General features: G+C 52.3%; 2 protein-coding genes across 3 annotated transcripts in view; one reads left to right on the top strand and one right to left on the bottom strand.

The window, feature by feature from the left end:
- Positions 1–19,599: 19,599 nt before the first annotated feature.
- Positions 19,600–47,728, top strand: GDNF (glial cell derived neurotrophic factor). Of its 2 annotated transcripts, none has more exons than XM_084882163.1 (3): positions 19,600–20,249; positions 24,582–24,677; positions 44,697–47,728. In XM_084882163.1, exons 2-3 carry the CDS (start codon positions 24,605–24,607, stop codon positions 45,182–45,184), a joined length of 561 nt encoding a protein of 186 aa, XP_084738289.1. In that variant the 5' UTR covers positions 19,600–20,249; positions 24,582–24,604; the 3' UTR covers positions 45,185–47,728. The 2 variants fall into 2 exon arrangements, with proteins under 2 accessions (XP_084738289.1, XP_084738288.1); XM_084882162.1 differs by having other exon boundaries at positions 24,582–24,752.
- A 20,295-nt stretch (positions 47,729–68,023) lies between these two features.
- WDR70 (WD repeat domain 70) overlaps positions 68,024–70,793 on the bottom strand; it is a 157,977-nt gene continuing 155,207 nt past the window's right edge. The window contains exon 18 of the mRNA XM_084880581.1: positions 68,024–68,202. Within this exon, the coding sequence (XP_084736707.1) occupies positions 68,115–68,202 (88 nt within the window). The 3' untranslated portion in view covers positions 68,024–68,114. The remainder of the gene's footprint in view (positions 68,203–70,793) is intronic.

Here is a 70,793-nt window from a genome sequence, read left to right as displayed (position 1 = left end):
AATTCTTTGTGGCATCACTCCTCCTGAGACTCCTCAAGGATATGTACTGTGATTTAAAAAAAAAAAAAAAAGTCTGAAATGACAAGAGAGAACTTCTTCAGGTGCATGTTAAGGGTGGTTCATGGAGAGCAGTTGGTAAAGGCCTACTGTCTGCTGAAGGTGCCTTCTAAACACCATGTGTGTAGAATGGCCCAGGCCTGGGGAGTGATTTTGCCCCTCAGGGTACACCTGGCAATGTCTGGAGACATTTTTGTCACACTTAGGTGAGGAGGGATTAGGATGTGATCTTGGCATCGAGTGGGTAGAAGCTGGGGATGGTACTAGACATCCTTCAATGCACAGGACAGCCACTGTCAACGAAGACTTATCAGGCCTCAAGTGCCCATAGTGCCAAGGTTGGGAACCCCTAGTCCCCAGAATCAGTGGTGTGGTGCAGCCAGCTTCCACCAGCCCTTAAAGTCCAGTTCCCCATTCACAACGTGCTTTGGTGGCTTGAAATTAGCCACTGTGGGAGTATTTTCACCAGACAGCACTCCCTACAGATGAAGGTAATATTATTTTTGAGAGCAAGACGTTAAACATTTACCAACACACCACTACTCAGAACCCATACCTGAAAAAAACTGATTCAAAACTCAAAAGTGCTTCATCAAGAGGCTGAGCTAGAGATGACTGTACACATGGGCAAGGAGTCCAACCTCATAGCATCGCCATGACAACAGTGACTAAGAGGAAAAGAATATGTAGTACAAGGGGCCCTGTGGGCAGATGTTTGAAGACGCTCCTGCCTTATTATCCTGTTTGCTTACTCCTATATACCCCACTTTCTTCCAAAGAGTATTTGCAGGGACAATTTAAGAAACAAGCAACGGGCTTGTTTATTAAACTCCTCCGAAGAAAAGCATGATATAATAATAAATTCAATACATTTAATTTTGAAAATTAATCATACAAAACTAAAAATCAACACACAACAGGTGCAAGGCCTGAGGAGTACGTTAGTCAGTCCTTCTGCACCTGGCATGGCCAACGGTCAGATGCATTTCCTGGTGGGAATGAAGTCAGCAAAGCTGGACAGCCCCCCCACCCCCACCCCTGCTCCCCCACAAGGAACCGCAGGGCCAGCTCTCGCCTTCCAGGGCTCTGCACAGACCATGGATGCCCTACAGAAGCTGCAGCCACATTGCAGGGAAACCCGTGCCCCAGGTTCCCTAACGCTGTCTTGATATTTGCGTCTGGTTGCTATGACAAAGTGTGGTGTTGAAATTTTTCCGGAAGCAAATAGGAAATAGTTGTGGGGGGAGGTTCAAGACCCTACGCACATTTAGGTTTGGTTATAAACACTCTTAGCAAAATAAAGCATTGACTCATTAATACCAAAACAAACCCAAAAAATATTTTTTTAATCCCCATTCAAACACTCTTGGTTTGTTCCAGAAGTGACCAGCAAGAAAGCTATTTGTTCTTGTGGACAAGGTCACCAGTGAAGCGAATGAACAGGGTGGAGTACTGAGCAGCGGGGTACTGGTCGCCTTGTGCCAACACACCCTCTGCCTTTGGCGTGTCTGATTGCTGGAGCTAGAAGTGCTAACCGCCCCCAGCAGAGGTTTTTTACTTGCTAGAGCTGCTGGTTCTGTCCAGCCTCACTGGAGAGCGAACCAGGGACGTGGCCATTGAAACTCTGGCTCCCGGGGTCTGGAAAATCTTACCAGGGCACGCAGGCCTGTGACACATCTCAGGCCAGATGTGCTGGGGTGTCTCTTTGTTTTTGTCTATCTTCCCCTGAGGCCCTATATCTGAATATCCGTTCTTGAGTCTCCACCTTCCATCTAAGTCCCAATTAATCCCTCAGTTCACATCCCCCGTCTTGTCTTCTAGGGTGGACGTGAATCAGCTGCCACCTTTACGGAGTGACTTGAAGAGAGAGACAGCCCACTCCACGGTCGGTGGGCTGGCCAGTGTGAGTGCCTGTCCACAGCATGGAAGGTTGTTGTCTAACACAAAAGCTCCGTGGAGCTGCATCGGAGAGGTAGCCTGTGGATCCTTCAAATGACCATCTGGCTCCAAGCCATTTCCCCCATCCTCTCCCCCGATGCTCTCTCACAAACACCTCCCCTCCCGGCAGACTCGACCTCACTATCTCTTGCGTCACCATAAATACTCAGAAACCATGATAAAGGCACATTACTACACACAGCCGTTTTCATCTCTGAGAATTCCACTCAAAGGAGAACAGATTTGCTTAGAGAAAATGGTTAGGAAAGCCACTTGGGGAGGAGAAGCAACAACTCAAGGGCTGTTCAAACAGCAAGCAGTGGTCACTGAACCACTATTCATAAAATAAGGAAAGAAGGGGAGGGGTGGGAGATTGGAAAAGGGGGTCTGAGGACAAATATGTGATACCTTAATCAATAAAGAAATTTTAAAAAAATAAATAATAAATAATAAAAATAAGGTAAGGAAAGGAGGAAAAAGCAATAGGCAGCAGGAGGTGGGGCCTGTGGGGAGGAGACTAAACCTGTAACAACCATAAAAGGAACTGCTTATCTAGTGCGTCCCTCTACTAGGCACTGTTCCAATCTCTTTACATATGCCAGCTCATTTATTTCTTACAACAACCCTATGAAGCAGTTAGTTATAGGTATCCCCGTTTCAAGAGGAAACAAAGGCCCAGGATGGTTCAGTAGCTTGTTCAAGGTCACTTGGCCAGTGAAGGGCAGAGCTTGTGAGCAACAGGCTGGCTCTGGAATCTGTGCCTCAAACCACTCTCCTCGTGACCTCAGTGGGGAAGCCTCTGGGCACAGCTGAGGAGGACAGCAAAGCAGAGGCCACAAGGGTTTCACCAACCATAAGAAGGTGTCCGTGTAAGACACCCCATTAGTTCACGTGCTGCTACAGACGTGCTGCTAATTGTACGTATGCTGTGACACACCATTCCTGTAAGCCAGATTCTGGTTCAGAGGGAGCAGATATCCTTGGGGCAGGGAACACAAAACACAGTGTCCAGAGGATGTGTCATGGATTTGTGCACCTGAAATCTGTCTGATTTTGTTAACCAGTGTCATCCCAATAAAATCAATAAACATTGGGATGAACAATGGAAAGATATGTACACATATAATACCTTAATAAAAAAATTAAAAATAAAATAAAAATTGGGGTGGAAACACAAAAATAGATAGCAAATATTCAAATGAAAAGTGTGCATCTCAGAAATGATGAAATGCAGTATTGAAAAGGGACTGTGAACCTGTCTGCAGTGGAGGGTACAGGGAACACTTCTTCATCTCCCCTGGGAAACCTGCAGTGAAGTCTGCATTTCTCACTAATGATCTGTGGGTACAGGGTCTTGGGGAGAGTAGAAGGGGGGGGAATTATAGAAGTGCCATTTGTGTGGGGGGAGGGGGGTGTGGGGGTGTGTGCGCACTCGTGCAGGCCTGGGTAAACAGACACAAGGAAAATGCAGCTTCCTTATTTTTTATAATCGACCTAATCTTTCTATGTAGAGACGGAAAATCAAATGCCATCCAGTCCAATCACTTAACCTTCCCCTGATATTTCCACCTTACCGTCTTCCTCGCTCACGTTCCCGTTCCTCTCCAACATGGCCCGGGGAAGAGTCCGCTTGGCCTGGCGCTGGCCCGGAAGGTGCAGGGGGCGGGGGCCCCGGATGCACAGGATTCCCATGTGCAGGTCCGTGTGCAGCCCCCAGGTCCCGGGTCCACCCCGAAGGCCTCAGTGCTGGACCCGCGGCTGAGCACGGTCCGCCATGAGCTCTCTGGGCATGGCTACGCCCTGCTGTCCGAGCTCCAGTTGGCCCTCCCATTTGGCCCTCCCAGGAGCCACAGACCCTGAGGTCTGGCTGTTTCCCACTTGATCTCTGTCCTGGGCAGTCCCTGCGGTGGCGGCAATGGATGGTAAGTTCATCAGCCGGGTCTGCTCACGGCACCCTGGCTCAATGAGCCTGGCTGTGACCGCAGAGCCCTCCCCGTCAGTGTCCTGCCAGCCACCGCACCGCAGTCGGGATTTTAAGCACACCTGCAGGCACTTACCTGCGCCCAGAAGACCATAATCACCTGCAGAGAATCACAGGTGATTACGGTAGCATGCGTTCCAGCAAATACAGGCACACTCGTTTTGTTGCACTTTATATTATTGTGCCTCAGAGATGTTGTATGTTCTGTAAATTGAAGGCAAGACCCTCCAGCAGCAAAAAGGTTATGACTCGCTCCATTGTGGTGATCTGGGACTGAACTGCAACCTGTCCAGGATGTGCCTGTGGTAAGCCTCCATCTCCCACTGGCATGAGTGTGTGCTATTCGGGTCAGACCACATGTGTCAAACACAAGGCCCGCGGGCCAAATCCAGCCCGCCAGGCCTTGCCATGTGGCCCACACCGCGCTGTCATCACTGCACTCCGCTGTCAGTTTATGACATTGTCAGTTTATGACTGTTCAGTAAACCATTCGGCCCGCGATTTAGGCTGGATTTTAGATTTTGGCCCCTTCTCTGATTGAGTTCGACACCCCTAGGTCAGACCATCTCTCCGACTCCCCCAGGACGATCCGGCCCAGGGAGGCAAGCATTGTGTCTGCGCGTGTCTCAGGAGTTTGTCCAACACTTTGGTTATCGTGGCTGGAGAAGCAAAGAGGGGGCGGAGCTGAAATCTCACCCGCGTAGAGCAGTCTGGGATGAGTCCAGGATGCTCTCCAGACCGAGCCTGGGGAGTACATTTTCCTCTGTGGACTGAGCTGCTGAGCGTGGAGGAGTGTGCCCAGGCCTCCGCCACCAGCATGGTCCCGACCGATCCAGGGCCTTCCCCGGGTCGTGTCTCTCAAGAGCTGGCCACAGCCTCAGTGTGCACGCCCCCAAATCCAAAAGCTGGCACAGGGTGGCGAATCATCCACCCACTCTTTCTCCATGTGCAAGGCTGGATGTCACACGTGTGTGTGTGTGCACCGCCCCTCCCGAGTGGGACTGCAGGGAAGGCAGAGGTGGGACAGGCGGCCTGGGCTGGAGGTCCACACTCCCCGAGCCACAACCTTCCTGCATGGCCCCCCAGGAGGCCCCAGATACATAACTCAAACCTGCCTTCGAGGCAGGAGAGTGAAATACATTTTATTTAACAGTTTAACAGCATGATTTATACCTTTTAAATATTTAGGCATGGCATATGAGCCTCCCTTTATACACTTGCCAGAGCCCCGCAAAATCAGGGGACAGCCTGGGGAAGGGAAAGTGGTTTTTAAGGCGAGGATAGGGGCACTCTGGGACCAGAAAGAATCAACTTGTTCCTTTGCTGTGTGGTGCTTAAATCAGCATCTGGTGCATGTAAGTGCTGGGATATTTTTTGAGGGAGGGAACAGGGAAGGGAGGAAGGGAGGGAGGGAGGGAGGAAAGGAGGGAATGGAGAATAGAGAAAGGGAAGGGTCAGTGTTAAACCTTCTGTACCTTCAAGAGCCTGTGATATGGAGTCTAAAGGCCAATCAAATCCTGTCTCTGCCATCCCTCACCTGTGTCCTTGGGCAAGTTATTCAACACCTCGAACCCTCAGTTTCATCACCTGGAAAAAGGGAAGTCCATGGCTATCACACAATGATATAAAAATAAGTAATAGTCCTAGCTGGTTTTGCTCACTGGAGAGAGCATTGGCCTGTGAGCTGAAAGGTCCTCGGTTCGATTCTGGTCAAGGGCACATGCCCAGACTGCTGGCTCAGTCCCCAGTAGGGGACATGCAGGAGGCAGCCAATCAATGATTCTCTCATCATTGATGTTTCTCTTTCTCTCTCTCTCCCTTCCCCTCTGAAATCAATAAAAATATTTTTTTAAAATAAAATAATAACTGCTTTCATTATTCTCATAGTCATCAGCGTTTTCATTAAATACAGTACCCCTCACTCCCATTTAGCTGATGTCATGTTCTGAGGGCCAATTTGTTCCAAACAATCTCAGGAAGGCTGGTGTGCCCAATGCAGAGAGAGAAACACTTCATGGTCTCCATCCCAGTCCCATTGACATCTCCAATGTCCCCCTAACCACCCTGGCAGGTGCGGCTGGCGCCCCACCCACACCCCTGGGCATCAGTACCCTACAGCCTGGCCTCCAGCATCTCTTTGCATAAGGGCATCCTCAGTCCTCCAGAGAACTCTGTCCCTTAACTGGCAGGGCAGAAGTGCCGGAGAATTCATGCCCAGGAAGCAGCCTGCAGCCAGCAGCAGGGGGAGTGAGTCTGACTACCCAGTGCTCTTGCTCTTAGGACAAGAGAACTTCCAGGAGCACATTCTACACTGAGTCCCAGCAGGGTCGCCTCCCAGCTGCCCTCAGGGGTGAATCGCTGGATGGCGACCCCTTTGGCCGCACACAGGTCTGCAGGGGTGTGGCCACGCCAGTCACTGTGGCCTGCTCCTCCTCATTGCTCGGTGTCCATGCCTTGCTGTTGATAAATATTTCAGAAACCACCCTTCATATTTAACCAGTACATTGCTCCCACAAGTGCTCTGGAAAAACACCAATATTCTATAAAACTAGATCCAACGGCAATGTCACCTAGTAAACTAATAAGTATTATATTATAATGAAAATGCTGATGACCATGAGAATAATGAAAGCAGTTATTACTTATTTTATATTATTTTAAAATATTTTATTGATTTCAGAGGGGAAGGGAGAGAGAGAGAAAGAGGAAAGCTCCTTGAGGACAAGCATTTTGTCTCCCTCCTTCTTCCTGCAATGTGTGGCATTAAAATTCAGTAGTGCAGTGGAGAAGAATAGACAATAGGAGGTCATTCAATGCCTCCACCACATCCAGAAACCAGCAAACACCATGGGTTGCTTTGTTTTTGTTGGACAATTTCTCATGTTGGAGGGAGGGGCCATGACACCACACAAATAGGGTATCGAATAGGGTATCTGCCCTCCTGTGCTGATGTACTTGGCAGTGACCTCAGGGTCTGACAAGCATGTCGTTCACGTTTTATTTATTTTCTCATACTCCTTTGGATGGCGGGACGTTCTGAAACTATAGCAAATACACCAACATCCCAATAGGAATATAACGTAACCAAAAATGGTGACCCGGATCTAGAGGGGGTGAGAGCCAGCCCAAACAAAGGCTGAGCGGGGCAGCTGTTTGCAGTTGGGGCCAATTAGCACTCTAGAATCACAGCGTTCGGGGAGCCTCTTTGAAGTGCGTTCTCCGTGACCGTGTTCTTGGAAAGGGGTTTCCTGACCGGAAGCAGTCCTAATCTACGGCTGAACAACCCACTTCCTATGTTGACTTGTGTCCCACGGAGTTAATGCGCAGTGTTAATTCGCTTCCCCAGGTAGGTGTGCGAAGACTTCAAGCACGTCATGGAGCGTCTTTGCCTGAAAGCACAGGTGCAAAGCCGGAGGAGGGGAGCAGGGCGAGGCTGCGGGCCCTGATTTGCATCCTGTTGAGCTGCCATCTCTGCGGGAAAGGTAAACGGTAAAACCATGTCTGTGTTTAGGACGCAGGTGGGAGCACTGGCCACACCAGGGACTGTGGAAGATGGTGCGGCCACTATGCAAAGCTGGCCCCTTTCCATGTAAGTCTACTCCTAGGTATCTATAAAGAAAGGCATTTGCCTCGGAAAGGACTTGCATAAGAATGTGCATTACAGTTTTCCTGACTCTGGGGTAACGGAAGGCCCACGACCTGCTTTCTCACGGCAGCATCCAGGAGCACACGAGAACAGAGGACACGTCCCTGCCTCTTGAGGTCCCACCCAGAGCTGACACGCATCACGTCTGTCCCCTCCCTGTTGGCCCAAGACACGTGACAAAGTGTTCACTGAGCATTTACCACAGACCTGACTTGTCTCATGCATTTTCACCTTCACAGTAATGCAGGGAGGGGGTTACAATTACCACCCCCTTTTGTAGGTGAGGACACGGAGACTTAGGGAGGTCCCACCATTTTTACAAGTTCACAAGGCAAGTAAGTAGCCAGGATTTCAGTGCCAACGCCAAAGGCCCTTGCACTGAGCGGAGTGAGAAGATCCCGGACCAGCTGTGCCCGTCACTTGGCCATTGCAAAGCCCATGGAGTCCGCTGGGCCATAGCCTTTTAAGTTGCTTGAAAAAGTCACTTAATCCATCTGACTTTCAACCTCTCCTCATGTGAAATGAGAATTACATTGGATCTCTAAACCCGTTCCAGGTATAAATGTAATGCCGAGATTGTGTGAGCTCAGCGGAACGTTCACCGTTAACCTGACAGCAGCCGTGAGTGGAAATCTGCTGATCACCAACAGCGAGCCCGGCTCAGCGCGGCAGCCACCGCCTCGGAGGTGGCAGAGACGGCACAGTCTCTTCTGCAGAATAGTCACCACTTCAATTCCCACTTTTTTAACGTTGAATTTTGCTTTCTGGTTGATCCTAAAAGCACTTAAAAAAAAAAAAAAGTAATTCGTTCTAAAATTAGATAAATTCCCCTGTTAATGCAGGCTCTTGCTTCAATTTTTAACTGCAGATTGCAGTTCCCATGGAAGCGGTGCGCGGCTGCTGGCACACCGTCTCATCCTCTCGCTCTGCCTTCTCCCCGGGAAGGAGCGAGGTGGGGACCAGGGAGCTGATGCTGGTGTGCAGCCAGGCAAGCCCCATTTCAGGAGGACCAGGAGGGAGGGCACGTCCATTATTACCGAACCCTTCTAATGTTCCCTGAGGGCTTTTACAAGCATGCACTTCCCTCGTCTCCTCAAGGGGACGTGTAGACTTCGAAAGCAGAGGCTCTCTCTACTTGTTTGCAACTCTGTGGTCACTTGGTCTTGTAAAACAGGATGGATGGATGGATGGATGGATGGATGGATGGCAGACAGCTGAATGCACACACTGTACTGTTAGAAATGCTCTTTTCCACGTCGACCTGCGGACTCAAGGGTCCCAGGTTCGATTCCAGTCAAGGGCATGTACCTTAGTTGCAGGCACATCCCCAGTAGGAGGTGTGAAGGAAGCAGCTGATCCATGTTTCTCTCTCATCGACGTTTCTAACTCTCTCTCCCTTTCTCTTCCTCTCTGTAAAAAATCAATAAAATATACTGTTTTAAACAGAAATGCTCTTTCCATTCCACTCTGCCTTTCACCCGTTTTGGTTCTCAGGTCAAGCACTGCTTCCTCCAGGAAGCTGTCCCTGATCCCCAGCACGGTCAGGTTCCTTCATTTCCTTTCACTGGGCAGCTTGCCTTTCTTCAGTGCTCTAATCTGTGTGTAATTATGCATCAGTATAACCACATAGATGCTTATATTGCTCTCCTCTTTGTAGGCTGTGAACTCCATGAGAGCAAAAACCAGGTGTGAGCTTTGAAAAAAAAAAAAAAAGACTAAACAAATAAATTAATGGATAAGTGAATGTACAAACAGCCGGCTGTGAGCTTAGAACTTGGTTATAAAGACACTGGAGACCTGGGGCATAACATTCGTGCACTGGGGAGAGGGTTCCCTCAGCCTGGCCTGCACCCTCCCGCAGTCCAGGATCCCTTGGGGGATGTCCAACTGCCAGCTTAGGCCCGCTCCCTATAAAGGTACCTCCAGGACTGGGTTTTACAATAAAGAGATTCCTCAGGAAAACGACTGTGGAGCATGTTATCATAATACATTATAATAGGAGGGGATTAAACTGTTTCTCTCTAGCATGTCCCAGAAGCCCTAGGGAGGTGACCTTCAGGTTCCTCCCCATTTTTGCTTCCTTCTCAGGTCAGTGCAGGTGAGTATGGGAATTCTGTCTGAACTCATAGCCAGACCCTGCCCACTCACTACAATGGCCACACAACGTATAGTGGAGAAGAAGAATGTGGCAGGCACCATTCATTGCCAGCAGGACCCTGACTGTCCAGGCAGCACTGTACCACTTCCAGAAGTTGAGTCATGCTTGGTCTACAAGCAAAGGTCCTCTTGCCCTTTGCCAGTGGTGGGGCCGGGGTGGACCAGTGAAGCAGTTCTGATCAGTGAGAGGTGAAGGGAAGACTGCTGGAGCGGGTTAGGAGAGACATGAGGGGGGGAGGGGCTGGGAAAAGGCCCCTGTTCTCTCTCTTCCCACATTCCTTCCTTGGGACACTGTCGTGTGAGAATGTGAAGTTATGGCCCCATTGCACATTGGCCTTGAATGAGATCATGGAGCCACTGACCCAATCTTGGGACCTTATACATCCAGGTAAGTGAACAATAAATGTCGTTGTGAGTTTAAGCCAATGTTAACCCAGTTCTACGCCTCCTTCAATTAAACACATTTTTCATATAAATCACATCATCAGTATTTTACTTGAGTAAAGCATTTCACTCTTCAAAATACTTTTCTATCCGTTACTTCATTTAATCCTGCCAAAGGTCCTGGGAAGACATGGTGCAATGATTATTATCCCTTATTTTATAAACATAGAAACTGAGACTTAAGAAGAATGAGTCTTGTATTTTTTAAAAAGAACCAGGACCAAAACTGATTCAAGATTCATTGTCAAAAGTGGCAAATTATTGGTCCATGAGCCAAATATACATCTGGCAAACTGAGAAATTTAATTTTTTTCATTTTCAAATGGCTGGATGAAAATTGAAAGGACAATAATGGCATTTGAATGCCAATGTCCCTAAGCAAAGTTTTTTTGGAACCAAGCCATGTGTATTCATTTACATATTGTCTACAATCGCTGAGCCAGGTGGTTGTGATGGACTGTGTGACCCACAAACCCTAAAATATGTACTAGCTGGCCGTTCCCCGAAAAAAGACCCTGACCCCTGTGTTATCCCTATCAGGGACACTCAAGGAAACCATTGGTGCAGTCAAAACCAGGCAGAGTGATTAGACACCATATTTCACGCCCTCGCAGAGTGATCCGAGGTGGGGTTTGCTGTCATTTTTTTCAGCATCTGGATTGAGCCTCCTGACAACTTCATAAGCCCCAGACTGCCCAGCGAGGCACAGGGCAGCACTCTGACAAGCTGCTAATTAACCCGCCTGGCTTACAGTCTCCCTCAGTAAACACCAAGGCACATCTGTTGGGAGCCACGTTTTGATAAAACAGTCCCTCAGTCATAAAGAAAAAGCTGACATCCCAGGCCCGCCATGCCGCCCGAGTGTCTCATCTCCAAGCGTGGCCATCCCATGCGTGGGAAGGAATCGTGCGAAATCTGGTGCAAAGCGGGCAGAAGGCGAGATGCTGGGCAACCACATCATGCAAACCGAGACTCTGCGAGCCAGGAAGCGCAGCTGTGAGACAAACAAACGCGCCGCTGTCCGATCTCGCGTCTTCTTGTTTTGATCTGTGTAACACCGCACTGTTTAGTGAACGATATGTTTCGCTGGGTGAGAAATTATACGGACGCACATTTAAAACAGTACTTAGTACATACTTTGCTGAACCTGAAATGCCACGAATCGTGAGGAAGAATACTTTTAAACCATTTAATTATTAAAATGGATTTTTTTGAAAAGCATGCATGCATCTTTAACACAAACGCTAGGCCTCCTCAATGTACTAAAATTCATCTGAAAATGTATTTTTTCCTCATTGTTGTGGCTTTGGTTTAAACCACTACGTAGAAATATGCCTTCGAAGACACAATGCCAGCTTTACTGCAGCCAACACGGTAATGCCAACACGGTTTTGCCCGTTGACAAATCTTTGCGCTGCTCTAAAGCAGAAACCGCATGCCGGTTTGTAAAGATCCCTTTAAGAGTTTTACATTAAAATTATGCTCACCTTGCTGTCATCACATAGGGGCATGCGTTCTCCGAGATGACAGGTTCTTTTGGGGGCTTCTGAACTGCGGGCTCCCTGGCACCAGGAACCCAGTGTTTTGAGGTTATCTGCTCCCTCTGCTGCCCTCTGGTCTCGTGGTAATTACCGGCTCCCGGAGCCGGGCTGACATCCCGTGTTAGAAGTAAACATAAACAGCTGCGTTGATTCCAGCAGGAGCAGACCTAGCACAGGCTGAGGGAAAATTCCTGAATCAGAAAGAAACGAACTCCGGGGTTGGGGGGAGAATTAGGGGGACAACTCACCCAACATTCTAGCAAAGAACCTAAGGGCTACATGCAAGAGAGCCAGCCTCTTGGATACAAAAGAAAATGGGCTGTAAAATGTGCAGATTTTTAAAAATATGATGGCTGGAAATGCTCTTTCTTTCCTAGCCAAAACTTTATTTTAAGGACCACACATTCTCTGGAAGGGCTGGTAGGAATGTACTAGTTGTGTAACCAGGGAAGTGGGTGGCTTGAAGATAGCATGAGAGAAAAGGGATCGCCGAACACTGCCAATACCTTTGCATCTTTTGAAACACATGCATGTTTAATCTAGTCATTACGTTGTCCAGATTACATGTTACACACCAATTACGTGCTGTTGAACAGACCAAAGTTGCTAAAAAGCACACAATGCAAGTTACGGCTTCTAATGAAATTCTGCACTTTCCCTCACTTAACAAATACCATCTATGAACTAGAAGCTAAAGATGCAAAGATAAAAGAAGTGGCACCTGCCCTTGCAGAGCATTTGGGCTGCACACAATGGGCATAGAGTACAGTAGGAACAGAGGAGGGGTGCCCAGGGAACACTGGAACACACAGCCCCAAATGATGGTCACAGCCTCCTGGCTGTCACCTGGAGACACCCCTTGTTCCCAGGATGTTGTGCTTGTTCAACCTTGAGAGTTCCTCTTTTAGAATCCGTTTACAAGCTGTGTCAGTTACCTACTGCCAGAACTGTGCTGCATAACACAAAGTCCCAGCAGCACATGAGACGTATACACTGCTCATCTCTCGGCAGGAGGTGGGGGGGGGGGGGGGGTGCAACTCTGCTGGTCATCCCAGGCTCACCTGCATGTCTGAAGTGATGGTGGGGGTGGTCGGCTGGCTCTCTGCTGATTGAGGCTGGCCTTGGCTGTGACCAATGGAGCACTCCTCTGCACCATGTGTCTCTCATCCTTGGTCAGGCTAGCCCAAGTGTATCCTCATCATAATGGCAGAAGTTTCAGAGAGAAAATGGAAAAACATTAGCCTCCTGGGTCACAGGTACAAAAGCAGCACAGCCTCACAGCCACTGCCTCCCACTGGCCGAGACAAGTCTCGGAGCCTGTTCATATTAGAGGCAAATGTTCACCATTTTAGCAATGGACACCATCTTTTTAGTAAGAGGACATGCAAAGCCACATGCCAAGAGCATGGATGCAGAGAAGGGGTAAGAACTGAGCCCATCATTGCAATTTACCATACCCAAAGGGTAGTCTCTCAATGACCTTCCCTTGGTTTTTACCCACTTCTTTCACTAGATTTATTTCAGACTAGAGACCGATGCACGAAGATTCATGAAGAATAGGTCTTCCTTCCCCTTGGCTGCCAGCACCACCTTCACTTCTGCCAGACCGCCTTCCACACCTTGCCATGTTGCATCAATTTGCATATTCCCTCCTTATTGGCTGTGGGCACCGCATCTTTGTCATGGAGTTATGGTCAATTTGCATATTCCATCTTTACTAAATAGGATCCTTTGGTCTTTGCTAAATTTAAGCCCATCCAGACAACTGCCAGCTTGAATATAGGGATGCTATCTCATGCCTTTCTGACCCTTGACAATGGCCAACACAGGACCTTATGAAGGGAGATGCCACATGATATCCATTGAATGAATGAATGAACAAGTCCAGTCACGCATCACAAGAGTGTTTGGAGCAATAGCTGCATATTAGGGCATTCAGATAGTCTCCTCAGGCCACCACTTGGATACCTTTGAATATGTATGTGCTCCTGTGTTTGTTTATAAAAAAATAAAACTGATCCATGATATTAAGTTACATTCCTACTGACCAACCTTGCAAAGCAGACACTTTATTACACTTACCTTACTTTTAGCTTTTGTGGCGTTTTTTGTTTTTTTTTGCTAAGATTTCTAATACGTACTTCCCAATCTTTTACCCATTCATTCCCAAATGGTGAAGTCATCCTACAGGTATGTTCCTCCCTGACCCCACATTGGGTATGTTGTGAACTGATTTCCCATTGGCAAGCGGATGGCTGTGCAAAGGGCAACCACGACCCACCTGACTGAACTATTCTGGGAAAATGTACATGAAGGATTCCCTGAGGAATGGCCTGCAAATGCGCCCTTTGTGATCTTAATTCCTCACATTTCTAGAGCTGACTTTCTCTCAAAGAGCTCCGAGCGCTCCACATATGGTCAGCCAGGTCCTGCCCGCGTGTAAATTACGCCCCAGGAGTAAGTGAATTGCTTGGAGGAAGGCATTAACTCTTTCAGGTCACGGGGTCCCACTTAAAGCACTGCAGGAGGCCAGCAATTTAACAAATAGGACCCCGGTGGCCGGGAAGTATACGTGCAATATAAATGAGTCCCAGGGAGTAATTTATGAACTCAGAAAACCTGGTTTATTATCTCATCTATTCACACGGTGTCCCAGCGTGAGAGAGAAAAAGCAAGAAGGGGAAAGTAAGTGAGGCTGGGGATGCTAGAAATTTCCCAAGCTCCCATGGCTTGTCAAGGCCAGAGCACTAAATAGTTTTGTGGGTTTTTTCCTCCTTAAAAAGCCACAGATTGGCTTTTAGACAGCCAATAGACAGGATGTCATCACAAAGGCACAAGGATATGATGAGAGATGGAGAGAGAGAGAGAAAGAGAGAGAGACTCCAGTTGCCTGATCATGGACATGACAACCTCCTAATTAGTGGATCAGGAGTTAGGGCCTCCGTTTCCTCTCTGGTAGAATGAGGAGACTGGACTAGAAGCCTCGGGAATCTTCCAGGTCTGGGATGTCATAATTCTAGAGCTGGTACATCTCCTGTAAGCTGCAACTCTCACCCAGCTAGAACCAGCACACCATAGCCAAGTCCTGCCTACCTTTGTATGGGCCACGAGCTAAGAATGGTTTTCACATTTTTTAATGTTGGGAGGGAGAAGAACAGTATTTCATGACAGGTGAACATTAAAAAAAACTAAAATTCCGTGTCCATAAATAGAGTTTTCTGGGAACACAGCGCATCCAAGGATATATCTATCTGTGGCTGCTTTTGCAATGCAAGGGTAGAGCTCAGTGGTTATGAAAGAGACTTTCTGGCTGGGAAAGCCAAGAGCAAGTCCTGTTTGTGCAGAAAACGCTTGCCCTTCGCAGAAAGCTTGCCGACCCCAGATCTCAGCCTCTAAAACATCTGCATAGCAACAGTCAGGTGTTGCTTCCGCCTTACTGGGTTCAAGTTTTCTTTCTGGGGGAAAAAGGAGGGGGGTCTCATAAAGTTATGTCGAAAGCCAAACATAAATGAATGGATAATTAGACAATCTGATCCTCATGAAAGAAACTACTGGAAATCCCTGATAAACCTACCATGTCAACATCAGAATCGATTTCTCACGAGAAAACAATTCAGTCCAAAAACTATGTCTCTTACTGCCAGTTTGCAAAGGGGCCCTTGCGGTCCACCACCAACCACCCCCCTCTCTCCCTCTTCCTTGGAGTGCTCTGAGGACGGCGCATTTGTCTTTCCTCGGTAATAGCATGACTGGTGAAAATGACTGCTAAAGAGCGAGCGAGTGAGCATGAAACAAATCCCTGCCCAATAAAGTGGTGACTTTGAAAAGGAAATTGCCCTGCCCAAGTGATGGATTCCGTTTCAGCCGCCATGACCCAGGTTATGAGGGAGTCCAGGGACCCGGGTCCTGGCCCTTATTGGCAAAGCAGCTGCAAAGCCCCACTGGGAGGCTGAGGGGCTCTGTGAATGGCACAGGCTGACCCTCAGCCCCACCGCCCTGCAGGCTGCAGCACTCCGCGTGGAGTCCCCAGGGACACTTTCCACCTGGCCTGGAACGCCCCACGTGACCTCCCCCTCTGCTTACCTACCAAGCAAGGCCTCATTCGCGTTCCAAAGACAGAAATAGGTACTTAAGGCGCCTAGCCCAGTGGTCGGCAAACTCATGAGTCCACAGAGCCAAATATCAACAGTACAATGATGAAAATTTCCTTGGAGAGCCAAATTTTTTAAACTTAAACTTCTTCTAACACCACTTCTTCAAAATAGACTCGCCCAGGCCGTGGTATTTTGTGGAAGAGCCACACTCAAGGGGCCAAAGAGCCGCATGTGGCTCGCGAGCCACAGTTTGCCCACCACTGTCCTAGCCCATTCCTGTATTATTTTTCTCATGTTATGCTTGTGTTTTCTCTTCTTCCCCGGCACCCAAAGATCCTCAAGCACAGAGAGCACCCATCCCTTAGACACCCTTCCGTTGGAGACCCACCACCAATTCCAGGGAAGACGAAGATAATGGGAAATGAGTGACATTTTGACCCTTTTCCTGAAGGAGGAGATGAAATGCTGGAACGAGGCTAGCTTCTCTCTGTCCGGTGCTCAGGCAGCGTTTCCAGAGGAAGGGCTGAGGTCCGTTATCACAGGACCATCCACCTGCTCAGAACAGAAGTGCTGCTGCAGGCTGCTCTCTCTGGACTTCCCAGAGCGACACTTTCAAACCCAACATACTTTGTTTCCCCAGGAAAAGAGGAGGCAGGACTACAGCGGCCCCAACTTTCAGCTTTGAGATTGTGATCCGGCCGTGCCCTGTCCCCACGACACCCAATACTTCCTTCCGGCATCACTTCGTAGGGACTCGCTGTTCATTGTCTGTGCAGGCGGGTCTGAGCAGATGCTTGTCGATGTCCATGACAGTCATTTCAATGCCGGGCTCTGTGGGCGGAGGGCTTGAACAGCATTTCAGGTCTTCTCCCCTTTGCTGCAGCCACCGGGATGTTGTAAAAATGCAAGTAAGTGTTCTCTCAGAACTAGCAGTGTTTGCTTTATCTCTAAATTAGCATTTCCATTTTTCTTTTCTATTGCTGTTTCAAGATTATTAGTAGTATTTCTAAAGGAATTTACTATGTTGGTACAGCCAGCCCTAGAACCTACCAAAACAAGTGCATTTTTTTAGTTTTGCTCTGAAAAAGAATCATGAAGTGGTCATGATCACTGAAAGAAACCAAGTTACTTGCCACCTCAACTCTGTGGTTACACAGAACAACCTGGGGGACATTTCAACGTTTTGAAAACACCAACCCCTGGACTCCACCGTCCAAGAGATTCACATGTAGTCACCGAGGCTCAGGGCTGAGACGGGGGTATATTTTGTCCCCTCCCCAGGGTTTTGCTGACCATATGGAGATTTGCCCTGAGCAGCTCGAACAGACCTCTATTAGGGTATTTCTCATTTCATCCTACGCTCACATGTGTAGGTGGCTTTCTCTTTTTACAGGCAGCCAGTTCAGGGAGAGCCGGGAGCTGAATCTCAGTCAGCTGTGAGTCTTGTAAGAGACAGAAGTTTGTCAAACCCCAAGTGCCTGCCATGGGGGCACAGATCCTGTGGAAGGAAGACATGGAGGAGCCCTAGGCAGTGTCTTAGGCAAAGATGGCCCAGTTCTGTACCCCGTGGCCGGACAACGGACACCTGGGCGATTAGAGAGCCCTGACCAGGTCTACAGGGTGTCCCATGACCCTCAGGAGGCCTAACACAAAAGCTCAGTCTAACTCTAGCACCTGGTTAGTGCCCAGCAGGGCCCATTAGATCCGTCCACTGCAGGCGTTTAAATGTGAGATCAACAGAGAGCTGAGCAGTTGGTAGCAGGAGCAGAAGCCAAGAGTCGCCCGGAGAAAAACAGCAAGAGAGAGAGAGGAGCTGGCTAAGCCCGTGAGGAGGGATCGGAGGCAGGTGCCTGCTGCTTAGGGGCAGCGAGATAACCCAGGCACAGCTCTGTATCCTGAATGACCTTCCAGTTCCTGAACTTCAATCCAGTGTTCGTGCGGCCTGGCCGGGTGGCCTGTCCGGAAGGCTTTTCGGAGGCACGTGGCCGAGTGGTGGAGATTCCGGTCAGCCCTGCTTCCACAGCAAACTCCCGTGACTTGGGGTAAACTCGGGGCTCTCTGTTCTTCGCAGCCCCAAACAGCACAACCCGCAGGGGCCAGCGCTTTGCCTGGCACGGAATCAGCGCCAAATCACTGCAGGTGTCTGGGTGGCATGACCATCCCCAGTGAAAACCTTTCTGAAAACGAAAGCATTCCCAGCTAGAACACTCACGCATGTGGCCTACGCATTCCAGAAACCGTGCTAAACCAGGATAAATGGGTTAAGCTTATTCCACCCTCCCATTTCCAAATCCATCCACACTCCTGCCATGAGTGTACCACAGGACACGGCGCCTTCCGAGGAGCCGCGGTGAGCATTCTCCTGTCAGCCAGTGCGTGTGGATGAGTCGGCTTCCGTTCCCCTGAAGCTGCAAACCACAGGAACGACAGCAAGAACCGTCTCCCTCCCACACCAGCTTCCCTGACAAACCTCCAGAGTGGCTGGTCTTTGACTTTCACGTGGAATAATATGTGATCTCCACACACACACACACACACACACACACACATATTTCCTCTGGCCTATTGTCTGTATCAGCGACTTAAGGATCACATACTCCCCAACAACCGGATGAGTCATCAAAGCAGAGGTCCCTGGATGTAAACTGAGCCTGTTTACGCTTTCCCTGGCTCCAGCTAATAACACCAACGAGGTCCCTCTGAACCCAGGCCCGGTGGCTTCCGGAGAGCGGGATTCTGCTCAGCAGACATACCTGGTGTGGCGCCTTGTTCTAAAGGTGGAGTTCCCTTCCTGCCCTGTGCGAATGAAGCCCCTTTGAAGCCCGTTGCAGGGTGCGAGGACTTACCCTCCTCAGCGCCTCTACAGAAGAAGGCTCCTGCTGCTACTGGTGGCAATTAACCCACAAAAGGCATGTCTAGAGGGTCTCCTGGAGATTGGGGACCGGAGCTGTGTCCCCCAAACGGAAGCTCAGTCTCCATGGGACACCTTAGGGGTCCCAGCTACATTTTTTTTTTTTAAATCTGGATGAGAGCAAGTTTAGCTCACCCTCCCTGCCCTGTTCCCCATCCAGGGATCTTGCGCCTCTGGAGTGGGGATTTTGAATGTCTGTGCCCACCCCGCGCCTGGCATTGGGTTCCCACAGCATGAAATGGAGCCTGGGACGGAGGAGCCGGCCAGCCTCAGAAGCCTCCTTCCTCGCCTGCCATGTAATACATGATATGCAAAGCCTCTGACTTCAGCCAGCAGATATTTGGAGGCCGTGCTGGCCCCGTATGGGACTCAACTCATGTGTGTTTGGGTCGGAAAGCGAATCAGAGGAGCCGCGGGAGGGCACGTCACGGAGTGCGCGCCCTATAAATGCACCCCGGCTCTCCGCGTCCCCCGGCAAACCCTGGGCTCCCTCCCCGGCGGCTCCACACCTCTCCTCCGCCCGCAGCTTCTTCTGCCCGCAGAGCAGCCCGAGGGCTGGATCCCGAGGAGGAAGGACAGCCTTGGACAGGCCACGGGCCACAGGCCACAGGCCACCGGCGGGAGCACCGCTCCGCTAGCCCCCCGCCCGGCCGCGCGCCCTCCCTCCGCGCGCGGGACGCAGCCGGGGCGCACGCCGCAGCCGAGTTCGGATCGCCCCCTCCGGCGGGACTGCGCCGCGCCCCGCACACCCCTCCGGATCGGCCCAGGAGGAGGAGGAGAAGGAGGAGGAGGAGGAAGCCCGGCGGCGTCTCCAGGCGCTGAGCGCTCGCCCTGCACCCCGGGAGGGGCGCCTCGCATCGCCCACTCGCACCCGGAGCCCCGCCGCGGGAGCTCGGGCGCCTCCTGGCTGCTGCTCTCCGTTCACCTCTTCCACCGCCGCCTCCCGCCCTCCCCTCCAGCGGCCCCGCGCTCCCCGCCCCCGCCCGGCCCCCCGGGCCCCGGGCCGGGCTCCCCAGGACCAGCCCGCGCCCCGGGCGCCCTCATGTCTTCAAGAGGCGCCCTGCGCTGGCTGACGTGGTGCCTCGATCGGATCTCCAGGCCAGACCTCCGCTGCGGGGGCCGCCCCCGCCCGGCCCGGCCCGTGCACCCCGGCGCCGCGCCCCGGGAGGGCGCCGAGCGCGGCCACCACCGCTGAGCCCCGGCCGTGCCGCCCCCGACCCCAGGCTCGGACCTCGGCCTCCGGGGGCGCGGGGGCCGGCGGGCGAGCTGTCGGCATCCTTCGCCCTCCTGGCGGCGGCGGCGGCAGCAGGAGCCTCAGCCGCCGCCCCCCGCGCGGCCCCGGGACCGGGAACCCGTCGCGCCCCCGACCCGTGGGGCGGAGCTCCGCGCTCCTGCCCGCGGCCCGGATGGGGGCACTGGCTGGGACTTGGGGCTCCTGGAGTTAATGTCCCGCCGGGGGTCTGCGGAGACCGGAGCCGAGGTGAGTGGAGGCGCGGGCCCGGGCTGGAGGGGGCGGGCGGTGCCTGGGATCGCCGGCGGGCACGGCGGGCGCGGGCGCCGGAGGCGGGAGGGAGGGCGCGCGGCTGGAGCCGGGGCAGCGGCGGGATCGGGCAGGGGAGAGACTAGAGGGAACCAGGGCGACCAGGAGGGAGAGAAGTTGGACGCGGGAGAGGCCGGCTTTGCGGAGGGGCAAGTTGCCCTCCCACGTGAGCGGAGATGTGGTGCCCGTGCACCCCGGAATGTTCGAGGGGGCAGTTTTCCTCCCGGCTCGGCGGGGCGCTCTGCTGTCCAGCGCGCGGCTGGGGGTCATCTCCGGACCCACTGCGATGGGAGAGAGTCCCCCGGGGACGGGCGTCTGGGAGGGAAACTTCCTGGTGACCTGGCCCCGTCCGCTCCGAGGGCCCCCGCCAAGGCGCTGGGGACCTAACGTAAGAGCGTTCCTCTCCTCCGGGCGCGGCGGGCTTACAGTCCTCGCCCTTTTCCCTTTTCGGAATCCGGTGGCCTGAACGATGCCAAAGCCTGCAACCCCAACTACCCGTCCCGTCCAGGTTAGGAGAGGGCCTCCCTGGCCAGGTCAGGACGCGGGCCTCCACCTCCAACACACATTGGGACCTCCCCAAGGCCTCATTTTAATGTCCTCTTTCCTCCTGTGCCCTGTGCCACTTCCCCATACCACCCCCACGCCCTCCACCACCACCACCACCGCCACCACCGCCACCGCCTCCACCACCACCACCACCACCACCACCGCCACCGCCACCGCCTCCACCGCCACCACCGCCACCACCACCACCCCCACCACCACCGCCACCGCCTCCACCGCCACCGCTGCCACCACTTCCACCCCCTCCACCCCCTCTACCACTGCCACCAGCACCTCCACCACCACCCCCTCCACCACCTCCACCACCTCCACCACCCCCTCCACCACCACCGCCACCGCCACCACCACGGCCACCACCAACCCCCTCCACCATCACCATCACCCCCTCCACCACCTCCACCACCACCGCCACCACCTTGCCTCCCCTGGGGCAGCTTTCCTCGCGGTTTGGTTTCCAGCCCCAACCGGTGAACACGGGCCCTCCTCACGGCAGGGAAGGTACTTTGGCTGGGCCACCCCACCATCCACCCCACCCCACCCGCCTTCGGCGCCCCCCGGTTTGGGAAACCGGCCCGCAGAGCGGCGCCCCGGGGGGAGGGCTGCCCTCCCCGAGCTCCGCTCATTGGCCGGGCGCGTCTCCGGCCTCTGCCCCGGGGTGTCCGCGCCCGGCTCCTCGGGTTTGAATCTGCGCTCCCAGTGCCCCGGGGAGGGATACCGCTTCCAGACCCCGCACCGAGCTCCTCCCCAAAGCCTTCGCTCTGGAGGGGAGGGAGGGACAGAGTCGCCTTTTCAACAAGTGCTGGGTGTCCGGGAGGCCCGCAGCGTCCTCGCCCCCCACTCTCGCAAGGGGTTCAGGTGACCCCGAACCTGAAAGCCAGCCTTTTAGCAGAAACACCCCTCTCCAGGCTGTCTCTGGAAAGCGCCCCTCATGCTTTCCCTCCCCCGGTCTGGGGTCCCAGCGCGGGGAGAGTGAGACCCCCGGCCTGGGGGGGGGGGGGGGGAGCACAGGGAGGTAAAGCGGTCCATTCCAGCATCTTCGGTCCTTACCCCAAAGGCAAACCCCGCGCCACCCCCTCTTCTCTCCCTGAGATCTGGGTCCTGAAGGCAGAGCCCACAGGGGCCTCCCGCCTGCCGGACGCAGGAAAGCGCGAGGCTCTGGCGGCGGAGCTGTCACCCCGACGCCGGGAAGGGGGGGGGGGGGGGATTCTCACTGTAGATTTCGGGGGAAACCAGTCCCGGTGCGGCGAACAGAGAAACCCGAGGGAGAGAGGATGGAGAGGCGGGGGCCCGGAGAGCGGGGGTGCTGGCGAGGACACTCAAGTTCCGGGGAGTCGCATGAATCTGGGGGCGGGTGGGAGGGGAGCGCTGGTTCACAGGCCGGTGTCCTATGAAAGCGCCAGGGCGGCCTCCCCTCCCGCGGGCCGCGGCGGCGTCTGGCGCCCCCTGGCGCCGGGAACTCAGCGGCGCCCGGGCGAGCGGCTGCCTCTGCGGCCCCGCAGCTCCGGGCGGGAAGGAAGGACCACCCGGGCCCTGCGGGGAGCGGCCTGCGGGGCACAAGGAGGGGTGCGGAGGCACCGGCGGGCCGGCTCGGGAGGAGCTTGGGGCGCGCGTGGCGGCTGGTTCAGCAGGAGGAAAGGGCGCAGGGAAGGGCGGCAGGAAGGCGTCGGGCAGATGTGCTTTGAGAAAGCGATCCGGACCTGCAGGGACGGCGCGGGCGGGCGGGGCGGGGGCCCAAGGGCGCAAAGAAGGCCTCCCTGGAGGCCGCTGCGGGGGCCCAGGCCCCAGACCCCCTCCCCCTCCGGGAGCTGGAGAGCCGGCCCCGCGGCGCTCCGAGGGGGTCCGCCCTCCCAGGCCGCTGGCGGGACCGCTCTTTGGGGGCCCCGCTCCGCACTGGCCGCGGGCGGAGTCCCCTCCCGGCGCCTCTCTGCCGGCCTCGCCAGGCTTCTCACTGGGAGCTCCACATCCCGTGTAAAAAGCGCTCCGTCGGCCGAGCCGGGGACAGGGAGAGCCCCTGTTCCTGCGGAAGAGACTCTGGTGCCTCTTTGGCTTCCGATGGCGCGTTAGCCCCGCGCCTGCCCGCTTCTCGGGGCCGCCGGCCACCTGGCACGCACCGGGGAGCTGGTCCCGGGGAGGGGGCCGAACGCCTGGCGCCCCCGGTCCCCGCGCCCCCAGGCCCCGCGCCCCCGGGCCCCGCGCCCCCGGGCCCCGCGCCCCCAGTCCTGGCGCCCGGCCTGGGTCGGGGCCGCGGGCCCGCGCGCCTCGCCTTCTCCCCGGCTCCGGGGCTGCAGGTGGTTCGAGTCCCCAGTCCCCACCGCCCCCGGAGCCCACAGCTGCGTGGCGACCAGCCGCCGCCCTGGAGGGGACTGCACCGTCCCCGCGGCGGGCGGGGGCTGCCGGGTTAGGCGCTGCCGGGCGGCCGCAGGGACCCCCGTCGGGAGCGCTGGGCGGCGGAGGAGGCGGGATCCCGGGAACTCGGGGAGGACAGGCTCGCAGGGCCTGGCACCACCTGGACACCGCCTTGCTCTCCCCGTGGGAGAATCTCGGGGGTTTCCTAGAACCCGTTTTATCTGGAGGAGAGGGGATAATCGACTTGAGAATTCCCATAGGAACTGGAACGCTGGCGTTGGGGAGGTTCTGGGTGACACGCACCCGGGGTGCCGGCGTCCCTCCCCACCTCCTGACTGGGTGGAGTTTGGCCCCCAGTTGACCAAGCCTTTTCCTGGCCCGTCCGGCGTGGCGTGGCCCTCCTCTCTGGGGCGGCGGGCCCTCCTCTCTGGGGGGTGAGGGCCGTGAAGCCTAAAGGAGTCCCCCACTCATGGCGGCCTAGGCCTTCCGAGGCCGGTGCACCCCCCCCCCCCCCCGCCACCACCTGTCCTCCCCCCACACACATACACACACAGGCCAGGACTCGGGTACATGGTCCAGGAGTGACATGATGGGGCACCGGGAGACTCATGCCCCCCTCTTTCCCCCTCCCCCCCACGCTGCGGCCCGGGGCGCGCTCGCTCCGTGCGCCTGGGGCTCTTGCACACGTCGGTGAACGCGCATACCTTCCAGAGGGGGAACGAGCATTTACACCGAGTGGACGCCTCGGGGAGTTATGTAACTTAATACCGATAATCCCACCTCGGCCCACCGCCTCCCGGTCCCTGCTGACTCCCGGTTCCCACCGCCAAACAGGTGGGCTGGGGTGGGGGCGGCCCATGGGGTCCGCTCGGCTGGGCTCAGGATCCGGACCTGGGGTGCAGGGGCGCCGGCTTTTGTGCCAAAATACAGGATCTGGGCACTTGTTTGGGCCGAGAGCCGGTCTCCCCAGGCTGTCTGGAGAGGTCTCTGGCTGGGGCGGCGCACAACGCAGTGTAGGGGCTTCCTGGTCGCCCCCAGAGAATGGGGGGGGGGGCGCGACAGAAATAGGGACTGGCCGGGAGTCCTGGCGTCCTCGAGGTACCCCGGAGTCGTCGTTTGGGGACCGGTAGGGGCGGCCCTGGTCAATAAGACCCGGGGACAGGGTACCCGAAGAGAGAGGCGGTTACATGTGGGACCCGAGAGAGGGTCGCTGGGGTCGCACCTGGACGGGGAGCGAGGAGGAGGGGCCCAGGGCGCCGGGGGGCTGGGGGGAGCGGGCCTCGGAGGGAGGGGCCGCTGTGGGGGGCTGGGGCTGCCTGCCCAGGGCCCTGGCTAACCCGCTCTCGGTTCTCCCGCGGGCAGGTGCCGCCGGCCGGGACTGCAGGATGAAGCTATGGGATGTGGTGGCTGTCTGCCTGGCGCTGCTGCACACCGCGTCCGCCCTCCCGCTGCCCGCCGGTAAGAGGCCTCCCGAGGCGCCCGCCGAAGACCGCTCCCCCGGCCGCCGCGCGCCCTTCGCGCTGAGCAGTGACTGTAAGAACCGTTCCCTCCCCGCGGGGGCCCAGGCGGACCCCCCAGTACCCCCCTCCCCACCGCCCGCACACATCCGACCGGCCAGCCCAGCGCAGGCGCCTCAGGCCGCTGCCCAAGGCCAGCCTAGGCTGTGGGGGACACGGCCGGCCGGTTTGCCCAGGACAGGGGGTGTCACGTGGTAGGCTGTGCGTTTGGCTTTCAGATGGACAGACATCTAGACCACGGCCACCAGCCACAGAACACACAGTCCTCTCCTCTCCGTGTCTCTCTCTCTCTCTCTCTCTCTCTCTCTCTCTCTCTCTCTCTCTCCCTCTCTCTCTCTCCCTCTCTCTCTCTCCCTCCCCCCCCCCTCTCTCTCTCTCTCTCTCTCACACACACACACACACACACACACACACACACACGTACATTTTGTTTTGTTTGTCCTCTCTTCCAAACCGTTTGCCTGAAAGCAATTGCATCTCCCTCCTAAACCGTCCTTGCCAGGGGAGAGGCTGGGGTTTCACTAGCCAAACCCGCATCAGAGGAAGCCCGGGAGGGACAGGATTGCCGGAGCAAGAGCTGGGCAGTGTCAGGTCTGCTGGGACAAGGGCCTGCACTAGAAACACAGGGTAACCGGCCGGCCAGAACTGGGGGCGCGCTGCCGTCCACCCCACACATGGCAATGTTCACTCCTAAGACGAGAAGCCAGGTTAGAAGACCCATCTGGGATGGCCTCTCCCGGGTGTTTTAGCGGGCTCTTCCTCAGGCGTCAGCTGTGGTTCCTTCACCCTCCGCTCTTCAGAAGCCTGTCTGCTGCCCGAAGCCAGGCATGCTGCATTACAGGTTAGAGGTCATGAGGGGGGAGGGAGGATGTAGGTAAGGAAGGCATAACATTTGATACAATCCCCAAAGAAAGCAATAGTGAGCTGAGACCGATTTGGCTCAATGGATAGAGCGTCGGCTTGGGGACTGAAGGGTCCCGGGTTCGATTCCGGTCAAGGGCATGTACCTTGGTTGCCGGCGTATCCCCAGTAGGGGGTGTGCAAGAGGCAGCTGATCAATGACTCTCTCTCATCGATGTTTCTAGCTCTCTATCTCTCTCCCTTCTTCTCTGTACAAAATCAACAAAATATATTTAAAAAAAAAAGAAAAAGAAAGAAAGAAAAGAAAAAGAAAAGAAAGAAAGAAAGCAATAGTGAGCTCTAGCCAGGAAGTCACCCTGGCTACTCCCCCTCCCGTGATTCCCACCTCCCCCTCCCCCTCTCCCCCTCCCCCCACCTCCCACCCCCCGCCCAGCTAGTTTGCACTTGAAATATTCTGTGGTCACAGGCATAGCACAAGTGGCCCCACAAGTCAGCTGTGTGGCAAGTGTCCCCCAAACCCTGCAGCCTTGGGCTGAGAACAGCCTGGGAAATGGGGTGCCTTTATTATATGCTTCTTGACAACAATAAAAGCATCTTCTGCCGGCTGTCCCCCCAAAAGTTCCTTTTTCAAGGCAAAGGAGGACTTCAAGAGTGACTTAGGTGAGAAAGAGGACATGCTGGACTCCTTGGAATTAACATATCTGCTCTCAGAGTTTCCATCACTCGGTTGTACGGTAGAAACCTATCCTTAAAGGCTGTGGTCTCCGTCTGCGTCTCTGTGAATGATTCTGCAACACGACCTTGCATGTAAAATGCCCCTCAGGACCAGTGTCTCTCAGCGCCGTGTGAGTGACCTGAGTGACGTGGCTTTTCATCCATTCGTGTAGCTTAGGCCGGAGGCCCCGAGACCCCGTGGCAGACGATCGGTCTCTCACCAGGCCGTGCCGGAGGGGACAGTGGCTGCCAGGGGATGCAGCCCCTTGGCTCCTGGAGCCCTCAGTAGCAAACCAGTGTCCCGCCCACCTGGCCTCAGTCAGCGCTGGCGCCTGGTTCTGGCTCTGCTTCCCACGGACTCTGTGACTTTGTACCCGTCATTTACTTCCTTGGGAACTCAATAAACCATTTAAAACTGTACAGGAAAGGAAGGACTTTCTTCTCCCAAATGCCAGTGGCTGCGAGTCTTGCAGGGTGGCCCTCAGACCCCGGCCCTGTCCTTTGGGGAAAGTCTCCTAAGAGAGCCCTGCTCACTGGAATCACCGGGGGAGCGTGGATTGTTGACACTGGGCCTCACCTGAGAGGTTCGGACTTAATGGGTCTGGGTGTGGCCTGGGCACCTGGAGGTTTGGTCTTCCCGGGTGAGTCTGATGTGCAGTCAGGGTTAGAATCACTATGACCTGCTAAGAGCCTACGGAAATCTGCCTCCAAGGTACCACCAATCACACAGCAAGGTAGCATTGTCCCTGCTGACCGGGGAGGAGGGGAAGCCTGTTAGGGGCGGGCGAGATTCCTTCCCCTTTCCAAAACGGATGTTGAGTCGCAGTGGACAGGATTCTGACTCCTCCACTTACATCCGAACCAGCAGAGCCCACCCAGGGCTGCTGTCTCTGTGGGAAGACCCCGCAGATCTTAGAGGAAAGTTGCAGAGAAACGGGGCCGCCTCCTAAGCCAGACGGACTTCTCTCCAGGTATGTCCAATCCGGTAGCAAGCTGTCAGCACAGGGAAAGCGGGATCCTGACAGTGTGCAGGCTCTGAGCACTCCACCATGTCAGCGCGGCCCTGTCCCGGCGCTGACATTTATATCCTGCACTGTACACCGGGCCGCTGGGTAAGGCTTGTGCAGAAAAACATTAAGTCACTTGTTCCATTTGAAACTATAAGGTGCCATAAATCCTGGCCGCTCTTCCTCTCGCACGCGGTAACTTAGTGGTGGCTCTTTGACGCCGCCCCAGACATTCTGTGATGCTCAGAAGGGACTGGGCTGTGCCCCGTCCATGTACTCGCCCTGGCGTTGCCTGTGTCCTGTGGTCCCAGTGTCCGTGAAGCGGTCGGGATTCTGTTCCGAGGATGAACTGCCCAAGGAGAAGTGGTCAGTGGCTCCCTTGCTTCCCTAGAGGTTGGCTACAAAGCAAATGGGCTGTGGCCGCCCCCTATAGCAACTTCCAGCGTGTGGAAACCCACAGACTTGTGATTTTCCTTGTGGGGCATCCAAGACTCCTCTTCCCTTTGGCTCCCTTTGTTCTTTCATGTTGCTTTGTGCCAGTCTCTTCTCCAAAGGGCATTAAGGCAGGCATGAGGAAGGTGGAACTCACAGGGCATCCCACTTTAGAGTCACAAGGAAACCCACAAGGCAGGCTGCCCAGGAGTCCCAGGGTGGCAGGAGGCAGGTCCGCCGAAGCTGGGGCCAGAGTTTCCCCAAACCACAGAGAGCATTTGGTTTGCTATTTGGGGGGAACCCTTTATGTGAGAGGAAGGACGTCAACTGTGGACTAAAACCATCTTGCACAGTTTGTGTGAATGCATTAGTTCCTCACAGTCTCATACCGGGTCTTGGCTGTGGGCGACAGCTCGCTCTAACGGTGTTCCACAGAAAAGGCACCCAGTGCGTGTGGTGTTAAGAAGCTGTGATCTACTAGCATGATTCACTTAAGAGTTCATGTGTGGCTGTCTGTGCCAGGCACTGTCCTCGGTGCTAGGGAACCCTTGGTACACATAGAAGACAGGGCCCCTGCCCTCTTGGAACATACTGTCCAGTGTGTAGGGGTGCGGTACCATTTGGTAGCTATATGAAGCGATAGATGGGTGGTGTATTTATGTAAACTAAGAGTAAATGGGAAAACCCTGGACTGGTAACGTGGGCTTTGTTTGTGGGACTGGAAGCGGCTAGAGGAAACGTGGAGGTTGTTAGGCTGTAATTACAGGTCACCCACAGCTTGTTGTAATATAACGGGATTATGTTCCTCCTGTTAGTGGCATGTCACAAAATTGCCTATTGGTCGGCAAACTCATTAGCCAACAGAGCCAAATATCAACAGTACAATGATTGAAATTTTTTTTGAGAGCCACATTTTTTAAACTTAAACTTCTTCTAATGCCACTTCTTCAAAATAGACTCGCCCAGGCGGTGGTATTTTGTGGAAGAGCCACACTCAGGGGGCCAAAGAGCCGCATGTGGCTTGCGAGCCCCAGTTTGCCGACCACTGGCCTATAGGAGCAATCTTCTAAATGAAGCTAGCAAGTAAGCCACGATATAACTGAAATACAATTCACAGTATTACTGGGCTAGAGTCTCTTCCTGGGCTGCAGGAGGTCCATCCTCTGTAGGAGGGCAGAGAGCAAGAAACTGGGGCATTTCAAGAGCAAGAGCTCCAGTCCACCCATTCCGTTCAGACTATGGTTTGGATCCCAGCTGTTACTTCACATCTCTTAAACCTCCACTTCCTCATTGGTAAAATAGGGGCAACGTTAAGCCTGCCTCATGGGTGGCTGTAGGGTTAAATGGGATAATGCTTCGGAAAGCCCCAAATATGAGAATTGTGGTTGCTGTTTGTCACCCTGCTGTTTCCAATGGCCCATGGCCCTGCACCCAAAGAGCGCCTTTTCTCCCACCGCCTCGGCCAAGACGCCACTCTCACGGCGGAATTTCAAGCAGCGCAGCAGGACTCGGAGAGTGAAAGCATTGCAGGCCTGGGGGGAAGGCTATTTTGGGCCCCACCGTCATGGGGTCCATCAGCACGCACGGAGGCAGGTCAGCCTTGCCTGGGAGTCTGCCCCTGGGTCAGCTCCCCCTGGCGCTTCCCAGGTTCCCCTTCCCCCATCTTCTAAGCTCACATGGTTCCTGTGGAATTTCCCCCATCAGATCCTCATAGTGATGACGGGGAGACCCTCTTCCCTATGGAGAGAAAGGAGCCAGGGCCAGCTAAGAGCTTTCTATGGGAGCCGTCATGGGGCTGTGAGTTGGAGGCCACCTGTATTGAGAGACTGTGTTTCTGTCCTGAGTGATCCCAGCTGGATATTTAATTTGTTTCCTAAACTCAGCAAAAAACTTTAGTGAATTTCAGTAAACGTTCAGCCTTTGGTTATCCAGCTAAGGACACTTCTGGTGCAACCAGCTGGTTAAATGGTAAGCTTTCCAATGGAATGTGATGGGAAATAGAATAAATAGAGCTATTGCTTCGTATAGCTCTGGGAACTATAGGAATGAGCCATACTGTAATCAAGTGACTCTCTGAGCTACAAAGGGGCTCCTGGGATCAAGAAATTGCACATCAGAAGGAGAAAAAAAATTTAAATAAATACAGGGGCTGGGGGAAGAAATTGCATGTCAGACTTTTAGGAGTCACTGATCCTTACTTGAGATCTGAGTCCACCATCTCGCTCTGGCCTCAGGCTCCAGACCTATTTCAAACTGTGGCTGTTTAGAGAAGTCTATTTCAGGCTTCATTTGAATTGGCCCATCTTAGGACCTTCGGCTGATCCAACAGCCAAAGAATTCTGCTCAAAAGATTCTACTTTTGCCTATAGGAAAACAAAAGCTGTCCGGCGTGTTCCCCTTCCCACATCCCTTTCACTTTTGTTTACCCAGTGCCAGCCTTTACTCAGCTAAAACACGTGCTCTTTAATTAATCACTGGAGCTCCATCGAGAAGCAAGTATTAAGTAACTTTTGCGCCAGGCCCTATGTGGCATCTAAAGGCAAAACTGTGAACTTAAATAGCTTATGATCTGGTTGTAAACTATGGATGGGCAGATGGTGGGTGGGCGGGTGGGTGGGAAGGCGGTTGTCAGCCTGACAGATACCTTTGTCTGCCAGAGGTTTACGTTAGCTGCGGTCACGGTAAGAATTCCCAGCAATGAGGTCACTGGAGATCACAGCAGGAAAGGATCGGGAGAGGGGGAGGATCTGAGCTGGTACTTGAAAGACGGGCATTAGGAAGGGGAGGAAGAAGGAAAAGAGCACATTCCAGACCAAGGAGAAGCGGGGGCAAATGTGTGGCCGCCATATGGGGAGAGGGGAGGTGGTGGACACAGGAAGAGGCCAGACCCGCCGCCAAGTGCTGGGAACAGGTGGCGGGAAGTGGTGTGAAATCTAGGACAGCTCCGTAGGTGACAGCCAGATTAGGAGATGCTGTGAAACCCAGGAAAAGAGGGTGCTTGCTCTGTTCTCTGATGGCCGTGGGCGCCCCTGAAGCTCCTGGCACAGGCAGGTGGCCGAGAGTGGGATCTGGTTTAAGGTGACCAGACGTCTCGCTTTTGGCGGGACAGTCCTGATTCTTAACAATTTGTCCCGTGTCCCACGGTGTTTTAAAAAAAAGTCCCGATTTTTGGACAAATTGTTTAAAAGCGGGACGTCTGGTCACCTTAATCTGGCTGCAACGCCATCTAGCCCTGTGGAGGTCACACAGGTGGCCAGCTGCTCACCAGTGGGGTGTAAGGCACAGGTGCCGTTTCACTTTGAGATAGGGTGCCTTGTGTTTCAGAAGCTTCTGGGTATAAGCTGTCTCCACCTATCAATCCTCAAGTAAGGGACTAGTACCTCTTAGTGGCCCACATGCTAACCCTGCTTTTAACAAATAGCTTTATGTCCTGTCCTAAAATCGAGGGTGCTTGCCGAAACCGGCCTGGCTCAATGGATAGAGCGTCGGCTTGGGGACTGAAGGGTCCCGAGTTCGATTCTGGTCAAGGGCATGTACCTTGGTTGCGGGCATATCCCCAGTAGGGGGTGTGCAAGAGGCAGCTGATCGATGACTCTCTCTCATCGATGTTTCTAACTCTCTATCTCTCTCCCTTCCTCTCTGTACAAAATCAATAAAATATATTTTAGAAAAAAATTGAGGGTGCTTGAGCCCCTGCAGACGAGAGGAGATATTAGTATCCTCATGATGCAGATGAAGAAATGAGACCTAGAGAGTTGTTCAGGGTCACAAATTCAGGAATGGTGAGTCCAGAATTCAGCCCCCCAACTTCTAGCACCAAAGCCGGTAATTTGGTCCCCACATAGACTGTGCTCCCACATCAGAAGACTAAGGTAACACAAACACCGGTTTGTTAAAATTACATCCACTGCCCTGCCGGTGTGGCTCAGTTGTTTGAGCATCGGCCCACATACCAAGAGGTTGTGGGTTCAGTTCTCGGTCAGGACACATGTCTGAGTTTCAGACTCGATTTCATTTCTATCTCTTTCTCCCTCTCCCTCTTCTCTCCCTAAAATCAATAAAAACATAATTAAAAACAAAAACAAAAAAACTCTGCCCTTAAAAAAAATAATACATTGACCAACACGGAAGCACAGATTCCCAAGAAAATCAAGCAAGCAAGCCAATAAATCTCCTGTAGGCCCTTTCCGTGATTCTGTTTGGGCTGCAGTGGGGCCTGGGCTCATTAACTAGAGGCCAGAAGCATGAAATTCGTGCAAGAGAGGGCTTCCTTCCCCCAGCTGCCTGCACGGCTTCCCTCTGGCGCCCAGGATCCAGGCTTCCCTTGCAGACCTGGCTTTGTCTGGAAGGATGTCCATTCCAATCAGCATATTATGCTTTTATTATTATAGATGGCTACTTCACAGACAGAGAGAGAAACGTGAATTTCTCTACGTACTCCGGTAACCGGATGCCTTGAGCAATGAGAGAAGGCTCCCTAACTGTTTGGGACATAGCAAGGTCTCCTCAAAGCTTGCTAGGCTTACACCTTTGGGAAGCTTCCAGAAGGTGCTTCTTCTCTGATCCCTCCTCCTCTGCCCAGGGAATGGGGCATTCACATGGGAACATGCGCCCGTGACTACCACATGGGGAGCAGAGAGGGTGTGCACGGGCAGTGAGGGTCGCCATGGAAAACACCTAGTTCGCTAGGTGGACACAGAACCCACTTTTGTAGACTAATAACTGAAGTGGGGCGTCATGAACTTGCGCCCAGGATGTTGTAAACTATTGCATACGTGTAAGATGACGTCTATAGCGTTTTATCCTAAGTTCAGTTCCTTGTATCGATGTGAGGTCCAGCCCATTTGGGAACCGTATCTGTGCTTCCCATATATTTTTGGAAAAGCTTTGACCTTGCAGATTTAGTGTATTCAACTCCTAGAGAAACATGAAACTCATCGGCCCCAATAAATGGACTTTTTGGTCAGAAAAGGGCCAAGTCCATTTTCAAGTCAAATACACATGTTAACATACATGCATGAAAACCATCACACTTGTCGATCTTAATTATAGGATGAATAGATGGATGGGTGGGTAGCCAGAGAGGCAGACAGAGCACAGAGCCTCGCCAGAATGAAATACAGCACCTCCTGCCTCAATATGTCTTGGGTTATTCACCCGGGACCTTCCCTCAGTAAGTGTTCACAGCACAGAGAGTCCTCATGTACCCTTCACCAAGTCTCTTGGCATTCTGCTTCATCTTTATTTTCTGAATCTTTTGGGAGTTAGTTCCCAGAAAACCATCCAGCAGCTCAGCAGGTACCTCCTAAGAATAGGGAGATGGTCTTATGGAACCACAATCCAGCTGCCAGTCTCAGGAATTTAACGTCGATACGCTACTGTTATCTAACAGAGGGTGCGTAGTGAATTCCCCCGGTTCTGCCAATCATGTCTTTTTTAGTTGTTTTCCTAATCGGGGGTCTCATTTGACCGCCACGCCTCTTTATTCTCCTTTATTCTAGACTAGCCCCCAAGCCTTTTTTCCTCACGACATGTTTTTAAAGGTCCGGGCTGTCTCACCTGCAGCCCTGCAGACTTCCCTTCCGTTTGGATTTGTGATAGTTCTAGGCCAGTGGTCAGCAAACTCCTCAGTCCACAGAGCCAAATATAAACAGCACAACGATTGACATTTCTTTGGAGAGCCACATTTTTTAAACTTAAACTTCTTCTAACGCCACTTCTTCAAAATAGACTCGCCCAGGCCGTGGTAGTTTGTGGAAGAGCCACACTCAAGGGGCCAAAGAACCTCATGTGCCTCTCAAGCCACAGTTTGCCGACCACTGTTTTAGGTGATCAGGGTTTGTCAACCTCAGGACGCTAAGTTCACGATGCTGGGCCCTCCCAGGAGCCACCGAACCTGACTGTCCTTCCCTGCACCTTCAGTGTTACCCTGGCCATGCCTCCCGGGAGAAGGAGTGAGATGGGGAGAAGCACACCTCTCCCGGTGAGCAGGAGGGCGGCTGAGAAACGGGGGCCAGGCCAGCTTCAGGGGTGTTCGCAGGCAGGCCAGTTCTGGGAGAGACAGCACCTGTGCAAGTTTGAGAATCTCGAAATTGATTCTCTTAAAATGACCGACAGGCACTTTGGAAAGTGTTCTGTGTCCCCAGCGGGGGGCCAGCCTCAGTCCCCCGACACTGATCTGGCCAGATGGACACAGAATTATTCTCCGTGGGCCGAGGAACCTGCTGATGCCTGTCAGGTTCATGGTCGGGCATTTTTTAAAAATATATTTCATTGATTTTTTTTTTTTTTACAGAGAGGAAGGGAGAGGGATAGAGAGCTAAAAACATCTGTCAGCTGCCTCCTGCACACTCCCCACTGGAGATGTACCTGCATCCTAGGTACATGCCCTTGACCAGAATCGAACCTGGGACCTTTGAGTCTGCATTCCAACACTGTATCCACTAAGCCAAACCGCCCAGGGCAATAGTTGGGCATTTCGAGAAACACAGAAGATGGCAGACACCTAAGACAGACCTGCTTCTCTGCCCCAGAACACAGACCACCATGCCGGGGCCCGGGCCTCTCCCGGGAGCCGCGGGACCAGGGTCTCATCCCCGTCAGGGAAATCTCGCTTTGTCTACAGCCGGGGGAGTGGGTCTGCATGCCATGGCCTCTGTGTAGACATCACTGAGGAATTGCCACAGACGTGACAACCATGTGGACTTCCTGACACCGCGTGTCCCAGGCTGTCAGGCCTGAGCTGAAACCTTTCGTCCCTCCGGGGAACGGGGTGGCCATCCCCGTTTTAAGGGGCAATGGGGACTCCGTGTGGTTAAGCAGCTTAGCCGACGCCGGACCCAGGGCCGCCCAAGCCCAGCACTTGGGACCGTGTCACAAGATCGTGTCCCGCCAGCCCAGGACACGGTGACACAGCGACACAGCGATGGAGCTCTCTGGCTACGACAGAACGTCAGCAAGGAGGGAGCCAGGCGCTGGGGTTTGGGGAAGGGGACGTTTCTGAAGGAAACTTAGAACTGATGACAGGAAGGGCCAAGAGATTCATTCCAGTAAATGCGCTCCCTGGGGCAGGGGTGAAGGCCTTCCCCACCCTGACCACAGGTCTAACAGACTCAGCTGATGGCGAACACTCTTCTCTCTTCCCCTCGCTTTTCCTCTCTTCTCTCTATCCCTCCTCCTCCTGCCCAGGTCCCCCAGGCCTCATCCCCACAGCTCTGCCCACCGGGAAGGCTGGGGGTCCCCGGGAGCCCTGGCCTCTCAGCCACAGGCAGCTCGGGTTCCACTGCTTCTGGGGTCCATTGGGGTTTCCCCTGAACTGCCTGCCTCTGATGACACCACGGGGCTTACTTTCTCCGGGGCCTGCTGTGCACTTAACCTAAGGTGACCAGACGTCCCGCTTTTGGCGGGACAGTCCTGAGTCTGACCCACACACACATCAAGTTTTGAGGCTCAAATTCTTTCCAAAAATTGGGACTTTTTAAAAATGCCGCGGGACTCGGGACAAATTGTTGAAAATTGGGACTGGCCTGCCAAAAGCGGGACATCTGGTCACCTTACCTTAATCTGGTCGGGTCACCTCCTCGCCCTTCCCCACGAAGGTCATTCCAAGGGCAGCCGCGGAGCCCCTGGTGCACCTCGTTAGCGCGCAGCCTTCATTGCCGACTGGAGTGCTCTCTGCTCCCACCAGGTGTGCGTGGATCAGCTAACAAATGGACACCCCGTGGGCTGCTTTCCTGGCTTAAAAGCAGGAGGAAGGACATTTTCCCCCCAGGGGAGCCATGCTCTGTTACTATAAAATTATTAGCATCACTAGCATAAAAGTGTGGACACAGGTGGAGATCACAGCAGAGTAATTAGAATCAGAGGAACAAAATGGATATTAGCCTGTCTGCCTAAGTGACTGGGGTTTTGGGGGCAAGGGGGTTGGGAGGGTTTTTGGGGTTTTTTTGGCTGTTGGTATTCATGCAGCAATTTCCATTATAATTCAGACAAGTATTTCTAGTTAAGTGGTAGGATTAAAAAAATTCTAGATGCAGTATAACAAATAAGTGTGTGCGCTATCGGTCCCAGTAGAGATGGGAAAGAAAGTGACGCTGCAGTGGGCGAAGTGGCTATTCAAAGTGTACCCCGGGCCCCGATTTCTCTTTCTGAAATGGTTTGTGATCTGGTTGGTCTTTTCCTTCTGCCTTAAGAAGGTCCAGAAATGGCAGTTTTAAGACAACAAAACACGGGTGTTTTTACAGCACAAATACTTTTCAAATAAACCCGAGTCATCAAGCCACTGGTTGTGGGGAGCCGCACTGGTAGCTCTGGCCGTGGCCACGGTGGCTCCGTAGACGGCTCTGCGGGTGATGATTCTTAGCGAGCAGGTGCTGGGGACCCTCGAGAGGTCAGCCCAGGAGGAGCGCCGGGTCAGGGGGGTCGGCTCGCACTTGACAAACACTCCATCCACAGCAAGGGGAGGACACTTGTTACATCGTGTGAGACGCACCGCGCCCCAGGGCTCAGTGACTGACGGACTGTTTTTCTAATTAGTTCAAACAAGTGGCCAAATTAGCACTTTTAAGTAGTAGCAGATGACAGGACTTGGTGGGATTTTTCGGGGAACTGGGACATTCTCGGGGACGGACATTGTATATCTCAGAGGCCGATGAAGGTCAGATGAGGACCAGGGTCGGCTGGGTCCAGGGCCAGCTGTGGGGCTCTCGCGATCCCTTCGGTGGCCCCAGCCTCAGGGACAGGAGCTGAGTCTGACCCACACACGCTTCAAGTGGCAACACCAGAGATGAATAAGAGAAGAGACTTTAAGGAAGCGGCAAGTCTCCCGTTTGGCTTTTGGATGCTGGAGAGTGAAGGATGGCAAACGGAGACTGAGGTGGAGGGATGTCTCCCACTAGAAATGGGGGGGTTTTGAGGCTCAAATTCAGGACCTGTCTGTCCATTGTGTCCGAAGAGGGCACAGGAAGAGGCCTTGATGTGTTGACAGATGTGTGGCGGTGATTATCTCAAATGTTGGGCCAAGAGGTAAACTGAAAAGGCTGAGAATTAGAACCTACAGTACTTCCTGTGCAGCTTCCCGGCCCCGAGGTAGTGGGATGCTGGGGGACACCCCCGAGGCGGCCCCTGCCGGACAGAGGTGACCAACACCAAGGCTGGGCAGCCCTGTCCACCAAGACCCTGTCCACATCTCTGGCTTTTAGGCCCGGGAGGGGCCCGGAGGGTCTGGTTGACCTCACCGGGCTCTGAGTGACGAGTCCAAGGTCAGGAGGCTGGGCAGGGCTGACCCAGACTGGCATCCCGGGCTCCGGCCCCTCCGGCTCTGCCACAGGAGCCCGCGCCGGGTGCCAGGGTGCGCTGAGGAGCTTCCGGAGCCGGGGCCGCGGTGTCTGCCTCTGCCGCCGCCCTTGGCTGCCGGTGTTCCGGCCTCAGCTGGGCCGCCGCCAGCCCTCCTGCACCCCGGGGGCCGGAGCCAGGCCGGAGAGGCCCTGAGGCCACGCTCGCCCTGCGTGGGGACAGGGTGTTGGGTTCCGTGGGCGCGGCCGCCTCCTGTTAGAATTCATCCGGAATTTTCAGCCGCAGGTGCGTTCCTCACTGCCTGCTCTGCATTCGGGGGCTCACCGTGCCAGGTGGAGTCAGCTGTCTGGCTGTGGGTGTGGGAGGCTGAGGGACGGTGGCATAGGATGCCCCTCCATCCCAAAGCTGCAGGGGAGTCAGAGGTTTGCCCGGAAACAAGCAGGTGTCATGGAGAACTACGACGGGTTTGAGCTTTGACACCACAGCCGCGGGGACCACATTTATGAGCCCCGTGGCCCTGGGCAGATGTGGGTCTGCGCTGAGCCCCACTTTCCCGGTCTGTACAGTGGAGAGACTGTCAATCCCTGCGTTAGCCTTGCAGGGAAGTGGCTGGGTTTAAAGTTAGCTCTCTGTGAAAGTCGGCATCCATCCATCCTTTATATTGGTAAGGTGGTTTCGTTAAGTGCATCAAGGAAGCTGTTTTTAAAATATAGAATGTGAGGAACTGTAAAAGACCCCACGATGTAGTTCTGAGGGTATCTCAATAGTTGTGAAAGAAACGCATGTTTGTGCCTGACTGAAAAAAATAGCTAATCTAAAGAATGACATGAGCCCGGCTGGTGTGGCACAATGGTTGAGCGCTGACCTATGGACCAGAAGGTCACAGGGCATATGCCCAGATGGCAGGCTCGATCCCAAGTGTAGGGCATGCAGGAGGCAGCCGATCAATAATGACTCTTATCAGTGATGTTTCTATCTCTCCATCTCCCTTCCTCTCTGAAATCAATAAATATATATATATATATATATATATATATATATATTATATATATATATTAATGAATGACATTAGTTGGGAATTTTCTTGAGAGGTTACATGAATCTTTTCATATAAGCATGCATGTGTTTATATATACATATATGTATAATTATCTGTATATAACTACACACACACACACACACACACACACACACACACAAGCTGGTGGTGGGTCAGGAGAGAGAGAACCATTTTTCATATACTTGGTCTGCAAAGCAATGTGGACCTGACCTGGGTGCAGGTGGGCAAAGAATATTAGGTTAAATGTCCCCACTTGGGGTTTCCACTTGCCTCCTGCCTGCGGGCAGCCCCTCGGGGAGCCTCTCACAGGGGCAGGGGCTGCCCAGCACCCCAGGGACCAGCCCACCCAGCGCCGGGCATGCCCAGGCCCTCTCACCTTCAAGGCCTCAGGGGGCAGCAGCTCAGCCCTGTGGTCCTCGGTGCACTAACCGTTGCCCATGCACAACACGGATGCCGGCGCTTTACCTACAGAGGCCCGTCCTCCCAGAGCAGCCACACCTGGGCCTGAGGCCCTGAGCCCCCCGCGGCCCGGCTGGCTGGGAAGATGGCTCCTGATTCCTGGGACCGTCGGGCTCCTCCCCTTGGTCCTCCGAGCCTCCTTCCGCTGGGGTCAGGGGTTATCCCCTCGAGCTTGTGGACAGCCTTGTGCAGCCGGACTCATGTCATTTTTAGATTAGCTTTAAAGGGCCCAGAGCTTGAAGACGGGCTAAAGGCCGGCCTAGCCTTGAATCTGACATGACCCTGTGATTAGAACCCCGCTCACCTGGCCTGTTGCTAGGAGGAAGCTGGCATTCGGGCGACTACGCTGGCCAGCCAAGGCCAGAATCCAAGTTCTGTACTTCCAGCGTCGCTGTTGCAGGGAATTCTCTGAGGCCTCCCCGTTGTTCCTGTAAACACTCGATTAACTTGAAAAAAATAGTCACTCTCCCAGCTCCTTGCTCCCAGGGGGACGTGTTTTCCTCCATAACCGAGGGAGGCCACGTGTGCCGGGAGCGGCTCGTTCTGGGATCGTGCCCCCACACAAGGCCCCATGAGTTTAAATAACTGTGCGCACAAAGTGCACATCAACGGGGAAATATTTTAAATAGAACGATGCCAGCATAATCAGTTGCAAACTGAAAAACAACTTAAGTGCATTTGGGTATTTTTATTTTTCAACAGCTTGAGCTTTTATTTTTATATATTTTAAATATTTTTTTATTGATCTCAGAGAGGAAGGGAGAGACAGAAGCATCAATGATGAGAGAGGATCATGGATGGGCTGCCTCCTGTAGGGCTGTCCCTGTGGATTGAGCCCACAACCTGGGCATGTGCCCTTGACCAGAATCAAGCCCAGGACTCTTCAGTCCACAGGCCGACGCTCTATCCACTGAGCCAAACCGGCTAGGGCAAAAACTTGAGCTTTTAGAAGGACCTGTTTTCCAACCAAGATCTCTCCCCCAAGTTGGTCTGGGGAGTGAGCAAGTGTTTTGTTGGTTGTGTGTGTGTTTTTTAAAAAAGATTGCCCTCTTTTGTAGTTTGCAGGTATTTTACTATCAAAGTTAATACTAATGAGGGCCAGCCATGTAGCTGACAGTCTGCCAAGCCCTTTATAGCATAAAGAACACAATGATATGACTTTAGGTCTTAATGTAGGGAACCCTTCCAAACCCAGCGCCTGTCTGCCCCTCGGCTGGGGGATTCCTGGAACACTGAGGCAGCTCTGGGCTTCAGGCATTCTCAGCAGGAGGTCCGAGGACAGGCTCAGTGAGGTGCATGGCTCCTGGCCCCCCACATACCTCGTGCTGAGGCCGCTCTATGATTGAACTCAGTCAGCATCCATAGGCCCGGAACTGGGAATTGAGTTGGAAGGGACAGGACTCTTTACTCCGTGGTTTAGAAAATATAAGGTTGCCCTTTCCTGGTTCCCAAAATGTATATCCTTGTAAAACTCTCAGCATACATACCTTTTTCTCTATTTTTCAAGAAGAAGAAAGGGGAGGAGGGGGAGTCCTCAGTTCAGTAAGAGTCGCCTGTGGCCTGAACTTGGGACTTACATCAATATCCCCACATTGACTACAGTGTGAGGGAGGTTTTCCCACAGAAAGGAGAAGGCCTCATTAACTGCACTCCTCAATAACACATCGAAGGTTTCTCAACTGCTTCCCAGTGCCAGGCGGCCTTTGGATTCAGGGAACCCCTCCCTCAAAAGCCAATGTGGTTGGTGCGATTACCCCGCCACTCACATCATCCCAAAGAGGCCAAGTGGCCCTTGGAATAGAGAAAAGGGGCCCTGGCCAGCGTAGCTCAGCTGGTTGAATGTTGTCCCACACACCTAGAGGTCACTGGTTGGATCCCCGTCAGGGCACATGCCCAGTTCTGGGCTCCATCTCCAGTTGGGGAGCATGCTGGAGGCAGCTGATGGATGTTACTCTCTCTCCCTCTCCCTTCCTCTTTATCTAAAATCAATAAAAACATATTTTTAAAAAATATGAAAGGACTATAAACAGTCTCAGAATGAAGTTTAAGTATGACCCAGACATTATGGAGGAATGCTTATACTGAAAATCTATCTACTATTTATCAGAAACTCGCGTTTAAATAAGTGTTTGGTGTTTTGTCTGGCGGCAAAGCCAATGGAAAAAGGCATGCAGTCAGAATGTCTTAAACAGGAGGGAACCTGTTTGTCAGGAACTTTGAAAGTATCTGGTAATAAATAGAACATTATAAATGCTGAATCAAATCGTTATTATAACCGTAGCCACATGAAATTGTAATTTCTCATGTCATATAAAGTAATGGGTCTCTACACCAGCCTAGTTGAACTTTAGTAATCAAATGTTCCCCCGTTAGTTTCTGTTAACATCTTAGTAATGTTTCATCCTCATTGGTAATTAATCTCCAGCTGATTCTGAGATGATTTTAACGTTCTGTGTTCCCAGGATTGTAAGTTAATGATCTATTCGGGAATTCTTCAGTGGCCCCCGGGGACCCCATCCTGGGAGTCCTTTGTGAAACAAAGAGCCTTTTTTGCAATTGGAAGACTTTTCTTGATTAATCGCCCCAAATAGAAGCCGTTTTAGAAGTGCAAGCATGGATGTCTGAAACCGAGCACACCTTACTGGGGGGGGGGGGGGAAATCCACAAACAGCATAAGCAGCTCATTTTTTCAAAATAAGTAGTTCATTTCTTTACATTAGACAGATTTAAAGTTTTGTTTTAAGAAAAAAGAAAACATCCTAGGGAGGTGCAGTTAGAAAGTGTCGGAGGAAGTGACAGCTCAGCACCCTCCCCCTCCTCAGTCCTGCTGGGCAAACAGGACTGGGTGCAGGAGGTGGGCATGCGCCCTAACGCTGGGAAGCTGCAGGAGGCTGGGGCAGGGGGGAGGAAGCGTGCGGTCTGCTTGCAGCTGGTTCTTCACCTCGGCTCCCAGGTGGAAAGTGACTGTGCGGACTGGTGGGTGGAGCACCAGGGCACCCCTGTGAGGCGGCTGTGTGTGTTGGAGCCTTCATTTCCTAAGAGTTTGGTGCCCTGCAGATGCCAGAGTCCCCCTGGAATGACGGGCTCTTTCTGTCCCCCTCTTAACGTGAAGGGCTCACTCCAAAAGCCCTGAGGGCCTCCGGGACCAGGTGCTCTTTCAGGCCTGGGGGCCCATTGGTGAGCAAGCAAGCAAAGGCCCTGCCTGCTGGGGTCCACCTCTGTCAGGACAGACAGGGCTGCGTCCTCCGTGTGACGGCAGGCAGGAGGGGCAGGAGGGCAGGCGGGCCTGGATCGGCTTGGGGGAGAGTGCGTTCTAAACAGAAGGACAGGGTAGGACTTGGTGGGGGGCCATCTGAGAAAGGAGTTGAAGGGGATGTGGGAGGGAGCCACGGGGTGCTCTGAGGAAGTGTTCCAGCGGAGAGGGAGCAGCCCGAGTCCCCGCTCCAGTCTGGTTTATGGTTCTCAGCCCACACGATGTTGTCACCAGGAGCATTTGGCCATGTCTGGAGGCCCTTTAGTCTGTCCCTGGAGGGGGGGATAGGGGGGCACGCTACTGGCATCAGTCGATGGAGACCAGAGATGCATTAAAAATCCTACTATGCACCTGTCAGCCCCCAACAGTAGTACCGAGACTGAGAAACCCTGTGTCTGAGGAACATGAGGAGGCCAGGGGTGCTGGAGGGAGGCTGGGAGGGGAAGGTGAGGTCTGAAGGAGCAAGGGCTCGGGGAGAGCAAGGCAGGCTCAGGGAGGGCCTCAGGCCCTTGTGGACTTTGGCTTCCCCACCCCCACACCCCCACCCCCGAGAAAAATGGGAGCCATTGGAGGGTGTGGGGCAGAGGCAGAGCAGGGATGTGAGAAGCATGCACAGTTTTAAAAGTGCTGCTCTGGCTTCAGGTGGAAAATGGGCGTGAGGAGGGTAAGGTGGGGACAAGGGAGTCATCCTGGCAGGAGATGAGACGGGGCATAGGCCAGGGTGGAGTAACTTCAGGACTTCTGGGCAGCAAAATTGTCCAGTGCCAAATTTTATCTTTTAGCTGTAATTTTTGAAATTGTTGTGGGAAGCAGCAGTTTAGGTGTTTACCTATGCCGCCATCTTGGTTCCTCCTCAGTGCCAAATTTTAGACATTGGGTACCTGGGTGCTCTGGGGATGTCACTGGTCCCACTCTGTTCATTAGTATAGTTCATATTATATTATATTATAGTCTATATCTAGATAGATAGATAGATAGATAGATAGATGATAGATAGGTAGATAGATAGATAGATAGATAGATAGATGATAGATAGCTGGCTGTGGTTAAGTCATGTCAGCTGGATTGTTGTACACAATAGGACAGTGTTTTTCAACCTTTTTTGGGCAAAGGCACACTTGTTTCATGAAAAAAATCACGAGGCACACCACCATTAGAAAATGTTAAAAAATTTAACTCTGTGCCTATATTGACTATATATAAAGTAATTCTCTTGAATAGGAATCAAATAAACACAAAGAAAGTATTTTATAATTACTTTATTATGAAATATTAAGTAAACAAAATAGTGAAAAATTATAAAATTCTTGTCTTGTCTGCACCTACGGCACACCAGGCAACATCTCGCGGCACACTAGTGTGCCGCGGAACAGCGGTTGAAAAACGCTGCAATAGGATACCTGATACCTGGTACAATCAGTTCATGACAGGACAATTGGATGTGGGGTAGGCACAATGTAATCCTTTCCTACTCTGTCACAGTCTTGGAAGAAAACAGTCACTCTTGCTAACAGTTCTTCTGTGGTATATTTGTTAAGGCACGTATAGCCCTACACGGACTAAATCTTCTGAAAATGGGATGAGGAGAGCATAAAAGTTCTGGCACCTAGTAAACGGGCATTCGAATTACTCACCTCTTTCAGAAATGTATTAACGTGTTAAAATGGTTGACCCTCTCTCACTTGACCAGCGAAAGCAAATGCCGAAACACAGCAGAAAACACCCAAAGGTAGCGAACTCCTGCTTCTACCCAAAGGGCTCAGACATGGTAGCAGGGCCTCCTCATCCCTCCATGCAATGGACGTCCCACAGGTCTTGTCCTGTTTTAACCAAAGACGGTGGAGTCATGTGACAGCCTGCAGCAGCGGCCGGGCCCACCCAGGGTCACACTCCACGTGTGCACACACTGCATCTCCTTCCACTGACGGCCAACACATCTCATTGTCGTCTTACAGAATTACCGTATTTTTTTTAATCTCATGCTGCTCCAAGAAAGTGGTAAATTAGCCTCTTTGTTAGTGAAAAGTAATCTGTCCTGCAGTCTCTTTGTGGTTTTTTTCAGGAAGTTTTAAAACAGATTTGCCTTCATGAGCTTTTCATTTGTTCCATCAGGACTATTCTGGCCCCCTCCACCGCGCAGAAGTGTTACTGTGTTTCTCCGAAAATAAGACATCCTCCGAAAATAAGACCTAGTGCATAGAAAGATAAGACATCCCCTGAAAATAAGACCTAGCGCAACTTTGGGAGAAAAAATTAATATAAGACACTGTCTTATTTTCGGGGAAACAGGGTAGGTGGGGGAGATGTCAGGGAGGACCGCTGGATAGTAGCCAGGTTGGGAGACTCCCATCCAGAAAATCCTTTGTCCAGGCTTTCCATCCAGCGCCTGCATCAGCATCCCTCCAGGGTCTGGTAAAAGCTGCAGACTCCTGGCTCCCCACTTACCCGCCCCTAAGAATAGGAGCCTGCCTTTTGGGGGAGCACCTTGGCTCATTCTCAGTTTGTGACCTGCTATTCTAGGCTATTTTTAGTCTAGAAAACCAGCTCTGAGGACCAGCCTGCTCACATCAACATGTTAAAAATGGACATGTTATCCCAATGAAAACCGTGCCTCTAAGGATGTTTTCTACAAGAAAGTGTGCCACCCACAGCTCAGTCTCTCTCAACAGAACCATGTTCCTCCTGTGGAGTGTTGGAGGGTGCCTGTCGGCTGTTCTGGGGGGTGGGAGGGGGGACAGTGGTCACTCTGCTGGCCGGGCTGCTGGCTCTGCCGTGCGTCCCGTCCTGGCAGAGTTCAGGCGGCACTTGGGTCTGGAAGACGCTGGCAATGGTCACGGTCACTGTCTCACGTTTTCTCTTTCCTCTTTTCTCGTTGAACAGCCACTATGCCAGAGGATTATCCTGACCAGTTTGACGACGTCATGGACTTTATTCAGGCCACCATTAAAAGACTGAAACGGTCCCCGGACAGACAGATGGCCGTGCTGCCCAGAAGGGAGCGTAATCGGCAGGCCGCCGGCCCCGCCCACCCGGAGAGCCCCAGAGGGAAGGGCCGGAGGGGCCCCAGGGGCAAGAACCGGGGCTGCGTCCTCACCTCCATCCACTTGAACGTCACGGACTTGGGTCTGGGCTACGAAACCAAGGAGGAGCTGATCTTCCGGTACTGCAGCGGCTCCTGCGAGGCCGCCGAGACGATGTACGACAAAATCCTAAAGAACTTGTCCAGGAGCCGGAGGCTGGTGAGTGACAAGGCGGGGCAGGCCTGTTGCAGGCCCATCGCCTTCGACGACGACCTGTCGTTTCTGGACGATAACCTGGTTTACCATATCCTGAGGAAGCATTCCGCCAAGAGGTGTGGCTGTGTCTGACTCCGGCTCCAGAGACCGCTGTGTATGCATTCCTGCTGCGGTGCAGAGAAAGGGACCAAGGTTCCCAGGAAAGGTTTGCCCAGAATGGAAGATGAGGACCAAGGCGGAGGAGGAGGAGGAGAGGAAGAAGACGTGTGGGAGCCTGGGACAGAGAGATCCAGCTACACAGACCTGGACAGGAGAGAGGAAACGGCGTCTGGATTCTCCCGGACAACAGCCGATGCCACCAGAAGCCCAGGGCTGGTGTCCCTGGGGCCGGGGTGGGGGTTGCCATGGTTTCATCTGATGCAGCCCACCAGCACCAGCCCACCAGCCCACCAGCCCAGTCACGGGCACAGTTGCGGATGCACTTGACACTAAGCCGGTGTGTCTCCTGTGGCCTGTTCTCACACATCTGGAGACACCGGGGAAACGGAATCCTGGTGTCATTCCTTGTCATTGCGTTTTTACTGCTGAAAGCAAGAAAGGTTTATTTTTGTGTCCCTCAGTGCAGACATGCCCCAGGGAGGAGGGGGGTGGACGGGAGGCAAAGACACAGAGACAGTAACCTTTGCATCTGAAAGGTGAGGCCTGAGGGTTACCCCACCAGTGTGCAGGGAGCCGCTGGCTGGTGGCTCTCTGGAGCTTGGTTCGTGGGGTGGGTAAAAGTTGGCTAGGAACCAAAAAGGCTGTCCTCGAGACTAAAAACCAACCTGCGAGTGTTTCCTCTAAGGCCTTGGAAACAGGAAACGGGTTGCGTTGCGTTTTTTTTTTTCCGGCAGCATTCTTGCAGGAGAGCGAGCGGGGAAGGCCCCTGCCTCCCGGGGCCGGGAGACCCCGCGGCTGTCGGTTTACAGAGAGACACGTTACATACACCCCAGCTCCGGCTGCGCGTGGTCACCAGTGACCAGAGAAGCTACTCGATGCAATGCATCTGTTTCAGATAACGGAAAATAGAGAAAAGATATTTATTGAGATTTAAGTTATTGTTATTTATTACCGTTCACTTAATGAGTTTCTCTTTCGTCCCTTATTTATTAAAGTTTCTTTTCAAAGGTGCCAAAGTACATGTGCTCGCAAAATGCAAAGAAGGGTGACAAAGGAAAGTTTAATTGGGAACAAAGGGTCCTTGCTTTTCAAAGTATTAAGCCATTTTTCCGCTAGGCAAAAATCACTTACTTTACCTTTTTAAGAAAAGCCTTCCTTTATTTCTCCGGATTGCAGCATCTCCTCTGTTTTCCTTTCTATCTCTCTTCCTTTTTACAAAAGAAATGCGTCCGAAGGAGCATGTCTGGCAGACTCCCTTCCAGGGAGGTGCGTGCCGAGACCCTCGGCCCTTGGTTTTATGTCTTTGTTAGCTCTTATGCTCCATGGATTTAACCTCTTATTCCCCACCACACAGAGCTGTCTGTGACATGCACAACCATATATACGAAAGGTTAAGTTCCTTTTGGTGGGTGGTTCTGGACCCAACATTGACCTAAAAGTAATATCCTGCCAGGTCTCCAGGGTTCCACTCTGAACGGAGACTCTTCCTCCATCCTTCCCGCCGTTCCTGAGAGCATGCCGTGCCTGGCATGGCCAACGGGGTCTGTGGGTCGCCATCAAAGCCCTCAGGGTTCCACTCAGGTGACAGTGGCTGTCCCTGTACAGGGACCCCTCCCGTGGAAGAAGGTGGCCCAGAAGGGTGGACGCGCCCCCCGAGTGTGCCACGTTCCGATGAACGCCCTGGAGGGGAGGCAGGCGAATGGGAACAGCCACCTCCTAGAGCCCAGACCCCACCCCGTGGTTGCCGGCAGCTGGTGCCTGCACAATCCACCGTGCCCTGTGCCAGAGCGTGGGGCATGCTTCATGAAAGGAATTTTTACCGAGGAGATCCTCTGTCACTGCCTGAGTGGCTGCTAGCCCCCACGTCTGACAGGGTTAGCCACAAAAAGACCCCACTGGCCTCCCTCGAATCCTATTAATCTCACAAAGTAACCAGGAGGCAGCAGTTACCAGACATCCCTTTCCCCAACCCCAACACCCACGCTTGCCATGCTTCTCCCCTTCTCCGTCCCTTCTCGCACAACTTGGGAATGGAGGGAAGGCACTCCTCTCCCCAACCCTCCCCTGGGGCCAGAGCGGGGCACCCAGCCCAGCCCTCTGGTCACACCGGAAACAGCTAGATACCACCCCACCCAGAGGCGTCTGTTCCATCCAGAGGCCTGGCAAGCTTGGGGGCTGGTGTCCCAGGGGGCCACTCAGTGAGCCCCAGCTCCCCGTGGGGAGCCCCTGCCCAGAGGGCTGTAGGACTCGGTGGGGTCCTACCCACACGCCGTAGCATCACCTGCACACCCAGCCGGTTCTAACGGAGCCCGCCCTCACCAAGTGCACGGAAGGGTAAAGTTTGTGATTTTTCTCTGTCGTTGCGATCACCGCCTGGTCCAGTGAGGAGGGCCCTTCTTTGGAAGTTCTGACTTCTCTGATCTGTCTCGGTCGTTTGTGTTACTCAACCAAAGTTCTCTACAGACTTTATTTTTGTACAATATCATTTTGTAACTTTTTACAAATAAAAGCTCATTTCTATTGCTCTCTGTCCTTCTGTGCTTCCACACGGGCCTGGGCCCAGGGCTGGGCCAGGCAGCTGTCTGCAAGCACTCTGTCCCCTTCCCCACCGCAGAGCCGCTGGTTGGTCCATGGCCTTGCCCATCAACTCTCCACAGCCAATCGCCACCCAAGTAGGAAAAAACATCCTTTGTTCACGCAACAGACAGAGTTAGGGGGTGTCTACACTGTGCCAGCTGCTGTTCCAGGCACCAGCCCCCGCCCCCCACAAGTGGCCAAACATAAGCCTCTGCCCCGTGGAGTCGATGTGTCATTTGAGTGGAGAAGGACAATATGCAAAAAAGGAAGAATACCTAGCAATCCAGGTGGTGACAAATGCTATCAGGAATCCAGTTAGGCCAGTGGTCGGCAAACTCATCCGTCCACAGAGACAAATACCAACAGCACAACGATTGAAATTCTTTGGAGAGCCACATTTTTTAAACTTAAACTACTTCTAATGCCACTTCTTCAACATAGACTCGCCCAGGCCGTGGTGTTTTGTGGAAGAGCCACACTCAAGGGGCCCAAGAGCTGCGTGTGGCTCGCGAGCCGCGGTTTGCCGACCACGGAGTTAAGATGTCAGAGTAGAAGATAGCACAGCGCCTGTGTTAGAGGCGACACGGAGGCGGTACTTGAGGAGTAGCTCATCCTGACCAGCCCCACGGGGCACACCCCCGATGGAGCCCCCTCCACAGACTTGAGAGACGCCGCTCACACCAGTTCTCTGTGCAAGGCAGCAGCACCCCGGAATTGTGCAGATGAGGGCCTGAGCTCAGTGTGTTCTGGGCGAGAAAACACACTGAAAAGAGGAGATGGTTGGGGAAGAGAGCACGCCTGCTCCTCAGATGGCACGCCCTGGGGATGGCCCAGGCGGCCTTGTCACTGTCCAAAGGTGGCCGTGGGAGGTGTTTTCAACCCCACACAAAACCCGGTGCTCTTAACGCTCTCTGAGTGGCCGCCAGCACAGGCTCCCGGCACAGGGCAGGGCCTGCCTGAGCCACCTGGCCTCCCCACGACTCCCTGAGTCCTCGACTCCCCAACTCCTGACTCCGACTATGGGCTCAGCAGCAGTGAGTGCCTCCCCCACTCCGAGCCTGGGCTCAGCAGTAAGCACCAGACAGGGCGGCCCCGAGGCCTGCAGGCTTCCTCCCGCCACAGTGTGGGACGAAGTGAGGGCCTTGTGGAGGGAATGCAAAGGTTGTAAAGCACTTGCTCACCCCCACTCCCTCAGGTGTGCTCTCAGGGTGACTGACCGACTGAGTAGGGTGCCCCTCAGAAAAAGCAGGCTGGGAGGGTAGTTCCCTGATCAAATAAGTTTAGAAAACATTTGAGTTCAATAAGATCAAACCGTGTCTGTTGTTTGTTTTGTTTTTTAATTAAAAAGAGTTGTGTGGCCCTAACCGGTTTAGCTCAGAGTGTCAGCCTTTGGACTGAAAGGTCCCAGGTTCAATTCTGGTCAAGGGCATGTACCTTGTTTGTGGGCACATCCCCAGTGGGGGGTGTGCAGGAGGCAGCTGATTGATGTTCCTATCACTCTCCCTTTCCTCTCTGTAAAAAAATCATAAAATATATATATATATATATATATATATATATATATATATATATATATATATATTTTTTTTTTTTTTTTTTTTTTTTTTAAAGAGGAGTGTGGGCCCTGGCCAGGTAGCTCAGTTGGTTAGAGCGTCATCCAGATATGCCAAGGCTGCGGGTTCAGTCCCCAGTTGGGGAGGGGGAAGGTAGCCAAACAAGGATTCTCTCACCATTGATGTTTCCATCTTTCGCCCTCTCTCTTCCTCTCTGAAATCAATAAAAATATGGATATTTTAAAAAAGAGGTGGACAGCTGAAACCAGTTTGGCTCAGTGGATAGAGCATCAGTGTGAGGACTGAAAGGTCCCAGGTTCCATTCCAGTCAAGAGCACGTACCTTGGTTGTGGGCACATCCCCGGTGGGGCGTGTGCAGGAGACGGCTGGTCGATGTTTCTCTCTCATCGATGTAGCTAACTCTCTATCCCTCTCCCGTTCTCTCTGTAAAAAATTGACTATATATATATATATATATATATATATATATATATATTTTTTTTTTTAAGTGGGTGATCAGAAGCTCCTGAGCCTAAGTCCCCAAAACAGAAGGCCCTCCCCCTCACCGCAGGGACCTGCTTGGGCCGCTGTTGATGTGCTGTTTGACACCAGACCTGCGAGGGGTGGGAGCCCAAGAGCCCACACTGCCCACCTCTCAGGGCTGTGGCGGGGAGAGTGGAGGTGTCGGCCACAGGCTGGGCTCGGCCACGGGCTGGCTCCACCAGGTAATGAGCTGTCTGCTCAGGACATGTATCTGGTAACAGCGGTGTCGCTGTGATCCCATGCAAGAGTTAACTTCCCACCTCATCACAAACATCCTGAGTGAAAATAAACCCCATGCGATGCTGCTGCCACGTCACCCCCCAGGGTAACCGGATCGGGGAAGCGAGGGAAAGCACCGCTTGCTCATGTGTGACACCTCCCGCCGCGGCAGGTGAGGGGCCGATGACACAGAGGGCGGGGGAGTGTGGTGACAGGTGCACAGAGAGTGCTGGAACGCCTCCGGGGCAGCAGGTGGAAGGAGACCTGAGCGGAAAAGGAGTCAGGGACCGCGGAGGGGAGCCAGCTCCTGGGAATCTCGGATAAACCGCACAATTTCTTCCTCTGACTCTGTCTCGTGTGAGACCTGGGACGTGAGATGTTTGGGACAGGCTTAGGCTAAAATGATTACTCATTGTTTATCTGAAATTCAGCTGGGCATCCTGTGTTTTAATTTGCTAAACCTGGCAAGGGACGGTGACATTCGAGCTGGGCCTGGAGTCCGGGCAGGCGTGTGTCAGGTGGACGGGCGGAGGCTGCCGCTGGGATGAGGGACACATTCCAGGTGGAGGGAACAGTGCGACCCAAAAGGACCGGAGGGCCCGGGGTGGGGCGTGCAGGAGGCGGCCGTCAGTGATTCTCTCTCACTGCTGGTGTTTCTCTCTCTCCCTCTCCCTTCCTCTCTGAAAGCAATGAAGATATGAAAAAGAAAATAGGAAAGGACACACAGAAGTCTTGGCACTGCTGGTAAACTTTGTGTGTCTCTACTCACAGTTTCCTCCTGGTCTCCCCTTTCTCACGCCATCACTAAAGCCAACCTCCTCTTAAAAACAACAGCAACAACCACCTCCCCACTCTTCCAGCAAGTCTTCTGGAGACACTTGTACTTCCTACTTAGGGAAACAGCCTCAGGCAGGCCATTCACAATCCAAACCTTCACCGCCACCCCCGGGAGAGGCAGGCGGCCCAGCAGCCTGGCGGGAGATGACCAGGAGGGAGGGACAGATCAGAGAGAAGGCGATGCTGAGAGGAGAGGCCGCAGGCTCCAGGAAACCAGCATTTCTCTGGTTTCCTGGAGCCTGCGACCTCTCCTGCTGGTGAGGAACAACGATGGGTGGAATCGATTATTTCGATTTGGAAAATCCTTTCACATGGTGTATGTCGGGGATTTTAACCCGCCTGCTGCTCCGAGCTTGTGCCTCATTCATTCAACTAATTATTAGGCATCTATCTGCTGCCAATGAAAGATTTAAAGATAAAGCCCTAACCAGAGGGGCTCTCAGATTAGAAGGACAGACATAGACGTTAAAATGCAGGTGCCGAGGGCAGTAATAAGATTCCGTCTGTGACGGGTGGTTTGAGTCCAGACAAGAAATCCAGCTGTCTGGGGGCAGGGCAAGGCCTCAGGGCCGGAAGAGTATCCAGCCTCCTCTCCCTTTGGACCTGCGCCTCCCGGACCACTGTCTCCAGTCCCGCTCCGTCAAGGCCCTGCCTGCCCCGCTTTCCTTCTCCCGTGAAAATACTCCCCCTCCCCTGCCCAGGACACCTGCTTCCCGCAGGGGCCTCACTGGGACTGAAAAGGCCTCCAGACCAGCATTTCCCAAGCCACCCCGTTGACCACTCGGGAGGGATGGAGGGAATGCACACGTTGGTCCCTCACCGGAGAGAACACACATCAGCATGTCAGACGTGGCGCTGAGGAGGCCTGCAGGGGAAGCGCCAGTTTGATTCTGGCCAGCCTAGCCACTCATACTCTGCTTGACCGAGGAATCCTGTTTACCTCTCATAGCAGATGGGACACAAAATGGAAAACGGCATTGTAGCAGCAAAGGAATGACTCTCCCATGGAGGAATCGCAGACATCAGGAGCTAAGGACCAGGCGCCCTTGGCCTGAAAGACCTGACCAATGGCCACCGCGTTTGCTTCCGTGCAGCAAATGGGCTGGTCCAGCCCACCTCAGCCTTGTTCATCTTCCTCCCTGAGCGTGAGCTGAGGTAGCCAACCCTCCCCCACAGCCCTCCTTCTCCACCATCTACTCTACTCTACCCCCAGCGGCTGGCTGCCACCATTGGCAATCCCTGGGTTGGAAGACACTCCAAGGCATTTCATTGATGCCACACACACAGAAGACTCGGCCATCACGGTCATCACTAGTGCTGTTTATCAGTAGTGGCCGACCCCTTCCACTCGCGGCCACGTGGTGAGATGACACATTGCGGTCCCTTGTGGTTGACAGAGCCAGTGGCTGGACAAAGGATGTGCAGAAATGGCAGGTCTTTCTTCTGAGCCTCATTCCATTGCCATGACAAGCCTCTTGAGAGTCTCTCTCTTTTCCTATAGGACAGCAACCTGTGATACTCCAGAGGGTGGCTATGACGGATGGACAGAGTCCCTCCCTCCACTGACAGCCATGACAGAGTGAGAAACCACCCTCTGTGATGGGAGCTACTGAGACCTGGGGGTGTTTGTTACTGCATCATGGCTGGGCCTATCCTGACAGATACAAGCTTTTATGAGGATGAAGCATGCCGTGGGCCATGGAGAGAATGAGGCCAGCCCGCAGCGGCCAGGAGAGGGGCGGCATAAAGGCTCAAGGGATGGGGCAGTGGCAGCAGAGGCAGACAAGTCTGATCACGTCTTCGGGGCCACATTAGGGATTTCAGGCTTCATTTGGAACCAGGCAGAAAGCCATCAGGGGTTTAAAGAATTAGAGTGGCCGGATGTGGCTTGAGATTTTAAAGGACTTAAAGGACTGTTCTGGATGCTTTGTTGAGTCCAGACGACAGCGGGGCAGAAGGAGATCAGGGAGACCAGCAAGGCCACGGCCCAGGTCCACGTGAGCGTGACGGTGACCTGGACCGGAGTCAGCAGGGGCAGGAAGTGCTCCAGGACTGGGCGTGACAAGGGAGAGAACAGGAGAGGGCCCCGGGTGACCAGACAGCACCGAGGCTGGAGCTACAGCCCTACAGCCGTGGCATCCCTCAGAGACCAAGCTGTGTGTGTCTGTGGGGGAGGCTGGAGCCTCGTCCTGGGCCTTTTCTGGGGGAAGGCCACCGAGGGGGACAGCCGCTCCCTCCTGACGCCCAGCTCTGGGTCAGGCCGGAGCGGTGCAGGCAGGGACCGAGGGAGCGTGCCAGGCCCCACGGGCTGGAATGCCATTAAAAGTGTGCGTGCCAGGCCGGCTGGCTCCCGCTCAGCACGATCTGCCAGGGCTCCCTCTGACAATGTTTAGCATGAAGTAAAAAGTATGGCTTTCAGATGAGACCACGAGGAAGATTCTTGAGCAAATATGGCCAAAGCCTCTCTGCAGAACGCTGGCGAGGCTGGGATTCCACCGCCTCCAGCCCTTTTTCCGTCCGGCCCTCCCGGGCCTGCGCTGAGGTCCACGCAGACCACGGCCCTGGCCGCCACTCCCCGCCCGCACCCCTCCCCCTCATCCCTCCCCTACCCCTACCCCCACCCCCAGCTCTGCTCACTGCTGCCATAGCAATCTTCCTCATCCTTCCCCGCCCTCCCCCACTCAGATCCCCTCCACCGTCCTGACCCTAGGCAGATCCCTCACCGCCCAGCAGAGCCTCCACAGTTCGTTTCAAACACATCTTTTCTCTCGTTTTCTTTTTGTCCCCCAACCTCTGCCCTCAGTCGTTAGGGGTGACCTCCAGAACCTCACAGAACACAATGCGGTTTTTATGCTTTTCACGGCTGAGCCTGGCCCAAGCTCTTCTCTCCGTGGGGAATGAGGTCCCTCGTTTCTGGAGCACTCCAAGTCCTCCCCAGTCCTCCCTCACTCTGGAGCACTCCAGTCCTCCCCATCCCTCTTCACCGTGGTCCTGCAGCCAGCCACACTCCTCAGGCGAGGACAGGCTGAGGGCCTGGCGCTTTGCTTGTGGTGATCACACACTGATCTACGTGCTCTGAGGGGTGAGGGGCCCTTGATCAGGGCCACGTCTGGCTCCTCTGAATCCTGGAGAGCCCCAAGAAGGCGCCTTCACCGGTAGCAGATGCTCACAAAGCAGCTGCATTTGCCAGGACTTTGGTTCCAAGTAACAGAAACTCAGCTTCAGCTGCTGTGCACAACAAGAGAGAACTGAGTGCCTCATATCCTGGGGTAGGCCGGCTTCAGGAAAAGCGGGATCCAGGACAGGAAGTTCTAAGCGAAAGGAACATCGAAGGTCTTTATGGAGGAGTATTCTGGATGTATTTGAGTTGCTGATTGGGCTGGAATGCCGGTCACCGGGGAGAGAATGACGTGACCTGAAGTTCAAGATACAGACAGGCCAGATCACGTGGGGTCTTGAAGGTCAAGATGAGGAATCTGGGCTTCCCCCGAAGAGCACAGAGATGCCCTGGAGAGTTGTAAGCTAGAGGGTATGTTCCAAGTGGCTAGCCAGAAAGATCACTGGAAGCCTCACGGCGATGGCACAGAGGGGTGGAGGCGTGGGTGCAGTGACACCAGTCAACAGACAAGGGTTGTGGTCCAAGGCAAGAGAGGACGGTGGCTGGGGCCGGACGGTGGCCGTAGAGAGAGAGAAATATGAGAGGAATGGAGAGATACTTAAGACATGGACCCCTTAGGACAGTGGTTGGCAAACTCATTAGTCAACAGAACCAAATATCAACAGCACAACAATTGAAATTTCTTTGGAGAGCCGAAAACTGACTTCTGCACATGGCCCTCGAAGTTTCAATCGCACTGGACGTGCGTGCCCACAAGTGGTATTTTGTGGGAGATCCCCACTCAAGGGGCCAAAGAGCCGCAGTGTACCGACCACTGGCTTAGGATGTGGGCACAGACTGGGTGTGAAGGAGAGAGAGGGAGCCGGCTTATACACCAGACATTTTCTCTCTGGGGCTGCTGCTCCAATGGACCCCAACCTCCAGGCGAATGAAGGTAGTCTCCGAGAGGCTCAGGGCTTGTCAGATCAGAGAGCTAGAACGGGGACTTCCCAGAACCCCAGCTCTTATGTCATCATTATCTCAGGCACGGAAAGGCACTTGTCCCAGAGCTCATCCTGAGTGCCATCCTCCTCCAGGGAGAGCCTGCGCAGGTCTGATTTCACACACACACACACACACACACACACACACACACACACCCCGGAATCCCGCCCGCAGGGGCAGACACCTGGTGAGGGGGCCAGGGCGAGTGACCTCATGGCCAAAGGCAGCCGCCCTCAGCACACCGCCCTTACACAGTCACTAATTATAGGAGCGGCACAATGGCAACTGTGCGGAAGCCGGCGGGGGCCTTTGAATCTGAGCTGATTCTGAAAGATAATGTGGACGGAGCTTAACGAGGCCATAAATCTCCGGGGCCCAGAGCAGGCCAGCCAGCGTGTGGGACTCCGGAAGCGGCGGCGAGAAGATGCCTGACCCCGGAGCCTCCTCCCCTCACGCCCAGCGAGTGGGGACGGGGAGGTCACGAAGTTCACGGGCAGGTGTGCACTCCACGCGCGGGAAGGCATTCACGCCCCTGCTCTTCCACCAGCGCCCGCGTGGATCGGCCAGGAGAACGCCGCTTTCTTTCCTGATGTTCTGGTCTTAATGGCTGCGGTTAAAGAGCTTCCCCAACGCCCCCTGGTTGTAAGGGGCCGAGTGTGGAAACCGAGTCTCTGAGAGCACAGGGCCATCGGCCGGTGGCCAGCCTGACCTCGTGTCCTCACTGCCTCCCGGGGAGCGGAATGAAATCTGGTCTCTCCCACCCCACCTGGGCCGCAGCATCCCCACAACGCCCATGCTCCCGCCCATTGGTCCCTGAGTAGCTATCTAGGGCTGCAGTCTGTGTCTGAGTCACCCTCCTTTCCCTTACGAATGGCCGCAGAGCTCAGAGCGGCGGGGCTGGCAATTTGGGGTGGCCCCAGAGGCCGGAGGCTCCCTGGGTGAGGTGTGTGTAGGGAACAGCATCGGACATACAGGTTCTGCACTGCCTGTGGTTTCAGCATCCACCTGGGTCTTGGGGCATATCCCCTTGGGGGGGGGGGGGGCTGTGAGCCCTACCTGTGTAGGGAAGGAGGGGAGTTGGCACAGAGCCTGCCTGCCAGCCTCCCACCCTCTCAGGAAAGCCCGCAGGAGGAGCCAGTATGTGACCCGTTAGCCAGTGCGGGAGAGAGGGGTGTATGTGGGTGATCATGGGGAGGAAAAGCCAGGACAACGGGCAGAGCACCCACTGAGCCCAACGAGGCAGTCCCCCAGCTCCCTGTGGGCAGACAGGGCAGAGGGGATGCGGGTGCATCCCTTTCCTTCCCCTGCCCTTAGCTCTGCCTCCACAGGCTGTCCTCCAGAGGGGAGGGCTGGCTCCCCGCTCCCGTCCCTGTAATCAGCATCTATCCCTGGAGATGGCTCCGGTCCTGCCTGCCCTCCCCTCTGGTCCACAGCGCGGTGCAGAGGAGCCCTGCCTGCTTCCAATAAGACCAACAGGTGTCTCCGAGGCAGAGCCATGCCTGGAGGAGCTGCCGCAAGCTCCCCTCCGGTGAGCCGCAGGTCTCACCTGGACGGCAGCAGGCAGGCAGGCTCTGTGCCAACTCCCCTCCTTCCCTCACAGGTGGGGCTCACAGCCCCCCCCCCCCGCCCCCCCAGGGGATATGCCCCAAGACCCAGGTGGATGCTGAAACCACAGGCAGTGCGGAACCTGTATGTCCGATGCTGTTCCCTACACACACCTCACCCAGGGAGCCTCCGGCCTCTGGGGCCGCCCCGAATTGCCAGCCCCGCCGCTCTGAAGGAGAGGCAAACAGGCCGGTGGCAGACAGCACAGAGAGAAGCAGTACCAAGGTGTGTTACTGTTGTTAGCACTATTTTAGCTGTACTGCTACCTGCCGACTACAAAGGATTTCAACATGTCTCTGGAATAAAAGCCAATGGCTGGGAAAAAATCACATTATCTTAATGTGTGGGGACTGCCCGTCCCCGGTTCCCTCAGATAAAGAGGCCCTCTCCTCCCCGGCTGAGCACGTCCAGCACCATGCCGCAGAAAGGCAAGCGGCTCTGAAAACAACACTTCACTTCTCATCTATTTCTAATTTGATTTGACACTAAACACATTTTTTAAAATACGATTTCATTGATTTTCAGAGAAAGAGATAGGAGAAAAACATTGATGAGAAACATGGATCCGTTGCCTCCTGCGGCCCCGCCTGGGGATCCAGCCACAGCCCAGCCACCTTGCAGCCAAGGTGGTGAAGGCGCCATGTGTCCGGATTCCTCCTGCTCCCATCAGACAGAACAGGAACGCTGTCCACTGTCTTGGAGCACGTCCATCAGCTCCTGCGTCAGAGTCTCTTGGGACCCTGGGGCCCCAGGACAAATGCAGGTGCCTGGGCGGGCCCGGGGCCTGGCATTTCGAATCCTGTCCCAGGGACGGGACGCAGTCCAATGTTCTAGAATCCATTTCTCCTGACATTGGGTCGCCCTTGTATGTGGAGAAGCCTGCATCCATAGCAGGCTCTACCCAGAGCCTACAAGACCCCCCAAGCTGCCAGAGGGCTGCGGGAGAAGGGCGGCATTGAGGCGTTTGGCTTTCGGGGGGTGCAGGGTCCCGCCTCCCCTTTCCAAAGAATGAGGCTCCAGCATGAGGCTGAGCCAGAGGTAAGCACTGTGGCGGCCACACGCACACCCTCCCCGACAGGCGCTGCCGGGGGCCTGGCCTACACCCCGGTCATGGCCCTGACTTGTGCGGGCTCTCCGGGCGCATTTCCTAGGATCAGATCACTTCCCCTCCGTCCGAGGGCTGGCAGGATGTTTAGGGGCACTGCCCATGCCCGCTGCCATGGGGGCACAGACCTCCCCACCAGGGTTTAGCCACACCTGCTGTTTAAGTCGGGTTAAGTCCCCGGCCCTCGGTTTCTTTAGAAACCAAACAGAAACTCTTTCTCTGCCTGCCTCTCAGGCCCGGAGGAGAAGGCGGGCTTTGCAGAACCCGCGGCCACCCCCGCACACCCCCGTGCGAACATGCCCGGGATTTGCTGCCCCGTGGGAAAATCAAGATGGACTCCACCTGCCGCAGCTCACACGCTGGGCCTGCCAAGCGGCAGGGCGAGGGGCAGAGCCAAAGGGAAGCCAGCTGCCCTCCTAATCCCGCAGGCCTTCCGGGCCTCGCTCCCTCCTTCCTCACCAGCCCCGCAGCCTCTCCTCCCACTCAGTGCCCGAGCCCCTGCGGTCCCGGCCCACCTGGCTGAGCCGGAGCCCCTGCGGTCCCGGCCCACCTGGCTGAGCCGGAGCCCCTGTATGCTGCCCTCCAGGCCAGGGCTGTGTGCCTCCCTCCCTTCCTCCTCTCGGAGCAGCCTTGAAATTGGGGGTGGCTTTAAAAAAGAAAAAAGCAAACAATAAAACAGAGATTGAGAGAAAAAGAGAAAGATATCAGGGAGACCGAAGATCAAGAGTGGCCTACAATCAAAACCTTCAAAATCTAGTCTTTCAGCCCTAGCCAGTTTGGCTCAGTGGATAAGAGCACTGGCCTGTGGACCAAAGGGTCCCAGGTTTGATTCTGGTCAAGGGCACATGCCCAAGGTTGTCGGCTCGGCCCCCACAGGAGGCAGCCAATCAATGATTCTCTCATCATTGATGTTTTGATCTCTCTCCCCCTCTTCCTTCCTTTCTGAAATCAATAAAAACATATTTTTAAAAATAGTACAAAAAAAAACAACAACAACACTAATTTTCATTTCGGGATTCCCAAAGTCTTTATTTTTATTTATTTAGACCAGGGACCAAGCCTGCCACGAGGCACATGCCCTGACCAGAAATCAAACCTGCAACCTTTGGAGCACATGACAATGTGCAGCCAATGGAGCCGCTCCAGCCAGGGTCCATGGTCTTTTTTTTTTTTTTTTTTTTTTTAAAGAACCATCTGAGTTTTAAGCACAAGCCTCACATTAACGAAAAGACTCCCATATAACTAATTGCGGCTGAGGAAGCTGGCAAGATAGCATGGAGAGAGTGATTTCAGTTTCCGTGGACCACGTTAGGAAGACAGAATCCAGGCCTGCCTCTGAAAGCCACTCCGGGGCCGATGGAGGCAGACCAGGCTGAGAGACGGCTAGTCTAGGATTGTGGGGAAACCCATCTTAGCTAGGCCCAATCTATGTCCAACAGAGCAACTGAGGCATCATTCTTTATGGTATCCTGGCCCTTCGTACAACCATCATGGTCACTTACTGGGCATTTAGTGCTGCCTTGGCCACTGGTTAAGTCTTTTTCTTATATTAATTATCTCATTTAATCTTGACAACAGCCCATGAGTGAAGTATTAATTTCTCAGTTTTATAGTGGGAACACGGAGACTTAAAGAAGTGAAATAGCCTTGCCCAAGGTCACACAGTACATGACACAGCTGGGACCCTCCAATCGATGACTCCCAAGGAGAGTGGAGCGAGGGAACCCGGGCTGCTATCTGAGATCTTTGTTACGGCCCCAGCCCTGCCATTAATTAACAGTGTGCCCATCCCAGGTGGCTGCCCCTCAGGGCTCCATGGGCTCACACGTGGGGTCCAGAAGAGGGAGGGTCTCCAATGTCCCTCCTAGCCCACCAGTCTCTGATTACAACCTCGCTCTTGCCATTATCCCGGCCGCCTTCTGCGCCTCCTCTGGGTTTTGTGACACATGATAGGTCTTAATGATAACTGATGGGTGCTCAGGCCTTGCTCTCCTTGGCCTCCCAATTACAACACTGCTCTTCTGGGTCAAATACAGTCTGCTTGGTTAGTGTCTTCTCTGCCACCGGCCGCAGGATACAGGCCCACTGAGGCAGAGGTGCGGGACAGCTTGCCGACACCTTCAGAGATAAAGCAGTGACATTTGCATGTGCTGTCCTGTCTTCCCATGTGACCCTCAGAGAAGGGGGGGAAGCCAACTACACACAAATTATGAGAATAGCATTCATTGATTCGGACTGTTCCTAATGACAAAGGTCCTGGAGGATGCACGTGAATCCACGCACACAGCTGGCTAGGGCCACACATCTGGCCCACAGCCCACACCGTCTGGCAAAAGAGATAGTCACCCTGTGGGGTCCAGCAAGCCTTGGAGCTGGATGGAATAAGACCCATGGCCACTGGGGTGGATCAGCAGGAGACTCAGGGCCAACTCTAGTCTAGTCTTAAACTTGTAGGTGGGGCCACAATGGCTGTAGGGCACTGAGCCGGCAGGGGCCGGATCTCAAAAGCAGGGTTGCACATCTTTGAGATGAGAAATAAATCTGCCACGGGGTCCTCAGGACCTTCTTGTTGCAGATCAAATACACACATGCGCTGATACAGCATTCCCAGGAGTCTCTGAAAAGCCGCTCCCCCTGCGAGGGGGGCCTGGGAAGGAGAAGCCACGATGAGAACATCCATATTACATTTCATCGTTTGCAACGGGCTTTCACATCCATGACATCCCCCGAGTCGCCGAGGCTCCAGAGAGCTCAACTTGCCCGATCTGGGGTGGGAACCCAGGTCTCCTGGCTTCAGAGTTTTTCTCGATGCTATGTATCTCTGAATAATAAAAAAAATCCCCCTCCAAAGGAAAAATACCTTATTATTTTTAAAACAAAACAAGGGGAAGAAAAGAGTCTCTGTCCTTTGGAGGCAGATGGCTGCTGGCCATTTGTCACGGTTGACTCCCTGTGTTTCATAAACAAGAGGCAGCGGAGTCAAAGGAAAGACCACATGGCACCCAACGAAGTGAACACGATACTTCTTAGTGCTGGGGAGAAATGGGGCAAAGAAGGAAAAGGCAGCATCAAAATAGCCTATGAGAAACGCGGAGGACCGCTTTCCCATTTTTCTAAATTTGGAGAGGTTTTGATGCCGTCACCACCGGCACCAGGAGGGTCAGAGTCCACATGGCCAACAGCGAGGCCAGCAGGAGGTGGACCAGGGTCCCGGCTGGGTTTGTGAGAAGCTGAATCAACCAGGCCAGAGTCCACCTAAGATAACCTTCACCAAAGCCTGAGGAACTTCCCCAGGAGACAGAACCTCTCAAACTCCCAGAATCAAATCCCCCCGCCGTGGGCAGAGTGTCCTATCTTCTCCCACAGCGGTTCTTATTTATGGGGCTAATATGAATTTGGGCTTGTTATCTAAGAATATGCCCTTCACGAACATTCCCTGAGATACTATAATAAATAACTACAAGAGCCAACTACTATATTCACATTTCATAGCTTGTAAAGTTCATTCTCATTCTCTCTCTCTCTCTCTATCACATCCATCTGGATATAAGACTGGGTTGGGTGATTAATATTGTCCCCATTCTACTGATGAAGAAACTGAGGCTCCCAGTGTATATGACTTCCCTAAACTCGCACAATTAGTAAATAGCAAAGGAGAAACATGAACCCAAAACTTCTGACTTCATATTTCATGCTGCTTCCAAGACACCAGCCATAGCAATGACTAAGCTCCTTAATGAATGCAGTAAGCTCCCTTCCTCCGATGTTTATCCTTCGCCATGGCTGATCAAGTTCAGAGATCTGAGGAGCAGCACCGGACATCTGGTCCCGTCAGCTCTGCCAGGCAGATCTGAGGGGAGAGGCAGTTGTCAGCCACCACACTTGAAAGTGACCTGTAATCAGCAAAAACATCCCAATTCAGCCAAAGAGGACCCTGAATAAAACAAGCTGTGAGGAAAACTTACCTGTGGGGTCCTAACCTCATGGATACCTGAGACTAGGAGGCTGCAGTGCTGGACATCTGTCTGTCCCGAGGATGGGGGATAAGACCAAGCAGCTCAGGGAACCATGTCCAACCAAGTCAGCTGAAGGGAAAATGAAATAGCGGCAGCAACTGTGTTGACTCGGCAGAACTGGAAAAAAGACTATTGCAATGATGTCTTCTAGCTATGATCTCTGAGTTTGTCCCAGCGGTTCCTGACAGCCTGTCCATCCTGTAGAATAAAATCTGTCCTCTCATGCCACCAAGAAAAGCTAAGTGACCTCACTGCCCTGGAACAAAATCTTAAGGAGTCCACCCTCGATAGTCAGAGTACAAGCTGTTTTAGCTGTCTATTGCAGCGCAACAGATTACCCCAAAACTCAGTGGCTTAAAGTAACCACCATAGTAAGTCAAGTCCATACTGACAGTGAAGGCCTGGGGGGTTGGGGGGGGCGGGGGGAGAGACAGGATTCTAAACTTCTATGCTGGACCTTGAGAGTCTTCTTGTGGGTTTCTTTTCTTATCCTGAGCCCTTAATGAGCTGTGATGTGCGGCCATGTGGAGCTTGCATCTGTTCCCAGGAGCCTCACAAACTGGGGGGCTTAAACAACAGAAACTGAGTCTCAGCATTCTGGAGGCTGGAAGTCTACAGTCAGGGAGTGAACACGGCCATGTTCCCTCTGCAGGCCCTGGGCAAAGACCCTTCCTTGCCTCTCGGAGCCTCTTGTGGATGTCAACAATCCTTGGAGGTCCTTGACTTAGAAGCTTCATCACTCCGATATCTGCCTCCATCTTCGCTGGTCTTTCTCCCTCGGTGTGTGCGTCTCTCTCTGTCTTCACACGACCTTCTTATGAGGACGCCAGCCATGGGACTTAGAGCCCACCTTACTCCACTATGACTGCATCTATAACTTAACTAATTGCATGTACAAAAGCTCAAATAAGATCTCCTTCTGAGGTTCTGAGTGGGCAGGAATTTTGAGGGAATACTATTCAACCCAGTATACTCGGAATATTTCCCGAAATCATCTTTGTCCTCTCCAGCTGCACATCCACTGATAAGGTAACTAAAAGATTATAACAAGTCTATTATCAAAGCAAATATGAATCATCCTTTTTACTCCTCCATAATTCCACCTTGGTAACCAATTCTAAGAGAATGGTTAATATAGGAGTTACTTCTATATTGAGTAGCCTCTAAGATTATATGAGGCTTATAATAATGTAGAAAATTTACATGTTTGTGTAACAAGTGAAAAATATACAATTTTAATAGATATAATTGTTTTTAAAAGAACAGTAAATAAATCTCAAAATTATACATCGAAGAAAAAAATGGGAAGTAAAGTATTGGCAGTGTCTGTATATGGATGAATGAATGATTTCTGCCCTTTAGGTGGTTCCTATGATATATTTCGCATCACAAACAACACAACTTCTTATAATGGCAATATCACTTCTTTTTCTCACTAATCTGCAATTTGGGCAGGGCTCAGTAGGGGATGGCTCATCTCTGCTTCATGCAACAGCAGCTGATGTGACTCAATGGCCCCGAAGGATCTGCTTTCCCCGGGCACTCAGTAACACGCCGGTGCCGGCCGTGAGCTGGGAGTTCAGTTGGGGTTGCTGGCCAGGCCCTCAGTTCTCCTCCCAGTGGACCTCTCCCTGTGGCTACTTATGGTTCCAGGGTGACAAGACCAGTGTTCCAAGAGAAAGGAAGTGGAACCTGCAAGTTTCTTAGTGCCTGGCCTGATAATGAGCACAGCACTGGGCATGCTATCACAGAGCCTGCTCAGATTCCAGGGAGGGGGGGGAGGGGTAATCCTCTTATGTCAAAGAACCTTGGCCATCTTTAATTTACCATGAGAAGTTAACATTTTCCCAATTTTCTTTAATGACTATTATCACAAATGGGGCCATGTAAAATACCTTTAAAATGTTTTTAATTTAAAATTTTAAAACACCAGTATAAACTCTGTTCATCCATAAAACTACTTCAAGTAGCAAATTTTTCTTCTCTTTGCCCTCAAAGCTCCTTCTCCACCTACATATCTCTACACACACACACAAACACACACATGCACACACGCACGCACACACACAATCTCTCATATTTGGGCACTTTGCTCTTGGCCTGCTCTTCTCTCAGTTTTCTGGTGAGGATATTAAGGAAAAATAAGAGTACTGGTCATGGTGATTTGATACTTTTCAAAAGGTGTCTGTTAACAACGCTCCATTTCCTGATCTCCTCATGTACAAGAAGACTGATGAATGAGTGAAGCTCACCAGCTTTCAAGGGCTACTGACCAGCTGTGTGTGTACATCTAAGCATCTAAGCAGGCACCAGTTGCCTTCCCTCCCTCCCACCACATCTAACTCAGTGGTCATTAAATACCAAGGGGTTCACCGTTACTTGATATGGTCATATTGATTCTGAAAAGCTTTTCTCAAATTAGCACGTCTCATTTTGCACTTAGATTACCTAAACAAGTGCCCATCTTAGGATGCTGCCTTCATGGATCATGACCTCTGCTTTTTTTTTATTTTAAATATATTTTTATTGATTTTTTACAGAAGGAAGGGAGATAGATAGAGAGCTAGAAACGTCGATGAGAGAGAAACATCGACCAGCTGCCTCTTGCACACCCCCTACCGGGGATGTGCCCGCAACCAATGTACATGCCCTTGATCAGAATCGAACCTGGAACCTTTCAGTCCGCAGACCGACGCTCTACCACTGAGCCAAACCGGCTTCGGCGTGACCTCTGCTTTTTTATGGAACAGAAGGCTAACAACCTTTCAAAGGATAAATATTAAGGTCTGACTACAAAGCAATAAGATTAACTGCCTAAGATGAAATGGGAACCAGTGTGTCAGAGTTTTTCATAGTTTGTTTTGTTTGGTAGTGTGTATTGTGTGTGTGTGTGTGTGTGTGTGTGTGTGTGTGTGTGTGTGTTGGGGGGGAGTGGAGGGGAATATGCCTTAGTTTTCAAGTCTGAATGGCCCAATTCTATATAATCCTCTTGGGAGATGCTAGGCATGCTAATAATACCCAATACCCCAGAATTTTAACTAATGCTATGGATCCTCTACAGAAAATGTATATGTACATGAGCATAAGCAAGGTATGCTGCACACTTTGGGGGCTTCAGCAACACCCTCAGGTTCAGAAACCCCCACACTAGAGAGAGCTCTGATCTTTGGTAGCTCGGCCAGGAGGTGAGTGCCTGAAGATGTCATGGTGGCTTAGGTCCATGCCAGAAACACACACAACTGTCTACAATCCTGCTGCTTCCCTGAGCCATCACAACAGTAACAACAGTGATATGACTAAATCCCAACAGAGAAAGGCAAAGCAGCCTGGGTACAAACCAAGGTTAGGTATTAGTGTTCCTCCTGCCCACACATGAGGCAGAAATGCTTCCTATATCTGGTGCTCTGTATCCTTTCCTCCTGTTCCTCTGCTCTCTCTGCCAAATGCTGAATGAGCACCTTTTAAAGCCCTCTCTCAGGGCCAGGGGTCTAGGACTACACACGTGAATAAATTCTGGTTCCCATCATTCATTAAACAAATTCATTGAATATTCACAGAACCCAGTGTACTTTAGGTTTCACAAACTACGTCCCACAAGCATGTACATATGCACATTTGTAATGTGACTCAAAAAAAGGCGACAGTGGAGAGGTACATACGTAAGCAAATGTGAGGGCAGAAGAGGGCAACTGTCTTCCAGGGTGGGTCATGGAAGGGGAACTGGCCCCTATATTTAAAAAAAAAAAAAAAATAGGCAGACAAGGAAGGAAGAAGGGACAACATGTGAAAAGGCATTCAGGCACCAAAAAACATGGTTCTGTCTGGTTCAACGTGGCTGGACCTAGGAACCATGTGCAAGATCAGCAGGGGGGGCAGGAGTTAAGGCGAGAAAGGAAAGACAGGGAGAGACCAAATCTTGACTGTCCTAAGTGACATGCAAAAAAATAAAATAAAAAATTTTAAAAGGCAAACTACTGATAATGTGATAGGTTTGGGTTTCAGAAAGCTAACTCTGATGCATTAGGTGAGGACCAAATGAAAAACAGGAAGATCAGTTGGAGGGCGTCTCCTGGGGAGGGATGAAAGGGGTCCAAATTCTAACAGGGAGGGCAGCAGGGAAAGAAATGAAGGTCAAACATAAGAAATTCAGAAGACAGCATGAATAGAAGCTGGCAAATGATTAAATAAGGGGGAGCGGGAAGGGAGGGGTCATTATGATGACTTCCAGGTTCCCTATTTGAGCCAAGAGCGATGTAGTTGACCAAGACGGGAACTACGAGGCTGTGTGAGGCACGGTAATGAGGCCTGAGGGGTGCGAGGCGTGTGAGGGCCTCGGTGATGCAACTACCGGTCAAATGAGCACCACTACTTGCCCAGCCCCGGTTCTAAGGTCCTCGCTCACCAAAATCGAGACTGGAATACTTATGGGTATTTTGCCAATCTTGTGTGGAGAAAAATAATTTTTTCTAAATCTCTCTCAAGTGAGAGAGATCATGTCCAGCATGGAAAGGGCCACGATGAGGAAATCACCTTCGTGCAGAATCTGCTTTTCTCTCCCCTATGTTATCGCAGGCTCCGCCAAGCCCTCTACGATCGAGTTTTACTCCTCCCTCCAACCCTTCCCTGTAACTTCCTGGCTGTACAAGAGGAACACTTCCATATGGTGCAGTGTTTATGTTGAGCCAGGGGGAAATATGAAATGTTTTCAGGAAATTTTATCCAAGAAGCAATAAATTTACAAATCCTAAACAGCTAGAATAAAATATTGGTCTGTAATTGGTTTGGATGAAGGTACTCACACAAGAATAGGAAACTTGGGGCAGTTAATTACTGATGCTTAGGGATCTTGCATGTCTTCATACAGCGCTCCCTAATGTGATCTCAGACAGATTATTTGCTTTCATGAGCCTCTTTATTCTCATCTGTAAAGTGGGTTTAACAATTGTACCCACTCGGGGGGTGGGGGGTGTAAAGATGAAGTGAGCTAATGCAGGTAAAGACTTCAGAATAGCAGTCATCAGCTAGTAGGTAGGTACTCAGCAAATGTTCGTTCTTCCTCTTGTAACCTATAAGCTATGTGACAAGGGATGAGGGAGCTCAAAGGAAAAAGGACAGAATAGTAGATGAGAATGATGGTTTTTAGGATTTAATCTACGGAAGGATGCCAATACTACCCAGAACTGCCAAGGTAAGAAAGCTGTGTCTGGACATTAAAAAAGATTTTGGGGAAGGGGTGTTATGTGAAGCCTATAGAAGCATAACCATGTGCTTTGGATCATCACTCACTTTTGTAATTATTTAATTCACTAGACAAATGAGAGCAAGAAGGCGGGAGGAAGGGTATGAAATGCCGGAACTGTCCAGCAGGAATGCTCTGACCTGCAGGACTGCCCATGTCTGAGGGAAAGCGGTCCACAGGACTGTATTCTATTGGCTCGTAATTACTTTGGACAAACTGCCACCTTTTGTTTTAGTTTTCTAGTCACTACAGCACAAGGGTCTTTCAGAATGACTCAATGCCTTCTCCTTACATAGCTCTTACATTTACAAAGCATTTCTACACCCAACTTAACACTGATCAAAACCAGGCAACGTAGATATCCTTACTCTGTTTTAAAACAGCAAATATTGAGTGTATATTTACTGTGTGCCAGGTTCTATGTTAACCACTCTACAAGGAGTCTCATCAAATCCTTTTAACAAAGCTATGAGGGCAGTACGATTATCATCAGAGGCCAGAAGAACAGCTCTTCGGCAGTGACCCAGACAGCAGGAGCAGAGGCAGGACTTGAACTCACATGGGTCTGACTCAAAGCCTGCTTCCTAACACCTAACCACCAACCAGACCCTGCTGCAGAAGGGTCACCAGATGCATGTTCTTTTCTCGTGCGGCAGTGCTTTGGTCTGAACGCAGCCTAATTATTTATACAGTTACGTAAACAACTGTTGTGATATTACACAGAAGTAGCAAACTCTTTGATGTCTGTTTCCATATTCCGCTGCTAGGACTGCCCAAGATGTACATCCCAATGGACATCCCCTTCCCCCAGGTTATGAGAATCTGCACAAGGCCAATGGTTGAATAAAGTTTCCAAATACCTAAAGTACTCGGTAATAGGTTAAGAATCTGTTTCTGATTTACTTATAATACAGTTTAATAGCTGTAGATAAGAAAATATGAGCATTAAATTTTAGGGAAGGGTAGCTACCTATATTTTAAATGGTTCAATAAGGCAAAGAACAAAATCTGTTAAAAAAAAATGTATTTTTCATTGCATTAAAAAAAAAAAAAAAAACCTGTCCAATTCGCTTCCCCCTCATGCAAACAGCTCTCATATGCAATTCTTCAGATTTTACGTTTTTTCCATTCTGGCTCATTCTTCGCTTCCTCATCATCAGATTCAACTTGTGCAAACATGGCTTTGGGCTGAGTCCTAAAAGAAAGTTAAAGAGAAGAGGAAAAGGTAGTTGGCAAGTGTTATTAGATTAGACTCTTCTTTTCATCGAGTGGAGGCACATTTGGGAAGTCAATTACACTTCAATTACGAAATATCAATCGTTACATTTCTGGCAAAGAAAAGAATAATGAAAACTTAATCATGTTCAAGAAAAGAGCCAGAGTCTTTCAGAGGGTTTCCTTTGTGGTCAACTGTGGATGCTGCCCTTTCCTGAATAAAACAAACGAGTCAAGTTCAGTGGATCCTCGCATACCCATAACCTCCCTCCACTCAAACTCAGGCTAATTGGAATCATTTGGGAGGACAGATTACTAGTACAGTCACCGAGCAAGAATATACAAGCTCTTTATTTATAGCTCTGTGGCTGTCCCTAGACTTAAGTAGTCCAAACACATGTTGATAACAGTACTCATGGATGAGAGAATTTGAGTTAAGTTATTTTATCTAATGAGTTTAAAATAGTAGATAACATATAGTAATTTGAGCACTGCCAGCACAAGCAAAACAAACAAAAAGACATTCCCTCCAGCACTCAGATCAATGCGTGGGAAGGTCACGCATTTGGGGGAGCATCATTGAGAATCCTACTGTAGGACTGGCAACCTTTCATGAGGACCCTCTGTGCTTTGCAATCGTACCTGGTCCAATGACACCCCTTTTTACACTGAAAGTGATTTTTTTTAAAAGTCAAGTGGTTGCAACTTGTGCCCCTTTGGGTCAGCTACTGCTGACTTATTTTTAAAAACAGCTCTATCAAAGTTTAAGGAAACATGAAAGCATTATATCAGAAGAGGATATATTTTAGCTTAAATCTTTGTTTAGACTCCAATTCGTTATATGAGGTAATTGCAGAATGGTCAATATAATATCAACAATGATAACTTCTTTTATTTGGCAAGTGGAGCAGGTGAAGACCTTATATTGTGTCTTGCTGTTTCTTATCCTGGGGAAGAAGTACACAGCATACATGTTCACCCTGGTGTTGTTCTGACATGAGCCACGTACATTTCTCCATGCGTACACTGGTCACAGTCCCACCTCTCCAATTACGTCACACGTGTACCTAGAGAGCCCACGCTGTCCCCATACGCAGTCCAGTTGAGAAACTTCTGTTGTCACTCCCAGACACTGTTACAGCATCAACAATAGCCACGCTCTAACCATCCCAAAGGCAGCTGCAGGTTTTCATAGGCTGGGAGATATCGAATTACTAGAAAGCAGGACCCAGGCTTTCTGACATGCAATCGGTGCTAGTTACATACTCAGTCTCCTGGAAAAGACAGTGACTGCGCAGGTATGAACAAACCCGTAGAGGAATAAGTTTGTCTGGTTTAAAAAAAATCCTTTGAATCCGCTATTTAATCTAAGAGGAAAATAAAAAGAAGGCGGTCTTCTACAGATATCTGGCGATGCTCATTGATTTTAGCTGTAATGAGACTTAAGTACTAAGAAGTGGCAATGCTGCTTTTTAGGATATAAAGAAAGAAAATGGACAAAAGATCACAGGAAGAAAACGTAAAGCTTGAAAAGGTAATTTCCGTTAACTACTATAGTAGTTCTTCTTTTCCAGTCCACCTACTTCTGAAAGCATTTCTAGCAGACTGGGGCAAATACAAAAGGGCACAGCTTTAAGAAGGCAGAGGTGGAGGAATGACCTGGAAGAGGCTCATGGAACATTCTGGAGGATGTAAACAGGCTATCATCTTCACTGAAGTGGTGATTATGCAGACACATACATTTGTCAGGACGGGAAATGGGTGCTTTTTGTGTTTTGTTGTATGTAAATTATACCTCAATAAAGTATATGGAAAATCAAGACAAACCAGTGAGGTAAAGGTCAAGAACCAAGGAATTCAAGGGTACGTAACTGAGCACAAAACTGGGCACTGAACCGCCTGGCAGCCAAGACAAAAGGACTAGATTTGTTTTTCAAAGGAGATACCTTTTCCCCTCCAGCACCGAACTCAGCACAATTCACGGAGTAAATTTTCACAACATGGTCACTGATACTTCCAACCACACACTTCCTACTCCCCTGTCCTCGATGGCTACTTTAACTTAGGGGATATTAACCTGTTTGAAGGTGGGATGGTCCTCTTTGTGAAACCCCACAAAATTTATTTTAAATTCCACTTTTGAATAACAATATCGCAGAAAAATGGCCATATTATGTGTGTGCGATATCAAATCATGACATTTAACTTGCATATACCCATGCACCCCTTCCCCAAATTGCCAAAACCAGGGCATAAACCAGCGTCCAAATTTCCCAGCAATTACCTATTCTCTTGTTTTGTTGGCCAAGTAAGGAAAATTGAGTGTGAAAACTAGGCTGCTTTCGATACATGGTGCTTGCAAAACTGCATATCCATACACAATGAAGGAAGAAAGTGGGCCCTTACCTTACACCAGATACAAAAATTTACTCAGAATGAACCTAAAGCAAAAACTATAAAACTGCTAAAAGAAAACATACGGGAAATGTATCCCACTACTTCAAGACAGCATTTCCATTACCTACCCATTCCCTGCCTTCTATTTAATCAGTTCCTGCAGAATTCTATGCT

This window comes from Pipistrellus hanaki, assembly GCF_964339955.1.
Source record: "Pipistrellus hanaki genome assembly, chromosome: 4".
Classification (NCBI taxonomy): Eukaryota; Metazoa; Chordata; class Mammalia; order Chiroptera; family Vespertilionidae; genus Pipistrellus; species Pipistrellus hanaki.
Note: the sequence above shows the minus strand (reverse complement) of the source record. Positions and strands in the feature narration are given on the sequence as shown.

Excerpts from the sequence above, each read along its gene's own strand:
- GDNF (XM_084882162.1), top strand. The coding sequence starts at position 24,605 with ATGAAGCTATGGGATGTGGTGGCTGTCTGCCTGGCGCTGCTGCACACC. Across the intron at positions 24,753-44,696 it reads CTTCGCGCTGAGCAGTGACT|CCACTATGCCAGAGGATTAT; the intron begins GTAAGAACCGTT and ends CTCGTTGAACAG.